Source organism: Zingiber officinale, chromosome 1B, assembly GCF_018446385.1.
Source record: "Zingiber officinale cultivar Zhangliang chromosome 1B, Zo_v1.1, whole genome shotgun sequence".
Classification (NCBI taxonomy): Eukaryota; Viridiplantae; Streptophyta; class Magnoliopsida; order Zingiberales; family Zingiberaceae; genus Zingiber; species Zingiber officinale.
This window is the reverse complement of record NC_055986.1, coordinates 17326213-17398301: the sequence shown is the minus strand read 5'-3', so window position 1 is coordinate 17398301 and position 72089 is coordinate 17326213. Positions and strand designations below refer to the sequence as shown.

General features: G+C 37.1%; 2 protein-coding genes across 14 annotated transcripts; both read left to right on the top strand.

The window, feature by feature from the left end:
- The first annotated feature begins 40055 nt into the window (after positions 1-40055).
- LOC122051692 (protein MAK16 homolog A-like) lies at positions 40056-43982 on the top strand. Of its 10 annotated transcripts, none has more exons than XM_042612951.1 (7): positions 40056-40476; positions 41487-41767; positions 41903-41987; positions 42061-42192; positions 42273-42384; positions 42592-42740; positions 43185-43982. In XM_042612951.1, the coding sequence occupies exons 2-7, from the start codon at positions 41721-41723 to the stop codon at positions 43230-43232; spliced, it is 573 nt and encodes a 190-aa protein (XP_042468885.1). In that variant the 5' UTR covers positions 40056-40476; positions 41487-41720; the 3' UTR covers positions 43233-43982. The 10 variants fall into 10 exon arrangements, with proteins under 10 accessions (XP_042468885.1, XP_042468868.1, XP_042468859.1 ...); XM_042612934.1 differs by having other exon boundaries at positions 40056-40558; XM_042612925.1 differs by having other exon boundaries at positions 40056-41593; positions 41671-41767.
- Positions 43983-58973: 14991 nt separating this feature from the next.
- Positions 58974-64988, top strand: LOC122051672 (casein kinase 1-like protein 4). Of its 4 annotated transcripts, XR_006131503.1 has the most exons (17): positions 58975-59209; positions 59293-59333; positions 59716-59785; positions 59863-60011; positions 61197-61292; positions 61407-61477; positions 61791-61852; positions 61931-61994; positions 62358-62442; positions 62527-62653; positions 62830-62912; positions 63214-63268; positions 63460-63629; positions 63789-63962; positions 64062-64178; positions 64523-64583; positions 64672-64988. XR_006131503.1 is itself a non-coding variant. In XM_042612905.1 (15 exons), exons 1-14 carry the CDS (start codon positions 59134-59136, stop codon positions 63957-63959), a joined length of 1293 nt encoding a protein of 430 aa, XP_042468839.1. In that variant the 5' UTR covers positions 58974-59133; the 3' UTR covers positions 63960-63962; positions 64062-64282. The 4 variants fall into 4 exon arrangements, 2 of the variants coding, with proteins under 2 accessions (XP_042468839.1, XP_042468831.1); XR_006131506.1 differs by lacking the exon at positions 64062-64178 and having other exon boundaries at positions 63789-64030; XM_042612905.1 differs by lacking the exons at positions 64523-64583; positions 64672-64988 and having other exon boundaries at positions 58974-59209; positions 63487-63629; positions 64062-64282.
- Positions 64989-72089: the final 7101 nt, after the last annotated feature.

Below are 72089 nucleotides of genomic sequence, written 5' to 3'. Positions count from 1 at the left end.
CGCCGGCCGCCCTCGTGGTTGGACCCGCGCGCCAGCCTGGATTCCGGCCCGTTGCTTGACTCGTCACCGGAGACTTTATTATTCGGACCGGGCCCCATTAATTCTCTTTTAGTCTTTTTACGTCGATTCATTTCATTATTTTCTTTTAGGAAAAAAATAAATGTTTTTTTTCTAGCTTCCTAATTTTCTCGATTTTGTCATGATTAATATATTTGACGAGATTTTTCCTTTTTCCAAATCTTGCGGACAGACAAATTTTACATTATTGGATAATAATCTCCGATTAAAATAAAAAAAAAATGAAAATCATTTGTCTGTCAAATGAATTTAAAAAGGGGAAATTATTAAATCAATTCCTTTCCCGGATTTATTCGGTTGCACGACATAACTTTGATTCTCGCACGATTGATTGCCAATTTTTAATTTAGTAACAAATTTCAATTAATAAGAAAATGTTTTGATTGTTCTTTTGTCAACTTTTTTCTGGTATATAGTTGTATGGATTGTACAGCCATCAAACAGATACTACTCCACTATTTTGCTAAATTTTATTTTAAGTTGGAATATATATTATTTCTGAACGACTATCTTAAACCAATGACACCTAACTATGATTCACCAATTCAAATTGTCATCTCTAATTACGAATTAATAAGGGACCATAAAAAATTACTGCTGTTTTATCACTTCTAATTTAAAAAGAAAAGGTACAGGAGATGACATTTTTTATAATAACAAGCAAAAAAAGATGAGTGGTTCCAATCAGCAGTCTTGTTTGTCAGTAAAGTAAGCACAGCTAAGTAAGGATACAATGAATTGATGCAGTGGGATCCTTTGGATATGTTAGGCTAGAAACCAAAGCTTTTGGACTTGATATCAAAGAATACTCTCAAAATCATTTCAGTTGCTGTTTGTACACATGGAGAGCAGTTACTTGAGTCTTATGCTTTTGCTCTAATCTGGCATTTGCCAATTAATATAATATAATATAATCCCATTACATACCTGTTTCTGACAACTATCTCCAGCACAGAAAGTGAGGCAAACAGCACATTGTAACAAATAAAGCACTCTATCAAAAGAAAGTCGATAAATGGTTGGTTTCATGCACAAGACTTTCCCTTTTAAAAATAAAATAAAATAAAGCACTATTTAAAAAAAAAAAAAAAAAAAAAGATGGCCCCATACACGGCTGAACAAGCAGTGTCCAACATTGAAGTGAAGCGTTAACCCAATTACGGCTTGCGAGAACAAAACGAAGTGGCCTAATTCTCGCCAATTTTATGTGGCCCAAATAAAAAGTGTTATTTGGAGTAAATCTTGAAAATTAGGGACTAGGGCTGTTATCGAGCCGAACTTAAGCTCATGCCAGTCCTAGCTCGAGAAAACTACATAGGCTCGACTCGAGCTCGAGCTTGTGAGTCGAGCTCGAGCTTGACTTGAAAAAATAAAATAAAAGTATGTTCAAGTGGAGATTCAAACCGTAGACCTCAAATAAACCAAATGACATGCTCTAGCCGTAACTTGAATGTTAAATGAGCCGGCTCGAGCTCGGCTCGAGCTCAGTCAAATTCAAGCTCGAGTCAAGCTTTGACCGAGCGACTCATAAATGGCTCGACTCATTTGCATCCATATTAGGGACATCATTGGATGTTGAGACTTATTGAACTCAATATTGACGAGATCATGTTTATGAGAAACTATCCCAAGGCGAACTTTCGCTTGCCATTGATGTTGACACGGTCACCGATAGAGCAGCAGACAGTCAAGCTTCGTTGCCGGCATCGCCTAGTAGTTTGCTCTGATATAGCGTGGGTAGTGCAATGGCATCTAGATATCGCTTGAGCTGCGTTAGTTCTAGTTGCTTCTGCTTGTTGTCCATGGGGCTCATTATTTTGCCCATGCCCATGCCCATGTTATGGTGTGTTTGGGCGAAAGTGTTGGAGGAAGTTTCACCGGAATGAACTGTAAGGGGTCGTTGCAATGATCATAATCACCTTTACAAAAATAAGTGATGGATGAAAAAGTAGGGTTTTCCAAAGGGAGATGTGAATTATGGAACAACAAAGAGGGTAGGCTTGACTGGGTGTGAATGGAAAGTGATGGAATGGACGAAAGAGGTCTTACTGTGTATGAGACTTTGGTTTTACATTGAAAGTTTTGAGGTTTAATGATCTGTTTATATTGTTTCATAAGAATGTATGTTATGAATAAATACATGAGGAGAGACTCTCTCATGTGGAGTTCAAATCCTCTTGTCCCTTTCGTAATTTACACGTTGGCTCGCGGCTGGAATTCGGCCAAAATTAGTTGCAATCTCCTCTATAACTTCGGTGGGAAAGTGAACCCAAGAGAGATCACACTCAATTTTTGGCCTGATTCCGGCTATGATCCGACATGTAAATTATGGAGGGGACTAAGAATTGTGGACTAGAGGATACGAGAGGATCTGCACTCCTCTTATATGTGTGTGCACAAGGGGGCTGCATATTCAGGGTCCGAATTATATTAATCCTAATTGACTCGTGTACGAACATGACCTACACATCAAATGTCAGGCCAGTCAAGGTAAAATTTATCTAACCAATATTTTTTCATTTGTGTTTTTGCTCCAAGTATAACGTGTACAATAATGAAATGAAACGTCTATTGTTTCATTGGTGGGAATAAAAAACCATCAAAGGTTTTTTTTGCGGTTTCATTAGTGGTGCTCCCCTATAAAAGGGAGCATAGTCATGAGCAAAATAAGTAAGAAGAAAGATTAAAAAATCTTTCCATCCACTTGACAGTGTTGGATCGTGAAAATCGATAGGGGGGTGAATATCGATCGAAAAGAATTATCGTAAAGTAAGTAGCGGAAAAGTATAAAATGAAAAAAATACAATGCTAACACGAACCTTTTTACTTGGTTCGGAGCCTTGGTCGACTTCTACTCCAAAACCCACACTCGTCGAGTGCTTTCATTGAGCAATCCACTAGCAATTTGAATAATTGTTTTACAAATTGAAAGTATAGTTGCTTTAAAGAAAGAATACCGACAACAAAAGGAAATAAAAATGAGGCGCGTTGTCGGAGGAGCTTTCGCAGCATCGCTGGAGCGCAGTATGACAGAGCAAACGTTGGAAGATCTTGTTGTTCGTTGTTCTTTTCCCCAGGGTGCATCCTCTTTATATAGGAGGCTCAGGGCGCCCAGATCCCTTCCAGGCGCCTGGAGTGTGACGTAGCCCGTCCAACCAGTGCGCTCCACATTGCGATGTCGCTTGGGAATAATTTTTGCACTCTGGGCACTCGGACCACTTTTTCTCCAGAAAGTCCTTCTCCTGCAAGAAATAGTTAGTCCGAGACAAAGTGCATATTATATTACCCTGCAAAACAAAGTGTTAGTATAGTTATAATTAACAAGCAGAATATTAATTAGATTTTGTCTTCTCGAGACCAGAATCTAGTCACGATCTCAACTTAGATTTTCGAAATGGATCTAAGTTGGATCGACACCTAATGTTTCCTTTCCGGGAACACACCCTCACAGTCACTCCCCTCCAGTGACTTACCTCAACTTACTTGTCAGACGTCTGGTTAGCTCGTCGACCTGTCTAGACTTCGTGCCAGCTATCAGGTTAGCCCATCGACCTAGATGGACTTCGTGCTAGACGTCAGGTCAGCCCGTCGACCCATCTAGACTTCGTGCCAGCTATCAGGTCATCCCATCGACCTAGCTGGATTTCATGCCAGACGTTAGGTCAACCCGTCGGCCCGTCTGGATTTCTCTTGCACACTTCGTAGAAGTGTTAGATTAATATGAAACTCACTTAACCTACTTTGTCATTCATCAAAACTTGAGTTAGACCGTTAGTGCTAACCGCACCAACAGACAGAACCCCGGTGATAGCATTCAGTTTTTTTTTTAAATTTGTCGCAATCACTAGTGCTTGGTGGAGATTATGGTTTCACCGTTGTATCTTGAGAAATGGACGACCTAGAGAAACCTTAAAGCACTGCCGAGGTGGAGCAAATTTTTTTTAAGGAATTTGTGTTAAACGCAAACCTTGGCTCCACAATTCCTGTGCACTCTACATGGGCACTCAGTTTAGAATCTTGACTGCTTAGTCAGACGTTTGACCAACTCAGCCGATGTGCTTCCTACTTGGTCAACTTGTTTCCTGATTCGGCTATGTGCTTCTCGATTCAGCCGACTTGCTTCCCGAACTAGGCCCTCAGCCAACAGCTTGAAATTATAAGCTCAAGCCTCTCAACAGATAAGTCTGAATTTAGTTTGTAAATTTAGTATTTTCTCCCCAAATATCCGACAATAGATTCTCCAACAATCTTAAAATAGATTCGGTTCTATTGAAATAGTCACAGAAAATGTTGAGGTGCAACAGACTCATCAGGTGAAGGTCTCCTCTGCCCCGATTGGGAATGTTCCAATCAACCATGGGGAAAGGCCAGAGAAGTTCACTGGGTTGAACTTCAAGATGTGGTAACAGAAGATGCTCTTCTACTTGACCACACTCAATCTGGTCGGGTTCTTGACCAAGGACTCTCCTAAGCATGATGATGTTCATACCATCAGTGTAATGGAGGCATAGACTCATTCTGAGTTCCTTTGTCGAAACTGCATCTTCAACTACGTTGTTAACTCATTATACGTTGTGTATAACATGAAGAGAACGACTAAGGAGCTGTGGGAGCCCTTGGACAAGGTGTACAAGAAGGAGGATGCGGGGTCCAAGAAATTTATTATGGGTTGATTCTTGGATTACAAGATGGTTGAATCCAAGATGGTGATCAACAAAGTCCAGGAGCTTCAAGTGATCTTGCACAAAATCTACTCGGAAGGTATAATTCTGAGTGAAACCTTCCAAGTGGCTACAATCATTGAGAAGTTACCTCCTGCCTAGAAGGACTTCAAGAATTACTTGAAGTACAAGCAAAAGGAGATGAACGTGGAAGAACTCATTGTTAGACTTCAAATTGAAGAAGACAAGAAGAGTTCAGAGAGAAAACTATTCGCTCAGGCTATTGTGAAAGCCAATGTGGTCGAGCATAGTCAAAACTCAAAATGGAAGAACCTTAAGACTTCTAAGATGTGACCTAGAGGAGGCATAAATAAGAAATTTTTTGGGAAGTGCTTCAACTATGGCCGAGTAGGCTATAAATCTTTGGAGTACAAAGAGCTGAAGAAGAAACAAGTGGTCAACCTGAACGAGGAAGCAGAGATGGATGACCTCTATGCCACGGTCTCTAAATTGAACCTGGTGGGTTCAAATCCACGACAATGGTGGATCAATATTAGAGTCACCAAACATATTTGCTGCAACAAGGAGATGCTCCACAACTATGAAGAAATCAATTATTGAGAGAAATTATTCATGGGGAACTCAGCAACCTTGGACATCATGGGCCAAGGAAAAGTGTTGCTAAAGCTGACCTCGGGCAAGAAGTTGACTCTCAACAATATATTATATGTTCCAGAGATTTGGAAGAATCTAGTGTTTGGATCATTTTTTAGCAACATGGCTTCCACATTATTTTTGAATCGAACAAAGTTGTTTTGTCCAAAAATGAAAATGTTTTTAGGAAAGGGTTATGAATCGATGGGTTGTTTGAAATCAGTGTAATGATGATTACGCCTAAGGTTAATAAAACTGCAAACTCTTCCATTTATATACTTGAGCCTTCATGTTTGTGTTGGGGTTGCAAGGTTGCAAACATAGTCGGGTAGACCGAGGGGCAGGAAGTCCTAGTAGGTCGGGTGGGCAGGAAGACTTGGTGGGTCGAGGATCGGACGTGGGAAGCCCATGGTCCTTTGTTTGAGGGGGGGATTGTTGGGGTTGCAAGGTTGCAAACATAGTCCCATATTGAAAACATATGGAAAAGATCATGGGTTTATAAGAAAAAGATATCTCCATTGGCATGAGGCCTTTTGGGTAGAGCCCAAGAGCAAAACCATGAGGGCTTAGGCCCAAAGTGGACAATATCATGCAATTGTGGAGATATCTAAATTCTTTTCGATCCTACAGTTTGTGGCATGGTAAACTTGAGCATGTTAACTACAATGTGTTGTGTATATTAACTAACATGTAAAGCATACCAACATTCCATCTTGACCTGAAACACAAGTGTGAAATTTATGTTGAAGTAAAAATGAGAAGGTCATCCTTTCAACATGTTGAAAGAAGCAGCGAACCACTCGGCCTAATTCACATCGACGTGTGAGACCTAAAAGGTACACCGATACATGGTGGGAATAAATACTTTATTATTTTATAGATGATAACACAAAATACTGTTATGTATATCTTTTCAAAAGTAATGATAAAGCTATAAAAAAAATTCGATCTCTATAAGAATGAGGTAGAAAACCAACTTAATAAGAAGATTAAGATGGTTCGAAGTGACTGAGGCAGTGAATATGTTTCATCATTCGCTGAATTATGTGTTGAACATGAAATCAGACACCAAATAATAGCTCCTTATACTCCTTAGTAAAATAGAGTTGCTGAGAGAAAGAATCGAACTCTAAAGAAGATGATGAATACTCTTTTATTGAACTCTGGACTACCAAAATCCATGTAGGGGGAAGCTGTGTTAACAACTAATTACCTTTTAAATAAGGAGTCTCGAAAGAAAATAGATAAGAACTCTTAGACAACTGTCCCATAACTATTTGCAAATTTGGGGTATCTTGCTAATGTTTTGGTGTCTGATCCAAAAAGAATTAAGATAACACTAAAAATTATTGATTATATATTTATTGGATATTCACATAACAACAGTGCATATTAGTTTTTTGTGTATGAGTTACATATACCAGATATACATAAGAACTCGATAATAAAATTGAAAAATGTTTCATTCTATGAGCATGTGTTTCCCTATAAGACTTGAGAGGATGGTCGCTCCTAAAAACGACATATGAAACACACGAAGAAGAAGATGATGAACCAGAGGTTAAGCTCAGACGAAGTAAAAGAACTCGGGTGAAAAAATTCTATGGAATATATTTTATCACTTTTGTGTTAGAAAGTGAGCCCCGAAGTTACTCAGAAGCAGTGAACTCTTCTGATGGTCCTCACTGGAAAGAGGCAATTGAATCTGAGATAGACTCTATCTTACAAAATTACACTTGGAAATGGATCTTCCTCCAAGAAGTAAACCACTAGGTTGCAAGTGGATCTTTAAGAAGAAAATGAAGTCTGATGACGCGATTGATAAGTATAACGTCAGATTGGTAATCAAAAGATACTGATAACAAGAAGACCTTGATTACTTTGATACGTATTCTCCAGTATCAAGAATAACTCCCATTAGAATGTGGTTGGCTGTTATCGTTTTATGAAATCTAGAAATACATCAGATGAATGTAAAAATAACCTTTATAAATAGGAATTTAGAAGAGGAAATCTACATGGGATAACCTGAAGGAATTTTTGTGTCAAGATAGAAAAATAAGATTTGTAGATTAGTGAAATCATTATATAGCTTGAAACAAGCACCAAAGCAGTGACATGAGAAATTTAACAATGTCATGTGTTAGATTTTGAGGGATGTCATAAGATAATCGCCTTATGATTTTTACTAAATATATTATTTGAGTGCATATTATATGTTTGATTATCTTAAACTTATTTACTGAATGTCCATAATAAAATTCATAACATGAGAGAAATTGTAATTGGATCACAACTAGTGACTCTGTCTACATGTGTAATTATAAATATATTAAAATTTCTCTAGTCGTCGAATTAATGCATTCGAACATCATAGACTAGCACGGGTTATACTCCTTGGTTCGCTAAGCAGCTGTTTTCTCATTGGCTAAAGACATTGGGATGTTGAAAGTTAAATGTGGATGCTAGTTATGGTAACTAGTTCATTGGAGTGACTCACTATAAGACTTCATATGATTATCTATATATATGGATATGTCTATAAAGATCTTACTATAGTTCGAGTATAAGTTTCCTTCGACTTGAGGTATACAAGTCATCTTAGTCATTGAGACTTATACATTGACATCTTAAACAAACATCTCATTGAGGTGTGGACCCGGGATGATTGGGGCATAAGTCAAAATGTCCGAAGATGTTTGGATAGCCCACAGATGATTCATCGCTCCTTGCGAGGAGACGTATACCCTATGACCACTCGTTAGGATTATTACTCAAAGTCTTTGGCCAAAGCATCACATGTTAAGAGTACGAGACTCTTGTGTATATATACAAGTAATTTGAGTCTGTCGAACGAGGAAGTATTACTTAGGCTAGGTATAACGTAGTTAGTCTAGTGGGGTTAGACACAGACTATATCTTGAACCAAGTGAGTATAAGATGAGTGAAAGGAACAAGACATGCCTCACTATAGCTGTTGAAGGGTTTATAATTAATTATAAGATCAACTAATGATTTTATGGCAAATTGGAGATCATAATGTACTACTTGGTGTCACTCATGATCATTATATAATTAAGTAGTTAATTATGGACGACCAAAATAAATCGAGAACCTATTGAGTCACATGCACTAACGAGTCTCTAAAAGATGTAAAACAAGTTAAAGAATAGGATTCTTAGATCAAGAGATAAATATTTGGTTGGACCATATATAAGACAAATATGAAAATATTTGTCATAATAGAAACGTAGATGGGTTACATCTCTTATGGTAGAGTTGGATCATATTTGGTTTAATCATGAATTAGTTATGGACCAACTTGGTTTAGTTGTGAACCAAACCAAGAGGTTAATGAACTAATTTTTAGTTAAGGGATAATGAGTTGGATTTGAGCTTTCTAATCTAACTCATTAAAGAGTATTATATATAAATATAATTGAGAGAGAATTAGATACAAGTTTTGTTATTTGCTTGATTGGCTTTTGGAAATTCAATCCTCCTCTCCCTTTCCTCTCTCTCCCACCTCCAACAAGAGGGTTCTCCCTCTTGTTGCCGTGACCACCACAAGGGAGAAAGACTCTCCCTTGTGTGCTTCTCTTCATCTTCCTCTTGATTCCTCTTCTTCTCTCATGGCTAGTAACTTCCGAAGGAGAGGCTTGTACTCAAGGAGTTGTCTTGAGGAGCTCGGCGTGGATACGAATAGAGGTAAGGTCTGACAATGTCTCTATGGTTGATGTCTTCTTGTTACAGGTCATTCGTAAGGTATACCTAGCGTTAATTTACATCCCGTAAAATTTTAATTATGCTATTATGTTTAACATATTGTATCCTTGTATGTGTATTGCGTATGATGTAATAATTAGAAATTATTATTATTTTATTTTTCACTACGCATGTTTATGAAACGTATTTTAGTACGCACTCACATTGGGAATATCCCAATACCATGAAGGAATGTATATTCAAAATCAATGAATGTGATAAATGTGTTTACATAAAAGCCGCAGAGAATGACTGTCATCTTGTGCATATATGTAGATAACATACTTATCATTAGGAGTAATAATAAGATAATCAAATTACTAAAGACATATTGAACTCAAGATTTGATATAAAATACATGACTCTAGCTGATGTGATTATGGAAATTAAAATTCTTAGAATAATAAAATTACTTGTTATTAGCCAATCTCATTACATGGATAAGATTCTTGAGAAATTCATCAAGGATGATACTACGTTAGCATGAACGCTGATAGATACGAGTCAACATCTATCGAAGAATCAAGGAGAAAGTATCTCTCAGATAAAGTACTTTTGAATGATTAGAAGTTTGATATAATTCATGAGTTGTACATGACCAGACTTAACTTATGCAGTAAGTAAACTGAGTAGATACATGAGTAATCCTTGTGTTGAGCACTAGAAATAGATAATAAGAGTACTGAGGTACTTAAGGTATACTTGTGAATATAGATTACATTATATGAGATATCCTGCTATGATTGAAGGATACAATGATGCGAGCTGGATATCTGACATACAAGACTTTAAGTCTATGAGTGGATATGTATTCACTCTGGGAGGTCCAACCATTTCATGGAAATCTTCTAAACAAACTGTAATAACCAGATCCACAATAAAATTTGAGTTTGTAGTTCTTGACAAATGTGATGAAGAGGTTGAATAGATATGATAATTCTTAGAAGATGTTCCTAGATAGCTAAAATAGGTGCTGATAATTTGCATACATTGCGATAGTCAATCAGTAATTAGTCAGACACAGAGCTATCTATATAATGGTAAGTCGGGACATATATGTTGTAGACATAATACTATTAGACAAGTACTCTCAATGAGAGTTATCACTATTGACTATGTGAATTCAAAGGATAACCTAATAAATCCGCTAACTAAAGGATTAAACAGAGAGTTAGTTGCAAGTTTATACGAGGGATGAGTTTGATATTGATGAGAAATGTTGGTGCAAAGGAAACCTAACCTATGCAGACTGGAGATCCCAAGAGTTAGGTTCAAAGGAACAACCTAACTGCACTGATAAAGTTATTAATTGTGGGGAATGACTCAATAGATCAGTGAAGGATGGAGTTTAACCATTCAACTTTTAATAATCTAGTAGAGTAATATATATTACTCTTAAGAGATCACCTATATGAGAAAGAAGTGAGACCGCTTTAAAGAAAATTGGAGACACAATTCTTAGAGCTTCTCACATAATCAGACGTGTTCATGTCCAACAACAAATACACTCATGAGAATTGAAATATATCAGGGAGAGTTCTAGGTGAGATATGTTAATACTTACATCAACGACAGAACAGTTCAAGGATATCGTGTCTATTATCAGCCAGTAAACAAATAGATTTCATAAGGGAGGGTTCAAAGGATAAAACCTACCTATCCTATACTGACTCAATTGTTGAATGCTATCACATACTCTGTTTCCATTCATGTAGGGGGTTGATGGAAAACATGTGAATGGAAAGTGGTGGAATGGATGATGGAGGTTTCATTGTACATGGAACTTTAGTCCCACATTGGAAGTTTCAAGGCTTGATGGTTGATTTATATTGTTTCACAAGAATATATGTTATGAACAAATACATGAGGAGAAACTCTCTCTTATGTGTGAGTGCGTAGGAGGTGCATATCCAGGAGGAGAATCTCATGTACATGAATGATTTATGCATTGAATGACAGATCGATTAAGGTAAAATTTGTGAAAATGAATGAACCAACATTTTGCCATTTGTGTTTTTACTCCACGTATAATGTATACAATAATGAAATGAAACGTTTAATGTTTCATTAGTGGGAATAAAAAAGACCATTAAAGGTTTTTTTTTGCTGTTTCATTAGTGGTGCTCCCCTATAAAATGGAGCATGGGTCATGAGCAAAATAAGCAAGAAGAAAGATTAAAAAATCTTTCCATCCACTTGTCTTGCCCCTTTCTTCTTCTTCTTTCACTCAACAGAACCCCGGTGATAGCATTAGGGTATTTTTTTTTTTTAGTTCGTCATGATCACCAATGCTTGATGGAGATTGTGATTTCACCGTTGTATCCTGAAAAATAGATGACCCAGAAAAACCTTAAAGCACCGCGGAGGTGGGATAAATCTGTTTTAAGGAATCTGCATTAAACACATACCTCGACTCCACAATTCCGGTGCACTCTACATGACCGACACTTAGATTGGAATCCTGAATGCTTAGTCGAATGTTTGACCGACTAAACCGACGTGCTTCCTATTCGGTCGACTTGCTTCCTGATTTGACTACGCACTTCCCGACTCAACCGATTTGCTTCCCAGACTCGACCATCACCGACAGCTTGAAATTATTAGTTCAAACTTCTCAACAGATAAGTCTAAATTTAGTTTGTAAATTCAATATTTTCCCCCTAAAATCTTCGACAATAGATTGTCCAACAATTTCTGGGATGCCTTAGTGGTAAACTTGTTTATCTTATCGCTACAACTTCGACGCAATACTCACCTATATATATTCCTCACTTCAAGCATTGACATTGTGATTTGATTTTAGATTCCAGCTTATTCATGACCCTCAACTTCATTGTGGTCTCTATCATACCTTTCAAGTAGAGCCTCATCCACTCCCACCATGTTGATCTCTCCTCCATCAAACCAAACTATGAGCAAATCCTCACCGCAGCATAATCAAGTTGGTACTCGGATTGCAGACAAGGGCTGATTCTCATGAATTCATTAGGATCAAATTGTTGGTCGCTACTCGGAAAATCCAATGACTCCACTGTACAAAAATTTTGTACGTGATCTGAACCTTTCCTAGCTACCATGTGTTCTTTTAAGTTAAACTTGTATCTCCTGCGGAACTTAACACGTTTGATTCCAAGTTTAACTTATATGTTCTTTTAGGTTTAGATTTGGATCTCCTGTGGAACTTAACACGTTTGATCCAAATCACCTAGGTTATAAATTCAATTAAATATTAGTTTCCAAAATTGGCTTCCAGTACTGCATGGCGAGACACTTGGCCTTCTTGGATATTGGAGCAACCACCACCGACTAGACAAAGCCTTTTAAGGAAAGTTAATATTTAATTTCCTTATATAACACTAGGTTAACCAAAAGGAACAATCAAATCACAAGGAAAAAAGAAAAAAAAACACAACATCGAAATTAAATTCGAAAAACAAGAATCGAATGCCTCTTGTATTTGGTATTTATACAAAGAAAAATTAACTAGTATGATGCGGAAATTAAATACTAGTTATACCTCTTCCTTGTATGCTAAAAATCTCGAGATCTTCTGCCGTATCCCTCGCCTCTTCTTGGACGTCGTGTGGGCAACGATCCTCCAAGACGAACACCACCCGGAAAGCTTCTCCTCCTTCTCTAGAATTCGGCCACCACCACCACACAGGAGCAAAAGAGAGCAAAGGGAAGAGAGGGAGAGGGGCTGGCCACTTGATGATCTCCAACAACACAATATCAATTGTTATATTATTCAAGGCCTCCCCTTCCCCCCTTTTTATATTAGTTTCCCAACGGAAAATTATGGAAAGAGTTTTATAAAAAATTAGACTCATTCCTATTTCCCTTTTTTTTTTCTTTTTCTTTCCTTTTAATTAATCAATCCTAGATTGATTTATTAATTAAACAACTATTTGCTGATGTTTAATTATTTGACCGGCCCCTTGCTTGGGCACCAAGCAAGGTGGCCGACCACTTATTAAAAGGGAAAGAAAGAAAAATTTTTTATAAAATTTTAAAAGAAGAAAACTTCTAATAAAATTTTACAAACTCTTTTTTTTTTTTACAATGTGGATATTAAAAGGAAAGTTTTAAAATTTAAAACCAAGTTTTAAAATTTAAAACCAAGTTTTAAAATTTAAAACATCTCTAATAATATTTCTTTTTAAAAGAAAGTTTTATAAATTTTACAACTCTCTTTTAAAACCTTGTGGCCTAATTTAAATTAGGAAAATTTTATAAATTTTTAAAATCTCTCTTTTTACAAATTGTAAATATCTGAGGAAATTTAAAAATTCAAAAACAACCTTCCTAATTTAAATATTGCGGCCGGCCCCCTTGCCCAAGGCAAGGGCCGGCCATTTCTAGAGAATATGTGGCCGGTAATTGCTTGGTCACCAAGCAATGAATCGGCCCCTTCTTGGACACCAAGATAAGCTTTTCTTTGGATGGACTTGAGACTTTATTGAGGCTACAACAGGGACCTAGAGGAGAAATTGGTTTTGGCCTTCCGATGAGCTTGAGTATCCCGTGCTCGCCCCGAACACACAACTCAAGTTCATCGATAATAACTCATTCCACTAGAGAGTTATTACCGCACTACCGCACCAATCCCAAATTACATTATGGGCTCCTTCTTATCATGAGTGTGTTAGTCTCCCTGTGTTTAAGATTACGAATGTCCACTAATTAAGTGAGTTACTGACAACTCATTTAATTAATATCTAGCTCCAAGAGTAGTACCACTCAACTTTATTGTCATGTTGGACTAGGTCCACCTGCAGGGTTTAACATGGCAATCCTTATGAGCTCCTCTTGGGGACATTCTCAACCTAGATAACTAGGACACAGATTCCTACTATAATCAACAACACATACTATAAGTAATATCATTTCCCAACTTATCGGGCATATTGATTTATCAAGCTAAACCTCACCCTTTAATAAGTCAAAGAAATAAATATTAAATATACATGCTTGTTATTATATTAGGATTAAGAGCACACACTTCCATAATAATTAAGGTCTAGTTTTTTTACTAAGTCAGTACAAAAAGAACTTACCTAAATGATCCTACTCAATACACTTAAAGTGTATCAGTGTAATTTATTAGTCAAGATAAACTAATACTTAATTACACTACGTCTGTTCTGATGGTTTGTTCATTTCCATCTTAGTCGTGAGCAACTGTTTATAATTTATAGAGAACCGACAACATGATCTTCTAAGTGTGACTCCACACTCCATGTTATCTACTATATAAATTAATTAAACAATTACATTTAACAAATAAATATAAACATTTGACCAATGTGATTCTTTATTTCAAAATAAATGTGTACAAAAGCTAAACTTTTAAGTATACACTCCAACAATCTCCCACTTATACTAAAAGTCTAAGCTGCCATATCTGTTGCCATACATCTGATTCTCATCCCCAACACATGCCGATCAAAAGCTTTCGCCGGAAGAGCCTTAGTGAAAGGATCTGCCAGGTTATCTGTTGATGCTATCTTGGCGATGACAACTTCTCCTCGCTTGACGATGTCTCGTATCAGGTGGTACTTGCGCTCTATATGTTTACTTGCCTTATGGGCTCGTGGTTCCTTCGAGTTTGCAACTGCACCGCTATTATCACAATAAATTGTGATGATTTTGGGCAAACCAGGAATCACATCTAAGTCCATTAGAAAGTTCCTGAGTCATACTGCTTCTTTAGCCGCCTCAGAGGCTGCTACATACTCAGCTTCCATGGTTGAGTCCGAAACGCATTTCTACTTAACACTCCTCCATGCAATTGCTCCACCTCCTAAAGTAAACACATAGCCTGATGTAGACTTACTGTTGTCCTTATCTGATTGGAAATCTGAATCTGTGTAACCCACAGGGAGCAAATCGTCTGCTTGGTAAACTAGCATATAATCTCTATTCCTTCTCAGGTACTTTAATATATGCTTTACCGCAGTCCAATGTCCTTGTCCAGGGTTACTCTGATATCTGCTAACCATGCCCACAGCAAAATAGATATCAGGTCTCGTGCATAGCATTGCATACATTAGGCTTCCTACAGCCGAAGCATAAGGAAATGCTTTCATGTCCTCTATCTCCTTTGATGTCTTCGGAGACATCTCTTTAGATAGAGCTACTCCATGCCTAAAAGGTAAGAAACTTTTCTTGGAATCATGCATGCTAAAACGAGCAAGGATTGTATCTATATATGAAACTTGGGACAGACACAACATTCTTTTCTTGCGATCTCTTATAACTTTGATCTCAAGGATGTATGCACATTCTCCTAAGTCCTTCATATCAAATTGTTTGGACAACCATACCCTTACGTCCGATAATACCTTGACATTGTTGCCAATTAACAAAATATCATCTACGTATAGTACAAGAAATACCACCACGTTTCCGTTACACTTCTTGTATACACAAGACTCATCCGGACACTGAATAAATCCATATGACTGGATTACTTCATTAAACCGGATGTTCCAAGACCTTGAAGCTTGCTTCAGTCCATAAATGGATCGATTGAGCTTGCACACTAGATACTCTTTGCCTTTTTCAATGAACCCTTCTGGTTGCTTCATATGGATGTTCTCTTCAAGACTTCCATTAAGGAAAGCTATCTTGACATCCATTTGCCAAATCTCATAATCCATATGAGCAGCAATGGATAAGAGTATCCGGATAGACTTAAGCATGTCTACCGGTGAAAAGGTCTCCTCATAATCGATTCCCTCTTTCTGAGTGTACCCTTTCGTAACAAGCCTAGCTTTGAAGGTGTCTACCTTCCCGTCTGTCCCTCTTTTTCCTTTTGTAGATCCACTTGCATCCAACGGCTTTTACACCATCGGGTGGTTCTACAAGCTCCCAGACCTTATTAGAGTATATAGACTCTATTTTATAATTCATTGCCTTTTGCCAAGATGCTGCATCTATATCTTGGAGTGCTTCGTCATATGTTCGGGGATCAGGTTCATGTTTACCCGGGATCAAGTCCGAAGACTCTCCCAAAAACATGAATCTATCAGGCTGCCTTATAACCCTCCCACTACAACGAGTCACTGTCTGTGGTTGTGTATCATGTGTGACACATGTTGCAGTCTCTTGTGGTACTTAATCTTGTACTGTTGGTACTGAAGTAGACGTGTCCTCTCTAAGTTCTTCTAGAACAATTTTACTACTGGGCTTGTGATCAATTATATAGTCTTCTTCTAAAAACTGGGCATTGGTGCTAACAATGACCTTCTGGTCTTTAGGACTATAAAATAAACCACCTTTCGTTCCTCTGGGATACCCCACAAACACGCGAACTTCTGTACGAGATTCTAACTTATCAGCATCTGGTTTCAGCACATGTGCTAGACTACCCCAAATCTGAAAATGTCTTAGACTGGGCTTTCGCCCATTCCACAATTCTATGGGAGTAGAAGAAACTGATTTAGAAGGTACTGAGTTCAGAATGTACACTGCCATTTCCAGAGCGTATCCCCAAAATGAATTTGGTAATTCTGAATAACTCATCATCGATCTAACCATCTCCATAAGAGTCCTATTCCTTCATTCTGCCATACCATTCTGTTGGGGTGTACCAGGTGCGGATAATTGGGATTGAATCACGGCCTCTGATAAGTAATTCCTAAACTCTCCTAAGAGGTATTCGCCACCACGATTAGACCGTAGTGTCTTGATACTTTTACCTAGACATTTCTCCACATCAGCCTTGTACTCTTTGAACTTATCAAAACACTCAGACTTGCGGCGCATTAGGTAAATGTATCCATATCTTGAATAATCGTCTATAAAAGAGACAAAATATTCAAAATCACCTCTTGCCTGGACAGACATAGGACCACACAAATCAAAATAAACCAATTCTAACACTTCTTTGGCTCTATACCCCTTGACCTTAAAAGGCCTCTTGGTCATTTTACCTTCCAAGCAAGATTCACAAGTTGGAAAATTTTCCAACTCTAATGAACCCAAGAGTCGATCGGCTATAAGCCTCTGAATCCTACTTAAGTTAATATGGCCAAGCCTTAGATGCCAAAGATATGCTTGGTTTATTTCCGAAGGTTCTTTTCTCTTATTTGAGTTAGAAGATGTGTTATATTAATTTCCATATTATGCTTTGTGGGAGAAATTAGATTTAAAGTATACAAATTGCCAACTAATGCACCAGAACAGATAATCACTTTATTTCTCTTAATAACTACATCGTTACTAAAGGAAACTGAATATCCATCCAAAAACATTTTAGAAACTGAAATTAAATTCTTTCTAAAACTGGGTACATAAAGACAATTTCTTAAAACCAAATTTCTATTCCTATTAAAAGATAAGTAGACATCTCCCACTGCAACAGCCGCCACCTTAGTAGCATTGCCCATGTAGATGGTAATCTCTCCTTCAGATAGTCATTAGGTTTCCTGGAACCCCTGCAAGGAATTACAGACATGATCAGTGGCTCCCGTATCTACACACCAGGTGCTGGTAGATAACACCGCTAAACATGTTTCAACAACTACAGTATGAGATATACCTTTATTGTTCTGTTTCCTACAAGGACAGTCCGCCTTCCAATGTCCAGTCTGCTTGCAAATAAAGCACTTGCCCTTCGGCTTCTTTATTCCAGCTTTTTGTCCTGCACCTTGAGGTTTATTCACCTTCTTTGCTGAGTCATTTTGTTTCTTCTTCTTCTAGCCTTTCGGCTTAGAAGTAGAACCATTTTCAGCATAGTGAATTTGAGAATGTTGACGAAACAACCCTTCGGCTGCTTGAAGTTCTGTCAGAAGTTCCGCCAATGAATACATCCTTTTATTCATATTATAGTTCAGGCGAAAATGCTCAAAACTTCTAGGATGATATCGACCTGGGTTTCCCATCAATTTCCTCCAAGAACTTGTATTTCGTTAAAGTAAGCCATCATCTTGAGAATATGATCCTCACGGAGTCCCTCACCATGGTGGTGCCATCGCTTTTCTCATTACCTCTGCCTAGCACCGATTCGATGTCCAAGAGTTCCTTGAGATTGTTCATTATATCATAGGTTGTTCTTGATGTCGATGTTGCAATACATTTGACATCGAAGCCAAGATGTAACACCGCCCCATCTCATCAGCTTTTACCCATTTACTATGATACTGAATCTCCTCTGGGGTAGAATCATTGCTAGGTGTTTCTGGGCATTCCTCTGACAGTACAAACTTATAGCCCTCAGCAGTAAGAACAATATCCAGGTTCTTTTTCTAATCTATGTAGTTAGGACCAGTAAATCTGTTCTCTTTTAGTATGAAAGTCATCCTAAGAATCACAAATAACTTTTGGTCAGAACTCTAAATTTAGAATAATATTGATTCCTCAAACAATACTATTTTAAATTAACCAACACCTCAAAACACCGTAAATTTTGTATGCCACGATAGTGTGGACGTATACAAATTCAACATTTGTAAAAGGAGGGTTTTACCCATTAATTTTATTATCTTGTCAACCTAACTTTTTGACAAATAAAATTAATAGTTGGTTTACTTTGGTCACGCGAATAATAGCAGTGACTCCGATGGAGAGGATACTATTAGACATGCCTAATTGTGTACCATTACTTGACACTAAGTCCATTAATAAGATTGTGCCCCTTCCAATGGGGAAGATCACACGCTCTTAATTAACTTCCTATAGTCATCCTAAGAATGGAAGTTTAATCTAGTGATCCGTAAACAAGCTCATCCGATATGGAGGAAGGCACTCAGAGCCAACGCGCAAGCTTGTTGCATCACTTATAAACTAGTAATGGAGACCATGGAATTTATTTAAAAATAAATCTCTCTCCCACTTAGTTATTTAAAGTGAGCAATTTTGACTATGCTAGCCTACTAAACATGCATACTAACAAGCACACACAGTCACAGCATAAAAAGCAATAAATAGAAAAACTAATTTTCAACTATTATGGCTTTTATCTATTGCTGTCCTCCGTGTGTCGCCAACCCTAGCTGCTGCCATCTTTGGCCACTGCCACCGGGTCTAGTTGTCGCATCCATCTTGCCCCTTGTTCCGCTGCATCTCTAGTCCTCAAAAAGGTTCCACGCCTTGCAAGATTCGATCCGCGACATAAATAGAATTTTACATTTTTCGATCCTATATTCCTCGAAGGAATGTACATGTGAACTAGATCGAACATAAAATAAAAATTTACATCCATCGATCCTATATTCCATAAATGGAATGTACATGTAACTAGATCAAAAAATAAAATCCTAATAAAACTAAATATAGCTCCTACTATATTTTATAATACAATCATGCACACATAATAAATGCCCTTGACATGTCCAAGGGTCCAATCACACACATAAAAACTATAAGCCATAATAGTTGGATCCTACATCCTCAAAGTTAGCACATCCTATTATTAACCTGCCTAAATTATGTATGACATGTGCATAATTAAACTAATACCAAATACACAGAGGCAAAATCTCGCTCTGATACCACTTGTTGGTCGCTACTCGGAAAATCCAATGGCTCCACTGTACAAAAATTTTGTACGTGATCTGAACCTTTCCTAGCTACCATATGTTCTTTTAAGTTAAACTTGTATCTCCTGCGAAACTTAACACGTTTGATTCCAAGTTTAACTTATATGTTCTTTTAGGTTTAGATTTGGATCTCCTGCGGAACTTAACACGTTTGATCCAAATCACCTAGGTTATAAATTCCAGTACTGCATGGCGAGGCACTTGGCCTTCTTGGATATGGGAGCAACCACCACCGACTAGACAAAGCCTTTTAAGGAAAGTTAATATTTAATTTCCTTATATAACTCTAGGTTAACCAAAAGGAACAATCAAATCACAAGGAAAAAAGAAAAAAAACACAACATTGTAATTAAATTTGGAAAAACAAGAATCGAATGCCTCTTGTATTTGGTATTTATACAAAGAAAAATTAACTAGTATGATGCGGAAATTAAATACTAGTTATACCTCTTCCTTGTATGCTAAAAACCTCGAGATCTTCTGTCGTATCCCTCGCCTCTTCTTGGACATCGTGTGGGCGACGATCCTCCAAGACTAACACCACCCGGAAAGCTTCTCCTCCTTCTCTAGAATTCGGCCACCACCACCACACAGGAGCAAAAGAGAGCAAAGGGAAGAGAGGGAGAGGGGTCGGCCACTTGATGATCTCCAACAACACAATATCAATTGTTATGTTATTCAAGGCCTCCCCTTCCCCCCTTTTTATATTAGTTTCCCAACGGAAAATTATGGAAAGAGTTTTATAAAAAATTAGACTCATTCCTATTTCCCTTTTTTTTCTTTTTCTTTCCTTTTAATTAATCAATCCTAGATTGATTTATTAATTAAACAACTATTTGTTGATGTTTAATTATTTGACCGGCCCCTTGCTTGGACACCAAGCAAGGTAGCCGACCACTTATTAAAAGGGAAAGAAAGAAAAAAAATTTATAAAATTTTAAAAGAAAAAAACTTCTAATAAAATTTTACAAACTCTCTCTTTTTTTTTTTACAATGTGGATATTAAAAGGAAAGTTTTAAAATTTAAAACATCTCTAATAATATTTCTTTTTAAAAGAAAGTTTTATAAATTTTACAACTCTCTTTTAAAACCTTGTGGCCTAATTTAAATTAGGAAAATTTTATAAATTTTTAAAATCTCTCTTTTTACAAATTGTAAATATCTGAGGAAATTTAAAAATTCAAAAACAACCTTCCTAATTTAAATATTGCAGCCGGCCCCTTTGCCCAAGGCAAGGGCCAGCCATTTCTAGAGAATATGTGGCCGGCCATTGCTGGTCACCAAGCAATGAACCGGCCCCTTCTTGGACACCAAGATAGGATTTTCTTTGGATGGACTTGAAGCTTTATTGAGGTTACAACAGGGACCTAGAGGAGAAATTGGTTTTGGCCTTCCGATGAGCTTGAGTATCCCGTGCTCGCCCCGAACACACAACTCAAGTTTATCGATAATAACTCATTCCACTAGAGAGTTATTACCGCACTACCGCACCAATCCAAAATTACATTATGGGCTCCTTCTTATCATGAGTGTGTTAGTCTCCCTGTGTTTAAGATTACGAATGTCCACTAATTAAGTGAGTTACTGACAACCCATTTAATTAATATCTAGCTCCAAGAGTAGTACCACTCAACTTTATTGTCATGTTGGACTAGGTCCACCTGCAGGGTTTAACATGTCAATCCTTATGAGCTACTCTTGGGGACATTCTCAACCTAGATAACTAGGACACAGATTCCTACTATAATCAACAACACATACTATAAGTAATATCATTTCCCAACTTATCGGGCATATTGATTTATCGAGCTAAACCTCACCCTTTGATAAGTCAAAGAAATAAATATTAAATATACATGCTTGTTATTATATTAGGATTAAAAGCACACACTTCCATAATAACTAAGGTCTAGTTCTTTTACTAAGTCAGTACAAAAAGAACTTACCTAAATGATCCTACTCAATACACTTAAAGTGTATCAGTGTAATTTATTAGTCAAGATAAACTAATACTTAATTACACTACGTCTATTCTGATGGTTTGTTCCTTTCCATCTTAGTTGTGAGCAACTGTTTATAATTTATAGAGAACCGACAACATGATCTTCTAAGTGTGACTCCACACTCCATGTTATCTACTATATAAATTAATTGAACAATTACATTTAACAAATAAATGTAAACATTTGACCAATGTGATTCTTTATTTCAAAATAAATGTGTACAAAAGCTAAACTTTTAAGTATACACTCCAACACAAATATCCTCCCACCTATGATAAGTTATCTGTTAGTGTTAGTGTGTTAGAAACAGCGTTCATCGAGCTCCACCTCTAAGAAGTTACTGCTGCAGACATAAGACAATTATTGCCAATACTTGCACATCGTAACAGTTACAGTGTCCAAGTTATAAAAGAAGAAGAAGATAGGAAGAAGCAAGATGAGTGAGAGAGTAAGGTTTATTTTGGGATTTGGTTCGTAGAAATTTGAAGAGTTCTTCGATTCATTTATGATTGCTTTTCCAACGGTAAACACGAAGTCAAAGATCTGTCGGCTGTCAACGATCAATGTAAGTGTTTACATTTGATGTTTAATTTCATGCTGTAAATATGCTACAATGGTATCAGAGCTTAGATTAGCATAGATGGTTAAAGCATGAATGATACCTTTGTTTGATGTCGATTGATTGTCGTCGTTGGGACTATCACGAACATCGACGACCACATCCTAGATGGCAAATGAGGTGCATGAGGTCGACGAACATGAAAAAAATCATCGTGGTTTCGGCACATCGCGGGCGCTGGCAACCACGTCGAGCCACTGTCGACCGACGTCCGACTCCGAAAAGTGCTCGATGGTCGGTGATCGGCTATTCAAGTTGTCAATAAAAGAGATAAAATAGAATTATCAAAATTGACCAGATCAAATTACCAAATCAAATCATATTAGTATTTGGATTATTCTAATAATTCTGTTATAATTATTCTCAGAATTATTCTTAGAATAATTCTGTTATTTATTAATTAGTTATTGACCAAGTACTTTTTGAACATTATATATTGTATTGTCCTTAGGACAAATATCAATGAACAATAGATTTTATTGCTCTCATATTATTTCTTGCTCTCTCCCTATTCTTCCTCTTACATGGTATCAGAGCCATCTCTTTTTTATCTTCCCTCAATCTCTTGAGGCGGAGATCGTATAAACGAACAAAAAAAAATATTTATTTTTCTTCCGCTGCCAACCCCATTGCTTCTCTTTCCTCTGCCTTAATCTCTATTTTTTTCGTCTATGTGGTTTCTTCTCCACTACCATCGGACAAGTTATTTTTTACTTTAGATGTCGAATACTCGACGACATCAAAGAGGCCAAAAGCAAAGTTCAGACCAATGTTAGATTTGTCACATCGTTGGTCATATTAGAAATATATGCCCTAAAAGACTTGATTGGTCTAGGGTAAAATGTCAAATTTGTCTTGGAATTGGACATTTTGATATTCAATGTCCTAGTCCATTTGATTCAAATTTCATTGGTGGTCCTACAGCCTCAAGACAGCCATCTATTTCACAAGTATATCCTAAAGTTCTTTCGTCTGTGCCTACTTGTGGTAAAACCTCAGAGTTTTCATCTACTGATTGGTATATTGACACTGGAGCAACTCATCATGTCACATCAGATTATAATATCCTTACAGACATAATACCATATTATGGCTCAGATACGGTGCAAGTAGGCGATGGTTCAGGTTTGCAAATCGCTAATCTTGGAAACACATATGTTCATTTATCTAATCGAACTTTTCACATGCGCAATGTCTTTCATGTTCCATCTATCACTAAAAATTTACTTTCTACACGTCAGTTTTGTCTTGATAACAATGTCATTTTTGAGTTTCATCATAATCATTATCTTATAAAGGATAGAGGAAAAAATGCTATTGTGTTTTATAGGAGAATCAAAAATGCCCTCTATTGTCTTCAGAGTTCTTCAATCAAAGCTTTTGTTGGTGAACACACAAATAAACCAGCTTGGCATGCTCGACTTGGTCATCCTTGCCTTTGTATTGTTCAGTCAATCATCAATAGGTATGATTTACCTACTTCTATTACCTCCTCTCCATCTCATTCATGTAGGGCCTGCATGGAATTAAAAAGTCATAAGCTACCTTTCTCTTCATCTGATCATGTTTCTAATTTTTCACTTGAAATAATCCATTCTGATGTTTGGGGCCCTGCACCTATTTTGTCTAATCAAGGTTTTCAATATTATGTTACATTCATTGATTATTTTAGCAAATATACTTGGCTCTATCCTATGAGAAGGAAATCTGATTTATTTGATATATTATGTAATTTTCAAATTCAAGTTGAACGATCTTTTAATCGTAAAATACTTTCTTTTCATTCTGATTGGGGAGGCGAATATCAAGCTCTCCATCGTCATCTTGTCTCTTGTGGAATTGTTCATCGAGTTTCTTGTCCTCACAATCCAGAACAAAATAGCTCTACTGAGAGAAAACATAGACATATAGTTGAAACTGCCTTAGCTCTTCTTCATCATGCATCGGTTCCGCGCAAATTTTGGGATGAAGCTGTTAGCACTGCAGTATATCTCATAAATCGACTTCCTACCCCATTGCTCAATCATAAATGTCCTTTTGAAAAACTTTATCATCAAACCTCTGATTACACTTTCCTTCGAATTTTTGGTTGCGCATGTTATCCATGGTTACACCCTTATTCTAAACGCAAACTTGACTCTCGTTCACTACAATGTGTTTTTCTTGGTTATAGCAATTTGCACCATGGTTATCGTTGCTTGCATATACCAACAGGATGAATTTATATTTTACGACATGTTACTTTTAATGAGTCTCTATTCCCTTTTTCGGTAGCTTCTTCAATCTCTCCTCCAGATACAAGTGGCACTTTCTTAATGCCACCTAATATTATCAGAAGTGATGGCATCCTAGGTTCTGCTTCGGAGCTCTCTAATAACTCTCCTATACCATTAGAATCACCTCAGGTTGCTGCTCCAATCTTAGAAGCCTCACCGATCGAAGATAATATGCTCTCTGGTTCCTCGGATAATGCAAGTCTGTCATCTACATCACCATGTCAGCCTACTTCCTCGTCGTCATCAACAAGTGATTCAGATGATAATGCTCCTCATCGCATGCTTCCCATTAGTGATATTTATGAGCGTTACCCGTCAAATGCAACTCGATATCCCCTTCCACGAGCTCTAGTGGTCTCTCCAAAATCTATTGAACCAACCTGTTTTACACAAGTAAACAAAGATCCAAACTGGCGTAGTGCAATGGCTACAGAATTTGATGCACTTCTTCGCAATGGAACATGGACTCTAGTTCCGCGCACTCCCTCAATGAATGTTGTGGGCTCTAAATGGGTATTTCGTCTTAAGCATCGAGCTGATGGTTCTCTTAAAAGATACAAAGTTCGACTTGTAGCTAAAGGATTTAGTCAACAACCAGGTATTGACTTTAATGATACTTTTAGCCCAGTCATCAAAATTACATCTGTCAGACTACTATTATCAATAGTTGTTAGTTCTAATTGGCTTGTATGACAATTGGATATTTTAAATGCATTTCTCCATGGTCATCTTGAGGAAACTGTATTTATGGAGCAACCACCTGGGTTCATTCATCCACAATTTCCATCTCATGTTTGCCAACTCAAGAAATCCTTATATGGTCTTCGACAAGCTCCTCGTGCATGGTTTCATCGACTATCTAATTGGTTACAAGCTCAAGGATTTTGTGGATCAAAGACTGACTCGTCTCTATTTCACAAATATAATGATGGAAATATGATATTTTTTCTTATTTATGTGGATGACATTCTGATAATCGGCAATGATCACAAGGGTATCACAACTTTATTAAGTCTTCTCAATCAAGAATTTCCTACTCGAGATTTGGGTATTGCTCATTTTTTTCTTGGTATTGAGCTTATTCCACATGAGAATGACTATCTTCTCTCTCAGAGCAAATACATTACTGGACTTCTTCAAAGAGCCAAAATGGATGGAGCACGTCCAGTCTCTACACTAATTGTTGTAAACAACTCTCCAACTTCATCCTCTCCTGCTCTATCTGATCCACAGATTTATCGAAGTATTATTGGGGCCTTACAATATGTCACTATCACACGCCCTGGTATTACTTTTGCAGTAAATCGTGCTTGTCAATTCATGCATGCTCCAACTGAACAAAATTGGGATAATGTAAAAAGAATCCTTCGCTATCTCAAAGGTACTATTCTACATGGTCTTCTTTTATATCGCCAATCGTCTTGAGATTTACATGCATATAGTGATGCAGATTGGGCAAGTTCTCCTGTAGATAGACGCTCTACTAGTAGATATGTAATATTTCTTGGACGAAATCTTATCTCATGGAATTCGAAAAAGCAACCTACGGTATCTCGTTCAAGCACTGAGGCAGAATATAAAGCTATAGCAAATACAACATCAGAAATTATTTGGCTTCAATCACTTCTCTCTGAACTTCATCTTGCATTAATTATTGCACCAAAAATTTGGTGTGACAATATTGGAGCAACATATCTTACAGCAAATTCAATCTTTCATGCTTGTACAAAACATGTGGAAATTGATTTTCATTTTGTTCATGAACGTGTGGCAACCCAGCAGTTATCCGTCTCTTATATTTCTGCTAAAGATCAAATCGCTGACATCTTTACTAAGCCACTATCCAGACAACGTTTCAACAAGTTAGCAAGCAAACTCAACATCAGAGATCTCCCGTTGAGTTTGTCGGGGGGTAAAAGAGATAAAACAGAATTATCAAAATTGACCAGATTAAATTACCAAATCAAATCATATTAGTATTTGGATTATTCTAATAATTCTGTTATAATTATTCTTAGAATAATTCTGTTATTTATTAATTAGTTATTGACCAAGTACTTTTTGAACATTATATATTGTATTGTCCTTAGGACAAATATCAATGAACAATAGATTTTATTGCTCTCATATTATTTCTTGCTCTCTCCCTATTCTTCCTCTTACAGTCAAGCCATGTTCATCGCAGTGAATAGGTCACGACATAGGAGCTTAGCGGTGGAGGATGATGGAGGATGAAGCACAGTAACTTTTGTTCGTCAAATTAGTGTTTGAGAAAAAGTTTGATTTTAAAAAATCTATAAAAAGATGAAAAAGAGTGAGAATTTTTCTCATGCGAAGAGTGAATTTGTTTTTATGAAAGAGAAAGTGTTTTTTTTGGTAAAATTAATTAAAAATTAAACTTTGTATTTTAATTTTTTAATTAATTATGCTTGAATTTAGATTTACATGACTACCTAATAGTCTAATATGAACTGGTCTAGTTCATTTAAACTATATCATCAGATTAGGTTAGTCCAAGAAGATTCCAATCTATTTCAGACCATTGGTTGATTTAACCAGATCAGTTTATTATTGAATTAATTGGAATGGTTTGATTACATGAGTTATGCTAATCAAATTAGACCGGATTTGTTCTAATAGACTGGGTTTGATCAAATGGGTCAAATTGTCTAATGAGTCAAGATTTGATAAAAATGGGTTAGATATAAACTAGAACAAATATAGATAAGACATTCGTATCCAATTAGATTAGTTTTGATTGGACAATGGACCGAGCACAGGAGTTGGTCGACAGATCTAATGTGTCAATTAACTGAAACTCCCTAAATATAGAAAATTTATTTTTTATTTGCATATGTATTCTGTATATATTTGCTCCATATGTGAGAATTGAATTTGACCAGTTTTGTTACTGATTTGTTGATTTTGTATTGATATTATTATTTTTAATTCCAGATACCACACCCAATATACACGATGACTAGTCGCAATATACGACAACATGAGTTTTGGGAGGAGATTAAGGAGCTTGACTATGATCTGGTTCACGGAGTCGGATGGCTTATTCATTAACTCGATCGGTTGTTCTGGAAACTCAAGCGAGAAGAGTGTCCAATCCTAGACAAACATATATAAAAGATTCGCTCTAGTTCAGTCACTGTCGAGACATCTTAGTGATATAGCACGCCAAGTATAGGATAGTTCTGAATGATGCATCTCATATTCAGATATGTACAGGGATTTACTTCATTTAGCATGGGATCCTGAAGATTCAGAAGAAGATTCAGAGGAGGATCCTGAAGAATTTAACCCCTAAGAATCTGACATCGAAGAATCTGAGGAGGATCTAGAAATAGATCCCCAAAGAATTTGAGGAGGATTCAGAAGAAGATCATGAATAATCAAAGGAGGATCCGGAAGAGTGTATGCAGGATCCAATATATCTGAATATGGTTTGATAAATAATTTTGAGGTTGATATTGCCTTCACCGAGTTCGGGATGAATGAGATAGTATTTCCATTGCACTAATATTTTTCCTAGTGGGAGTGGTGCTAGCTTATTTATAGTATTAGTGTTCTGTTACTATAGTTATGTACGAACAATTTTAACTTATTTAGTTTTTCTAAAAATAATGTAGTGGAAACTGTTGTTTTGTATGAACAATACTATATTTTATTAAAACAGTTATGTTATGTGTTAACTAACTTGCTTATGATTAGTTCATGCAAAAATGATTAGCTCATTTGATGAGATGTATGTGATGGAATTAATCAATGTTGATTAGATTGTATTATACAAATGATGAGTGGAAACATAGTTATCACTTGAGTTTATAAACCAACTCAAATTACATTAAGTCAATTGCTAATTACATACATATTAATTGCACTAAATAATTAAATAATATGTTTATTTATAGATTATGGAAACTAAGAACATCATAGCGGAACTCAATAAGAGAGAAAAATTATATGGGAATAACTACAAAATCTGACACCTCAAGATACAATACATTTATGAGGAACAAGAACTTCTAGAGGTTGTATATTATTTCATGGAAGAACTTGCTGATGGTTCTTTAGCACAACACAAATGTAACCTTGATGCCTATAAGACATGGAAAAAGAAGGATACTACTACTAAGGGAATATTGATTAGTTCAATGGTGGATGACCTGGTATTTGAGTATGAGCCATTACTATTGGCTCATGTTGTCTGGGCAGCCCTTAGAAGAAAGTACAGTGGAGTAAGTCTTAGTAAGCTTCATCAGCTGAAAATTAAGTTTGACAACTATAAAAAAATGCTCAAATGTTACCATGACCCAACATCTGAGAGAAATGGATAATATGATTCGAGAGCTTAAGTTTGTTGGTCATGAGTTGACTAATGAACAATAAGTTTAAGAAGTAATTCCTTCCCTTCATGATTCTTCAGAAAAAGATGAAACGGAACCTTACACACAGTGAAAGTATCAAGACTTTCACTGATGTCTCACACCATGTAGAACTTGAGGTGGAGAGATAGAATCAATAAGGATTTCTAGTCAAGCTTTTGTAGCTGAAGGTTCTGGTTCCAAGAATAAGAAAATATGATTTAAGAGAGGAAAGGGAAAGGGAAAAGAATCTAGTATTGTTTCTAGACAAGACCAAATTAAGAAGAAAGGAAAGAAATATGGACAAAAACCTAAGAGCAAACTGACTTATTATAATTGTGGCAAGAAGGGTCATTTTGCTCAGGATTATGCTGAGCCGAAAAAGGTAGATCCATCTTTATCTTCTTTTCATGAGCATTATTTTGCAAGTTCGGTGTTGTTAACTGATTCTTATCCTTTTTGTATTATAGATTCAGGAGCAACGAACCATGGAGCTCGTGATCGAGCTACATATGTGGAGTACCGTCCGGTACCAACTGGCAACAAATAAATATATATGGGAAATAATGCAAGGATTAAAGTTAAAGGAATCGACACTTGTAAATGTAACCTACGTGATAGACATATTTTGTTTCTACATGATGTCATGTATGCTTCTTAGATTCGACTAAATCTAGTTTCCATTACTAGTCTTCTTGATTTAGGTTATTGTATAAGTTTTTATAGTCGTTGTGTGGAACTTCGGATTAACTTTGTGTTAATTGAAAATAATTATGTAACAAATGGTTTTATGGTTCTTGATATAGAAGCAAATAATAATTATGAAAATAATGGTTGTTTTCAAACATTGCTTTTACTAGTGATGTTGATATTAATGATGAAGTTTGACATTGTAGACTAGAACATATAGGACAAGAACACATGAATAGATTAGTTACAAAGGGTCTGATAGGCACTCATGCTAAGATTAATTTGTCTGTGTGTGAGCATTGTCTTGCTGGAAAAATAACTAGGAAATCATTTGGTAAGACTATTAAAGTTGAATTACCATTGCAATTAATTCATTTAGATATTTGTGGTCCAATGAATATGAAGGCTAGAAATGAAAGTTCATATTTCATTACATTTATTGATGACTTCACATGATTTAGTCATGTTTATTTGATTTCTCATAAATTTGAAGCATTAGATTGCTTCATTCATTACTTGAACAAAGTTGAGAATCAATTAGGACATAAGGTGAAAACCTTACGTACTGACTGTGGAGGTGAATATTGTTGGTGCAGGGAGCACAAGAATCGAACCTAAGTTTTGATGTTGTTAAAGGTTCAAGTTAAGTTTTGTTGTGATCTAATGAATTGACTGAGTCTGCAGGATGTTTACTTAACTAGGAAAACTCTAGTCGTGGCTAGGCAGAAAAGTCTTAGCAGATCGTGGAAGCTAGGCAGGAAGTCCAGGTGGGTTGAGGACCTAACACTTGACAATTGGATTCGATAGGTCTGGAGGACCTGATATCGAGGGGAAGCCTTGATGAGTCGATCCAATGCTGAGCTAAAGTCTAAATAGGTCTGGAAGATCTGATGTTTGGCAGGTAGGTTGAAATAAACAACTGGAGTGGAGTGACGGGAAGGTCGTGATCTGGAAATAGATAAACCCTAGGTTGCCGATTCAACTGAAGAAACCAAGAGGTTTCCAAGTTGAGATCAAGACAATCTTACTGTCTTCTCTTACTCATGCATTATTTTATACTGTGCTAACTCTGTTTGTAGAAATATTATTGTTATATCAAACTAACTTTGTGTTGTAGAATTATATGACCTCTTAAATTTTAAAGGGTCATAATTGTTGGTACCCCAAGGTTGTTTTGATATGATCAAACAAGTTAAGTTAGATCTTGTTAACCCTGTGTCTTAGTGTGCAGGAATTTAGGAGCACAGGAAGTCGAACAAAAGATGCAGCTAACAAGAAAAATGACATAAGAGAGAGAGCTGACGGGCTCAGTGCGTCTGAGGGACAAGGTGCTACGGAAGAGTACACCAGTGGACGAGAAGGGAGCGTGCGGTGTTTCCGAGGGACAATAAGCCGGAGCGAAAGATTCTCAAGGAGTAAAAGACACAGCTAGCGAGAAGGTCGGCACGAGAGAGAGTCGACGGGCTCGGTGCGTCCAAGGGACAAAGAGCTGCGGAAGAGTACGCCAGCGGATGAGAAGGAAGCACGCGATGATTCCAAGGGATGAGAAGCCGGAGCAGAAGCTTGCTCAAGGAGAAGGCTGGAAGTTGGGTTCAGGTGAGCCTTATTTCGGATGACCGAAATCACCCAAGTGAGTGGAGCAAGAGCGGAAGACCCAGACTGAAGCAAGCGAAGCCGAAGTTGGAGGCCTGGAGAGAAAGTCAACTAAAAGTTGACTTTTCCCTTCGGGGCGCTCGGAATGATTCCGGGTGCCCAGAACCTAAGTTTAGCCATTTCGACGTGGTCTTTGACCGTTACGTCGGGGATATGTTTTTATCCCACTCCAGGCGCCTGGAACCCTTCTAGGCATCCCGAGCAAGGCTATAAATACAGCCTTGGTCCGAGAAGCTATTAACAACAAACATTCTTGCAACAACACTTGTACACATCTCAGTTTTTGTTTAGCTTCTTATTTTCTGTGCTTTCACTGCTGTAAAGAGGCTTCTCCACCTGAAGGAGATTCTTAGTGTGATTCAACTTCGTTGGATTAACAACCTTCCCGGTTGTAATCAAGTAAATCTGTGAGCTTCGTCTTTTCAGTTTATTATTCAGTTTTATACAAGTGTTTGTTTAGGTTATAAGTCAAGGAAGGTATTTTTTTTGTTTTGATTTGTGCATGAGCTATTCACCCTCCTCTAGCCGGTCGTCAAGGGTCCTAGTAAGTGATATCAGAGCAAGGATGTCTTAGAAAGACTAACCGCTGACTGAAGTAACGAGATGGTCGGAGCTAACATCTACCCACCAACATTCGAGGGGAAGTTCACGTTTTGGAAGCGACGAAGGAGGTATTTCTTAAAATAGATTTTAATATTTTATTAATAATGAAATATGGTTATGAAGCACCAAAGAACACAAACAGAGAAGAAATTAAAAAACACCTCTGTACCAAAAAGCAGCGCGACGACTTTACGTCAAACGGTAAGGTTGAATATCATTTAATAAGCGTACTACCGGTGGAGGATCTCGACAGAATCTGCAACTAATAAAGTGCGAAATAACTTTGGGAAAAGTTCTTAAAGCTCTACAAAAAACCAATTGAAGCTGAATCCAACTCCTCGATGGACATCGAGTCGTCATTAGAAGAATCCGAGACAGAGAAAATTGCCGGGGCAGCCCCGATAGTCGAATTCCTTCCTGAGAACACAGAAAGCTCATCCCAGATAAGCATCGATGAAGGGGGAGAGTCTTCGGAGGAAAGCAACTCTACAGGGGGAGCATAAGAATTCGTCAAGGTAAATCAGGTACGCTCTCTACCTCCTGATCAATTGTTTAATTTAATAATATCAAAAGATTCCTGTAAATCAGTAATGGAAAATAGAAAATTGTTAAAAGAGAATAATGAGTTAAAATGAACTCTAGCAACAACTTGTCGATTAGAGGATTTCAACAAACTAAAAACATAAAATGTAATGTTTAAGAAACATATACAAACTCTAAAAATTTCTGCATGCCCAAAATTCTCTGCTTTGAATTTTAGAAATGATTATAGACTAAAATGGAAATTTAAATATCACAATGGGAAAATTAAAAAATTAACAAAAAGCTAAAAAATTTCTTGTTAATCCGGTAGAAAGAAATTTATTTTGGATTCCAAGATCATGCTTGAATTATTTTGTTCAATTATTTTTTAAAAAAAATTCTCTTGAGTCTTAACTTGTGTTCAAAAAAAAATTGGATCCAAATTTTTTAGAAAGAAGAATTCAATATTCATCTTAAGGAAGAATCTCAATTTTTTTTTCATATCATTTGATCTCTTTAAATATTTAATTATTCTACAAAAGTTATCCCTGCTAATGAAGAAAACTTTTCTGAAAGTTTTTTAAACACAATATTATTTTTCTTAAAAGAATTTTTGAATTTATAAATCTTGAAAATGTATTTTCTTCTGTCAAAATGCATGCTCTATTACATTTTTCAGAAAATATTTCAAGATTTCCAAAATTGCTTTGATGTTTTCACTTTCAATTATTTTTAGTATTCTCTTAGACTTGTGTTTAAGATTAACCAAATTTTTAAGTCATTTTAACCTTATAACTTCAGAATTTTGTTTGTTAAACAACTTAAATTTTTGAAAAATTACCCTTAGATTTTTTTATACCCCATTTTTTATGTGATCAAAGGGGGAGAAGGGAAAATTAAGTCTAGGGGGAGGTAGTAATTTCAAATTTCACTTTTTTGTATTTTAATTGCAAAATTATTGCTTTTATTTTATGTTGATTTACCCTAACTTAACTTGGGTTGCTCACATCAAAAAGGAGGAGATTGTTGGTACCCCAAGGTTGTTTTGATGTGATCAAACAAGTTAAGTTAGGTCTTGTTGTGTTTAACCCTGTGTCTAAGTGTGCAGGAACTTAGGAGCACAGGAAGTCGAGCAAAAGACGCAACTAGCAAGAAGGACGGCACGGGAGAGAGAGCCGACGGGCTCAGTGCATCTGAGGGACGAGGTGCTGCGGAAGAATACACCGGTGGACGAGAAGGGAGCGTGCAGTGTTTCTGAGGGACGAGAAGTCGGAGCGGAAGATTGCTCGAGGAGCAAAAGACGCAGCTAGCGAGAAGGTCGGCACGGGAGAGAGCCGATAGGATCGGTGTGTCTGAGGGACGAAGAGCTACGGAAGAGTACACTGGCATACGAGAAGGAAGCACACGACGATTCCGAGGGATGAGAAGCTGAAGCGGAAGCTTACTCGAGGAGAAGGCCGAAAGTTGGGTTCGGGTGAGCCCTATTTCAGATGACCAAAATTACCTAAGCGAGCGGAGCTGGAGCGAAAGACCGGACCGAAGCAAGCGAAGCTGAAGTTGGAGGCTCGGAGAGAAAGTTAACTAAAAGTTGACTTTTCCCTTCGGAGCGCCCGGAACGATTCTAGGCGCCCGGAACCCAAGTTTTAGATATTTCGACGTGGTCTTTGATCGTTGCGTGGGGATAAGTTTTTATCTCATTCTAGTCACCCCGACCAAGGCTATAAATATAGCCTTGGTCCCAGAAGCTATTAACAACAAGCATTCTTGCAACAACACTTGTACACATCTCAGTTTTTGTTTAGCTTCTTATTTTCTGTACTTTCACTATTGTAAAGAGGCTTCTCCACCTGAAGGAGATTCTTAGTGCAATTCAACTTCCTTGGATTAACAACCTTTCCGGTTGTAACTAAGTAAATCTGCGAGCCTCATCTTTTTAGTTTATTATTCATTTTTATGCAAGTGTTTATTTAAGTTATAAGTCGAGGAAAGTATTTTATTTTGATTTGTGCAGGGGCTATTCACCCCCCCCCCCCCCCCCCCCCTTCTCCTCTAGCTGGCCACCAAGAGTTCCAACAAGTGGTATCAGAGCAAGGACATCTAGAAGGACTAATCCCTGACGGAAGCAATGAGATGGTCAGAGCTAACATCTACCCATCAACATTCGAGGGGGAGTTCACGTTTTGGAAGCGACGAATGGAGGTATTTCTTAAAATAAATTTTAATATTTTATTAATAATGAAATATGATTATGAAGTACCAAAGAGCACAAACTGAGAAGAAATTGAAAAACACCTCTGGACCAAAAAGCAGCATGACAACTTTACGTCAAACGCTAAGGCTGAATATCATTTAATAAGCATACTACCTGTGGAGGATCTTAACAGTATCGACAACTAACAAAGTGCGAAAAAACTTTGGGAAAAGTTCTTGAAGCTCTATGAAGAACCAATTGAAGCTGAATCCAACTTCTCGATGGACCCCGAGTCGTCATCAGAAGAATCCGAGACCGAGAAAATTGTTGGGACATCCTTGATAGCCGAATTCCTTTCTGAGGACACAAAAAGCTCATCCCAGATGAGCATTGATGAAGGGGGAGAGTCTTCGGAGGAAAGCAGCTCTACAAGAGGAGCATCAGAAGTCGACAAGATAAGTTATGTACGGTCTCTACCTCTTGACCAATTATTTAATTTAATATTGTCAAAAGATTCTTGTAAATCAGTAATGGAAAATAGAAAATTGTTAACAAAGAATAATGAGTTAAAAAGAACTCTAGCAACAGCTTGTCGATTAGAGGATTTCAATAAACTAACAATAGAAAATGTAATGTTAAAGGAACATATACAAACTCTAAAAATTTCTGCATGTTCAAAATTCTCTGCTTCAAATTTTAGAAATGATTATAGACTAAAATGGAAATTTAAATATCACAATGGGAAATTAAAAAATTAACAAAAAGTTAAAAATTTTCTTGTTAATCCGGTAGAAAGAAATCTATTTTGGATTCCAAGATCATACTTGAATTATTTTGTTCAATTATATTTTTTTAAAAAAATCTCTTGAGTTTTAACTTGTGTTTAAAATAAATTGGATCCTAATTTTTTAGAAAGAAGAATTCAATATTCATCTTAAGGAAGAATCTTAATTTTTTTTTCATATCATTTGATCTCTTAAAATATTTAATTATTCTGTAAAAGTTATCCCTGCTAATGAAGAAAACTTTTCTGAAAGTTTTTTAAACATAATATTATTTTTCTTAAAAGAATTTTTGAATTTATAAATCTTTAAAATATATTTTCTTCTTTCAAAATGAATGCTCTATTACATTTTTCAGAAGATATTTCAAGATTTCCAAAATTATTTTAAGGTTTTCACTTTCAATTTTTTTTAGTATTCTCTTAGACTTGTGTTTAAGATTCACCAAATTTTTTAAGTCATTTTAACCTTATAACTTCAGAATTTTGTTTGTTAAACGACTTAAATTTTTGAAAAATTACCCTTAGATTTTTTTTGTACCTCATTTTTTATGTGATCAAAGGGGGAGAAGGGAAAATTAAGTCTAGGGGAGGTAGTAATTTCAAATTTCACTTTTTTGTACTATAATTGCAAAATTATTACTTTTATTTCATATTGGTTTACCCTAACTTAACTTGGGTTGCTCACATAAAAAAAGAGGAGATTGTTAGTACCCCAAGGTTGTTTTGATGTGATCAAACAAGTTAAGTTAGGTCCTGTTATGTTTAACCCTGTGTCTAAGTGTGCAGGAATTAGGAGCACAAGAAGTCAAGCAAAAGATGCAACTAGCAAGAAGGACGACACGGGAGAGAGAGCCGACGGGCTCAGTGCGTCTGAGGGACGAGGTGATGCGGAAGAGTACACCGGCGGACGAGAAGGGAGCGTGCGGTGTTTCCGAGGGACGAGAAGTCGGAGCGAAAAATTGCTCGAGAAGCAAAAGACGCAGCTAGCGAGAAGGTCGGCACGAGAGAGAGCTGACGGGCTCGGTGTGTCCAAGGGATGAAGAGTTGCAGAAGAGTACGCTGGCAGACAAGAAGGAAGCACGCGACGATTCCGAGGGACGAGAAGCCAGAGCGGAAGCTTGCTCGAGGAGAAGGCCGGAAGTTGGGTTCGGGTGAGCCCTATTCCGGATAGCTGAAATCACCCAAGCGAGCGGAACCGGAGCAGAAGACCCGGACTGAAGCAAGTAGAGCTGAAGTTGGAGGCCCGGAGAGAAAGTCAACTAAAATTTGACTTTTCCCTTCGAGGCGCTTAGAACCCAAGTTTTAGTCATTTCAATGTGGTCTTTAACCGTTGCGTCAGGAATAAGTTTTTATCCCACTCCAGGCGCCTCGACCAAGGCTATAAATACAGCCTTGATCCTAGAATCTATTAACAACAAACATTCTTGCAACAACACTTGTACACATCTTAGTTTTTGTTTAGCTTCTTATTTTCTGTGTTTTCATTGTTGTAAAAAGGCTTCTCCGCCTGAAGGAGATTCTTAGTGTGATTCAACTTCGTTGGATTAACAACCTTCCCAATTATAACCAGGTAAATCTGTGAGTCTCGTCTTTTCAGTTTATTATTCATTTTTATGCAAGTGTTTGTTTAAGTTATAAGTCGAGGAAGGTATTTTTTGTTTTGATTTGTGCAGGGGCTATTCACCCCCCATTAGCCGGCCACCAAGGGTCCTAACAAGTGGTATTAGAGCAAGGATGCCTCAGAAGGACTAATCGCCGACTGAAGCAACGAGATGGCCGGAGCTAACATCTACCCACCAACATTCGAGGGGGAGTTCGTATTTTGGAAGCGACGAATGAAGGTATTTCTTAAAACAGATTTTTAATATTTTATTAATAATAAAATATGGTTATGAAGCACCAAAGAACACAAACGGAGAATAAATTGAAAAACACCTCTGGACCAAAAAGCAGCGCGACGACTTTACGTCAAACGGTAAGGTTGAATATCATTTAATAAGCCTACTACTAATTATGACCCAATTTTGCCTTGAATTGGACATCAAACAATGAAGTACCAAACCACTCCTACACTAATGTAGCATAGAAATGACTCGGGTCGTCCGCCAACGAAAACAACGATAGGATGGTAATCTAGGATTGTTTGTTATTTCTATTTTTGGGGGTTTCAATATAAAAATGGAGGTTTTGGATTTTAATTCTAAACCTAACAAATAAAAAGCAAAGCAAGTAAAAAACTAATCTAGTGCTGGAAAGAAATCTAACTAAGTGTCAACAATTAATCCACAACGTATTGTTACACTACGCTATGGATTAACCATCAACACAATTAAACTACGGAAGGAAATAACAAAACATTAAATGAAACCTAATCTAATAAATAAAAGACAATGCAAGTAATAAAGCTAAGTCTAACCTAACTACAATTACAGAAAATAAATGGCAACATGAAGTAAAGTAAAGCAAAGCATTTAACGGACCCTAAAACATTAAAGAAATCTAATTTAACTTAACCTAATTGCATTAAATCAAAACTAGAACTTAAAGAAATTGAAATAACAAGACAAAGCAAGAATTAAACAAACTAAAATGCATCAAATTAAACCTAACTAATTGTTGAAGCAATTGATCGAATACGTTGCGTGCATGAAACTAATTAAGCATAATATGTGCAATTTAAACATTAAAAATCAAGTTAATACAAGCATTCAACCACAAAACATCAACACAAGTAAACATAAGCAATGAACATGAAATAAACTAAGAAATCTAGACCACAATCCATTCCTCCACTTCAAGTACCAACGACTACCCTTCGCCGTCACACGAAAGACCCAACTATCGAACCCTGAAAGCCGGTGGACAGCAATGAAGAACTGGTGGACAGCTTGCTTTGACAACGGTGAGGATGGTACAAATCTTCCACCGAAGAACCCACTCGGATGGAAGTTGACTGGAAGATGATGAACTGCCGACTGCTCACCCCCACTGCTCTACCGCCTGAACCTCAGTAGGAAGAGCTGAAGGATGAACACCGGAGGGTGAAGGATCTTGCCGGAAAACCCTTCCGACGAGGTGGATGAACAGAGCTCGCTGTCGCTGCTTGCAACTTTCGCCTGTGTTGATGCTGACATCGCCGCTCGAAATCAAGAGGCTTCTGGAGTGGACTGTGGATGGTTCACCCATGGCAAGGGAAGAGAAGACACCGCCGGCTGGTGGTGAGGAAGAAGAGAACAGTGCACCGGTGGGGAAGGCTTCATGTGCCCTAGCTCGCGAGGATGGAAATCGCGATGCAAAGAAGATCCTTCACTGTGCCGTCGCGTAAAGGTAAGGTTTTCTTAGTGGATCGGGTTTGGGTTAAGGAAAGGGTAACCATTAGAGCTTAAATCTGGTTCATTAAGAGTAGAGTTCAAATTGGGCTTTAAATTGGATGAGTTGGGCTTTTAGATTGGGTTTGAATTGGAGTTCTACTTCTTTGGACGAGGATGATCTAGATCGCTTTAAATCAGAATGGAAGGCTGGATCACTTTATCTGACTGAAGGGGCAAGATTTCTCCTGATCTGGATCAACGGTTCACATTGATTCAGCTTGATCTCCTCCATTTGACCTCCAAATCAGGTCAAATTCGATCTGGCTCGACCCTAATCCATGGCTCTTTGAATTTCCTACAAAACCACATAAAAATATTAAATTAAATTTCATAATTTGTAAAAAATTTATAATTAAATCCAAAATAAATTCTCCTCATAAAATGTAATATAACCATAAAATTAAGCATGCGAGAAGTTAAAAATATCAAGAATAAGAGCCAAAATAATGCACCAAAATACTCATTATCAACTTCCCCACACTTATTCTTGGTTGTCTCGAGCAAATCAACAAAAGAAGAAAATAACTAAAATGCATTCCCCTAACAATTCTCAATCATGCTTAGAAAATAGTGAAAAGAAAGTTACCTAGGATTGTTAGATTCAAATGACCCAAGCATTCATGGATTCAATTCATACACTAATTAACAAACATGATAACTTCAATTCATAATAGATAAACTAAGAATGATAAAAAAAAATAAACCTCACAAGGCAAATGATGGTGACTCTCCTCTTATATAAATGCAATAGTGGAGCTCACTCAAGCTACTCATGGATTCATGCACTACCATATGCTTGCTTTGCTTCTAATCTCCACCACTATATACATAAGAGTGCACAATAAAATAATGAAGGCATTATTTGAAATGTAAGGGAAACATGAATCAAGCAAATGATAGTATAAGAGAAACAATAAGAAAGATTAAGCAAAGTAATGGTCACTATAAGAAAATCCTCATTCAACAACACTCAAACGACAACGGTTTATGACAAATCGTTGTCTTTTTACCTTTTAACAATGGTTTTAACAAAAACCGTTGTCTTTTAGCAGTTTTTTTGGCTTACGACAACGGTTTTTAAAAATCGTTGTCTATTTATGTTTTTTTGGGCCTACAACAACGGTTTTTAAAGGCTAAGACAACAGTTTTTGAAAACTGTTGTCTATGTGCGCTTTTTTTCGATAACAACAACAGTTTTTGAAAATCGTTGTCTATTAAGTGTTTGTCGTCATTTTTTTCCACCGCAGTTTTTATTTCCCTCTCCTCGAAATTTTTTGCCGCTGCATTCTCTCGATCCTTAAGCATTTTCGTCCAACCTATGATCTCTTCACCTACTTCAGGTTATTTTTCTCCTTTCCTCTCCGAACCCTAAACCTGCCGCCCCTTCTCCTTTCCTCTTCAAGCCCTAAACCCATCGCCCCTTCACGACTCGTAGTAACTAGTCGCAGGGAGAGCGAGAGATGGGCAACAGAGGCCACAAGGTTGTAAAACCTTACCACGATGATTTCAGCAAAGCCGATTCTAATCTTTCCCTCCTCGCACAATTCCCTCTCGGTTCTTGCATACTCGATCTTCTTGCAGATCACAGCTTTTCCCTTTATTTACCGGAAGAGGAGGTGGCACTCTCCTCTTTGGCCATCGATGAGGCGACGAGAGCCCTATTTCCTCGCCTTTCCTTTCTCTTTAAGGTTTGGTTTCCATCCTTGTATATATTTGGTTTTTGCACTCCAAGGGCATCTCCATCTCGCCGCCGCTGCATCCATTACGATCGTAAGCACTACCTCAATTCTTTCTCGCAGTACAACATTTGATGGATGCATGTAGATTAAATTGTTTAAGGGATCCTTCTCTTCTTTGTTTTTTTTGTCAGATTGTTTGAGATTAGGGCTTTTTCTCTTGCCAATTACTTCTACGGTCAATGAGTGGACTGCAAAATGTATTTCCAAAGCATAACAATTTGTCTAAAAGTTTGCGTGAAAATTTTACCGTCAGTTGATGGTTAATATGATTTTTTGAACACTGTTGGAATTATGTATAGCCTCGACAACCGCTAAAATGCTGTTTTGTTTGCTTGTGTCCTTGCTTTAGTTAGCCAGAGACGTCCAGAATGCTGCTGTTTAATTTACTCTAGAATTTCAACTCTTTCTTATCTTGTTAGTCACAGGGCCTGGAAATAGAGATGAACATTCATTTTGTCCTTTTAATTTATCATTAGTGCATGCACATCTTTTGGGAACTTCATACTAGCATGATACAAAAAATAACAGCTATCCAATTTTGAGACCATAGTATTCATCAATTTAGTACCACTATGTTGATTTCTCACATTCTATGATGCATTGAGTTATACAACTTTAATATGTTTAACAAATATGGCTAGAAGTCTTGTAATTCTTAACTATTGATTGTTGAGACTTCCTTAATCATTTGTTTTAAATTCTTTCTTTATTTTTATTTTTTTTCTTGTGTCTGACTTTAATTGACAATCGACGATTGGACTTAAATTACTTGGAAGTAGATACTTTACACATGAGGTTATGTTTTGTGTTTCATGTCATCCCTGCGTATCATAAATTGTGTGGAGCAATGTGAGAGAACTGGAATAATTGGTGACCATACAATTGAACAATGCCTGTATTCCAGCAATGATCTGTCCCTCAATAGTTCATGGTATATACAAGAGCCACTTTATTTGCAGTGGAAGCAACTGAACTGCGGGAACTGCTGACTGTCGAGGAACTGTGGGAGAGAGTTAAACTTCCAAGAAACTATGAGAAGGCTATTGAAATTATTGATAAGCATATGGTACTGTTACTCTCACTGACTAGTTCTTGAAATCTATCTTTGAAGTATTGAATTATTTGCTGTTTTTTTTTCTCAAGAGTTCTGGCCTAAATTACTTGTGCACAAAATAAAACAACGACTAACCAAAATGACTCAATGTCGAATCCGCATGAGAAAGCTTGAATTAAAAGTGAGGTATGCAGTAGTCTTAGTCAATGTCCAGAAAGGAGAAGAAATATTCTTATTTTCATTATCATGGTCGTTATCATCATCATCATGCCATTTATGTTAGGGAATGATTGAAATTGCAACCTTATGCCATTTACTTAGGGAAAAGATAATGACAGTGCCCAGAAAGGAAAAGAGAGAAGCCAGGAGGGAGGAAAAAGTTGAAAAGGCTGCAGTTTTGGATAAGGTTACATTCATTGCTTTGTGACTCTTCATCATTTGTAGCACTCCATTTAGTGTAATTGGTTATTTTGTGACAGAGCATCGAGACTGAACTTCTAGAGCGCCTGAAGAAAGGTGTTTATGGTGACATATACAACTACCCTGTCGAGGCATATAATAATATCTTGGAAATGGAAGGTCTCCAACCAAGTGCAACTGAAGAAGAAGAAGTAATGATCAGACTCATTCTACCTCATCTTCTTTTCTCGCAACAGTTTTTGGTAGACAATCCAGTTTGTTCTTATTTTAGCAGGAGGCAGAAATAGAGTATGTTGAAGGCTATGATGGACTTGAAGAGGAAGAGGACATGGAAGATTTTGATGGTCTCATGAATGATGAATCCTTTTTGGGCAATGATGAAGGTAAAAACTTTTCCTCTAATCCCTTTATCCTCTAGGTATTTAGATTGATGTAACAATAGCACAAACCAGCAATAAGTAAATTTCTTAATGACTATAGGGAAGATATATAAAATGTAATAGTTGTACTGAACTCCATGATTGGTAGTATGCTCAGCTTGATTAATTCATCAGTTTGGACTTCCTTAGCAATAAATTAATTTGGTACAGATGGAATGCAAGAAGATAATGAAGAAATGGATCGTTTAGAACAACACATTCCCAAGAAACTACGAGCACTGTTGGAATCTAAATCACAAAAGACAGATGGTGACTATGCTGCCAAAAAGCCAAATAAAAAGGGTCGTGTAATAATTGAGGTATGCATCATCTTCTTAATCAGCTGGCCCTACTAAATATCTTCTAAAATGCTTTTACTGATAATTAGCTTCTCATCACCAGTCTCCTTCGTTTGTCCTGATTATAACAGCTATAAATCATGTCTGAAAGTTCTTTCCATTTACTTGTTTGTGGCAACTGCTTAGTAGAGAATTTTTTAAAATAGGGAGATAGTCGGCTGTTTTGATACAAAAGAGCCTTATTTGGCCATTTGGCCTTTTACCCTTTGTTATCTGTTTTATCATCCAAGCAATGTTTTCTTTTTGTCTCATGAATAATACCTTATTGTTTTCACTTTGAAATGAGACCTTGGATGTTTTATGTTGCCATACGATATCAATTTGAATTATTGTTCTATATTTTAAATGATTCTTCAAAAAACAAGCCGCTAAATGACTATCGCTATGCATATATTTGGATTACAGGTTGAGGAGGAAGGAGATCCAAAACAGAAGGCACTTTTGTTAGATTGATTTCATACATGTGCTTTTCCTCCTTTTGTTGGGTAAGATAGTATTTCTCAAATCACACACTCAGTAAATCCATAGCTTACATGTGGCATGAGGCTGTCATAGAATTGGCATCTAATAAACTTGCCGTAGAATTGGCATCTAATAAACTTGCACATTGCAAATGCATAATTCTTTACTTTCAATTTATAGGCTAATTGATGTTTCTTTTATTAAGATCATCATCTATACTCATTAAACTATATGCACTGGGGTGCACCAAAAATATGGTATGGAGTCGTAGGGAAAGATGCCTTAAAATTAGAGGAAGCTATGAAAAAAAATCTGTCAGATTTGTTTGAAGAACCACCAGACTTGCTGCACAATCTTGTATGTATATGTTTGGTTATGTCTCATGTGCATTTTTTATATGTCGAGATCTCCTAGTGCCTTATCAAAGGGATGAAAAGATTGGACTTTTTGATGGAGCTGGTGTGGGAAGACTGAATTTATTATGGAATTGATGATCAACAATGTTGGAAAAGGTTGACATGGAAGAATCAGCAAGTGAGAAAGAGGAGTCCAATGAAATTCTACAAGTTGAAGATTGTGATGGGGCTTGGGTTGACAATAATTACTTGCAATCCTATATGGCATGAACCTCCATCACAAGTTTCTAGTCTTTTGACTATTGTTCATTAGTTGTAAATGAAGTTTATTTATTTATTTGTATTGGGATAAATTTTATTTGAATATTAGACATATTTCTTCTTTTGTGTTTGCAATTCTTGTATAAGTAACATTTTGAATGTCATTGATATGGAAAATATTCTTTCTTTTGTGATTATGATTCTTTATTATATATTTATATTGAAATATGATATATATTGGTATTAAAAGATAATAATTTAAAAGACAACGATTTAAAATCGTCGTTGTTGTTTATCACCCTCAAAGACAACGGTTAAAAATCGTTGTCGTAGCCCCAAAAACGGTTGTAAACTCGCATTGTTAATAAAAATGCTCTAAACAACAACGGTTTTAAACCGTTGTCTTTTCATTCAAAGACAACGGTTTAAAATCGTTGCAAAACTGTTGTCTTTTCATTCAAAGACAATGGTTTAAAACCGTTGTCGTAGCCCCCCACTTTTAACAACACTGCCAATTACAACGGTTTTAAAGGGTCTACGACAACGGTTTTTAACCGTTGTCTTTTAATGTTTTTGTTGTAGTGGGTGGAAGACATGGATATATTGAAATGTTACATAGATGAGTACTAGTAAACAATGCCCAAAAATATTTCTCATCCAAACTTCTAAACTAGCTCTAAAAACTCAATAAAAATGTGAACTGTAACGACTCGCCTCCTACTGACTAAGCTGTAAGGTCGATCACTACATTATGCTGTGCTAAATTACTATTGCGGAAATCTGGATTGATTAAAATTTTTTGCTAAACTGATTACTGGAAAATCTGAACTTAATATTCTAGGTGTGCCTAGGAGTTGTACACATGCTAGGGAAGATAATCTATGCCTCTCGGATGTCCTGCTAGCTGTAATTAGGCATTTCAATCGATCCGTGGATCGATTGGGCTGTCGGATCGATCCCGTGATCGATCCAGCTTGATACTGGCACGGAAGAAGGCTCTGGATCGGTCGGCTGACCAATCCAGAAGCTGTATCGCTTCTGTATGTGGCTGGATCGGTCTACCGACCGATCCAGGAGTGCACTGATCGGTCGGCAGACCGATCCAGTGGCTCACTGATCGGTCGGCTGACCGATCAGTGAGCGTCTGTGCTCTCTGTTCGCACATGGATCGGTCGGCTGACCGATCCATAACAGACGCCAACTCTCTGTTCGCGCATGGATCGGTCAGCTGACCAATCCAATGGCACAACTCGACTCTGATCGGTCGGTAGACCGATCTGGGTCTCTGATTTCGAATCAAAGCCCCTAATTTCAGCACTTGTTCGTGCCAAAATCTCACATTTCACTTATACAATCCATAGAATATATTCTAGTGACATAAAGCTAGCATTCTAAACTGGATATAAAGCATGGTTTACTAGTTCGTAGCATTTAACAATTAAAAGTGCGTGAAAATAGAAATACTAAAGGTTCAATTGTTTAAGCTTGCTAGATCCCCTAAGGATCTTTTATTCCAAGTTCCTGTCACACACACCATCTCTGCATTGAACTCCAGCTTCCTCTGCTAGTCCATCTTCCCTTTACCTTTATCTGCAGTATAAGGGAAAATAGTATCTGTAAGCTTAAAGCTTAGTAAGAAACCATCTACCTCACAAAAACATGCATACGATGCAATTCATGATTTTAAAACATGCTATTTGGAATACATACTGAATATGCTAAGCATGACATGACATACAATACATAAAAACTAACTGATCATGGCAATTAACACTGAAACATGGCATACATGATAAATCTAAGCATGGAGTTAACTCATAGTATCAACTAGGAGAACTACACTGAAACTAAAAATGAATTAAAACTAAGCTAGTGCTGATCTTAAACTATAATCACATAACTATGTTATGAATTTGAAAGCTATTATCGTAATAAGTGAAAATACATAATCATGTTGCTAGTGGGCCCGGCAACTGTACTTTGCTGTGCGCGCATCCCTAACTAGACCCGGGTTTGCAAGTCCCGAATTTAGTAGGGTTACTAGGTTGTCTGAACCTAGGGACGACTGTGGGAGCCCAACCCAATGGATATCTAATCCAGTACAGTGCCACTGAAAATAAAATACTGAATATAGCTACTAATTGCTTATTTTGCTGTTTCTAGGTTATCTGAACCTAGAGCTAGGTTATCTAAACCTAGAGCTAGGTTATCTAAACCTAGAGGCGACTGTGGGAGCCCACCCATTGGACCGTAGTCCCATGTAAGCTGACACTAGACTAATATACTGATTTAAATGCTACTAATGCATTTAACTGAGCTGTTAAAAATATCTGAGGTAATATTTAGCTACACTAATCATTTTGTCGAACACTTGGTGTGCTCTAACTCTCCCCTCTAATAGGGAGACCACCTCTAGGCACCCGACAACGTCTAGAGCCTCCAACTGAAGGAGAATAACGTGTCTGGCCCATCTAGAGGTGCTCAACTAGATCCCTAGTCTGCGAGGAGGGTTTAAACACACCCTGGTGTCGAAAAATCTGCATATAGCTAAACTAAAGGCATGAAATCAAACGAAAGCTACTTATACTGCAGGTGAGGGGTTTCTTACCTTCTATTCATAATTCCTTACGATTCTAATCGCTAGGTTTCCGGAGGAGACGATCCTTTCGACGATCTTCTCGCGTCTATGTGCTCTTCTCGCGGAGGGGAACGTCCTCGTGTTGGAGTCGTCGCCGGAAAGTGATCCGAGAGCCCTTGGGGCTTGGGCGCCGAGAGAGAAGGAGAGGAAAAGGGAGTGGGCGACGGTGAGGGCTAGGGTGAGGAAGAAGTCACGTTAAAACTAATCTCCTCCCTTCATTATTTTCCTATTTATATTAAGGAATCAATTCGCCCAACTCTAACTTAAATTTAATTGCCTCCCTTTCCTTTCAGCATGGCCCTGCTGGGTTCAACTGGTTACTAACATTATCCGTAAACCATAGGTCTCGGGTTCAATTCCCGCTTAGGCCGTTTTCGTTTTCTATTTGTTTTTGCTACTTCCGCTACTCTAAAAATTCTGTAAAAATATCCTAAAATTCCAGAAAAATCATAGAATATTTCTAAAATAGTTTTGAGAATTTTCGGGCATTACATGAACAATCTCTACTATAGCTTTTACAATAAAAATCGACTCATGATATACAATAGAATCTAAATGTTACTACAATAAAAATTCACTCATAAAAATTCTACCACAAACAAATTCAAAATAGCACATGTCAAAATTTTTCATAAATCTAATAAACATGTAGACAACCTCTACTATAACTTTTCAATAAAATACCACTCATGATAGACAATAAAATCTAAATGTTGCTATAATAAAGATTATCATTTCCAAAAAATTCTACCACACATGAATATAAAAATAGCACAACATGTCAAAGTATTTTTCTTTTTCCTTTTTTTTCACGTTTCTGTTTCCACTTTTTTTCTTTTGTTTTTTTCCCCTTTTTTCATTTCCTGATTTGTTTTTTTTTTCATTCTTTTTTTTTTCAACATGTCGTGCATTTTTCCTATGCATCATCATCAATAGCTCAAATTAAAAGATAAATAGCATGGTTTACATATGGTGATCAAGCATGGTTCACCTATGCTTCCCCTAAATTCTACTAAGCTAATTCTCTCCCCCCACACTTAAATTTTTGTCCGTCTTGGGCAAAATCCTCATCATGTAACATCCAAAAATACTCACATCCCAAGAGAGTAAGAGAGTGAAATGAATGGAAATAAATGAAGAGAGAAAAGAATGATATGATAAATGATATGAATTTTATTCAAGAAACATGTGATAACAAAAGGAATGAATAAAATAAAGTGAGATAACCTTCATAAAAATCATGCAAACCTATGATAATGCGGTCTCGAAAGAATTAAGCAAGTTCTAGAATAGCATTAACCACAAGTGCATCACACATCAATAGGAATAATAGGCTTAAAAATATCCTCACTAGGTATATCAAATATTATCATCTCAATCTACCAACATGAAATCCATCATCAAGTTATAATCACATGCAATCCAAGAATCCAATCATGACAATAAATCATCAAACTTGACAATTAAATTTAACTAGCTTTCACAATTTCTAAGATGATAAAAAGAACGCATTCGGGATTTATTGCAAAAACTGACAAGACAAACTAAAAATGAACAACCAAGCAAAAGCAAATAACACAAAAAGAAGCAAAGAAAGTAAAGACATATATACAAGTAGAAAGAAAAAGAAAAAGTAAGATGGAACAGACTCCCCTGAAATTCTAGTGGTCGGAGCCGATTCAATTCCAGAAGTCATTCTGGAAGTGGGATGAATGTAAATGAAGTGAGGATCACTCCCTCCACCTTTGACTCCTTAAAAATTTTCTCCGGTGGCCGAAGACGGTTCAGTTGGAGTATCCACTCTAGAGGCTTCATTATTGCATAGAGAGTTAGGGCTTCCTTCAAGTGATAGAATGCATCCTTGCATTAATAACTGTAAATGAAATGTCTGAAAAAATCCTGTGCACTAAAAAGAGGATGCAATTCCTGCGCGCATACTGTGTGAGATGGGCTAGAAACAATATCAATATAAACATAGCATGAATCAAAAGATGTGTCACATTTAATACAATCAAACTTAATTACCTCCATGGAATTTTCTAAGAATTCAAAAGAAACATTATCCTTACCATATTCAAAGGTACCTAAAGGCTCTAGGATAGTGAATGTAGCATCATCTTGATCAGGTAAAAGTCTGGCTCTAGATCAGGAACAATCAACGAAAGTGATTCTTGAGTTTCCCATACACTTCCATCGTCACTAAGTAAAATAGCAGGCTCAACTAGCTCAAATGGTAAAATAGTCATTGAAAGTGATTTTTGGGTTTTCCCTACACTTCCATCATCATCAATAACACTTGCAACATCAAGAATATCTAGAACAACAATATCATCAACAATAACATTATCAAAATCAACTACAACATCACAATGAAAAAAACTAGAAGAGTCATGTAAAGTAGCAGAATAAAAGTCAGAAATATCACAAACTCTATAATCCATCTCCTTGGGAATTGATGCAGTATGTTGATCAGATAGCAATTGTAACTGTGTTGATGAATGTGTTCTTGGCTTGAATTGTGTTTCTTGTTGTTGCAAAAATTGTTGTGACCGCTCCCTAAAATGTTGCTCAGGCTGATGGTGCTGAAAGTAAGGCTGATAATAGCGGGCCACTCAAAAATCCCTTGTTGTGTATTCCCATACCCTAATCCTGCAAATAAATTATACTTGTCTTGTTGATGAGTCTGATAATACTGAGGATCAGGCTGGTGATACTGGATCCTGGTCGGGAATACAGTGGCAAAGGAATGAACATCTTTAGTAGTCATCGGTCTAGTCCCATACTGCTGATAATTTGCTACCATAATCTTAATAAGTTCTCTGGCCTGAGTAGATGTCTTGTTAACTAGAGCCCCTCCACTAGCTGCATCAACCATACTCCTGTCCATGGGAAGCAATCCCTCATAGAAGTATATAATCAATAGTTGATCGTTTATCTGGTGCTGAGGGCAACTAGAAACAAGTTCTTTAAATCTCTCACAATATTCTTGAAATGATTCTCCTGTGAATTATTGGATTCCACAAATACTCCTCCAAATAGCTGCAGTCCTAGAAGCAGGAAAGAACCTCACCAGAAATAATTTCTTCATCTCGAACCAGTTGGTGATAGAGTTGGGTGGGAGACAATACAACCAATCTTTTACTGAATCTGCTATTGAAAATGGAAATGCTCTAAGTCTAACATCATCTCCTGATATGCCAAGTGGGTTCTATAAAGAGCACACCATATCCAATTCTTGCAGATGTCTATTGGGATCTTCACCAGAAAGCCCATGAAACTTCGGTAATAGATGTATAATAGTCCATAACTCGAAGTCTGCCTTTAAATTAGAATATCTGATGAAAAAGGAATCATTTGATAAGTCTGGTGCCCAAAGCTCTCTGAGAGTTTTTTCAATGTTCTCCATTTTACTCATCAAATCTGAGGTCCTGATCATACTGAAACTCTGAAACTGCTAATATCACACAAAAGATTTTCTGGTCTTACCTGAAACACTAATGCAAATACCATCAAAAGACACAAGAAAATATACAAGATATCACACATGCATACAAGAGATGAAATAATTAATCTCCTAACAATATTTTTTAATTTTTGCAACCACAAAAAATAGAAACAAGAAAAGAGAGAAAAAGAAGAACAATCCTAAGATCACCAAACACCGCTACTCCTCCCGGCAACGACACCAATTTGATTATGACCCAATTTTGTTGTGAATTGGACATCAAACAATGAAGTACCAAACCCCTCCTACGCTAATATAGCATAGAAATGACTCGGATCATCCGCCAACGAAAGCAACGATAGGATGATAATCTAGGATTGTTTATTATTTCTATTTTTGGGGTTTTCAATATAAAAATGGGGGTTTGGATTTTAATTCTAAACCTAACAAATTAAAAGCAAAGCAAGTAGAAAACTAATATAGTATTGGAAAGAAATCTAACTAAGTGCCAACAATTAATCCACAATGCATTATCACACTACACTATGGATTAATCATCAACACAATTAAACTATAAAAGGAAATAGAAAAGCATTAAATGAAACCTAATCTAATAAATGAAAGACAATGCAAGTAATAAAGCTAAGTCTAACCTAACTACAATTACAGAAAATAAATGACAACATGAAGTAAAGTAAAGCAAAGCTTTTAACGAACCCTAAAGCATTAAAGAACTATAATTTAACTTAATCTAATTGCATTAAATCAAAACTAGAACTTAAAGAAATTGAAATAACAAGACAAAGCAAGAATTAAACAAACTAAAATGCATCAAATTAAACCTAACTAATGGTTGAAGCAATTGATCGAATACGTTGCGTGCATGAAACTAATTAAGCATAATATGTGCAATTTAAACATTAAAAATCAAGTTAATACAAGCATTCAACCACAAAACATCAACACAAGTAAACATAAGCAATGAACATGAAATAAACTAAGAAATCTAAACCACAATCCATTCTTCTACTTCAAGTACCAACGACTACCCTTCTCCGTCACACGAAAGACCCGGCTATCGAACCCTGAAAGCCAGTGGACAGCAGTGAAGAACTGCTGGACAGCTTGCTTTGACAACAGTGAGGATGATACGAATCTTCCACCGAGAACCCTAGTAGGAAGAACTGAAGGATGAACTGGTGGACTGCTCACCCCCATTGCTCTACCGCCTGAACCCCAGTAGGAAGAACTGAAGGATGAACGCCGGAAGGTGAAGGATCTTGCCGGAGAACCCCTCCGGCGAGGTGGATGAACAGAGCTCGCTGTCACTGCTTGCAACTTCCGCCTGTGTTGCCACTGTCGTCGCCACTTGAAATCAAGAAGCTTCTGGAGTGGGCTGTGGATGGTTGGTCGGCGACAAGGGAAGAGAAGACACCGCCGACTGGTGGTGAGGAAGAAGAGAACGATGCGCCAGTGGGGAAGGCTTCGCGTGCCCTAGCCTGCGAGGATGGAAATCACGATGCAGAGAAGATCCTTCACTGTGCCATCGCATGAAGGTAAGGTTTTCTTAGTGCATCAGGTTTGGGTTAAGGAAAGGGTATCCATTAGAGCTTAAATCCGGTTCATTAAGAGTAGAGTTCAAATTGGGCTTTAAATTAGATGAGTTGGGCTTTTGGATTGAGTTTGAATTGGAGCTCTACTTCTTTGGATAAGGATGATCTCTATAGATGATCCAGATCGCATTAAATTAGGATGGAAGGCTGAATCACTTGATTTGACTGAAGGGGCAATATTTCTCTTGATCTGGATCAACGGTTCACACTGATTCATCTTGATCTCCTTCATTTGACCTCCAAATCAGGCCAAATTCGATTTGGCTCGATCCTAATCCATGACTCTTTGAATTTCCTACAAAACCACATAAAAATATGAAATTAAATTTCACAATTTGTAGGAAATTTAAAATTAAGTCCAAAATAGATTCTCCTCACAAAATGTAATATAACCATAAAATTAAGTATGTGAGAAGGTAAAAAAGTCAAGAATAAGAGCCAAAATAATGCACCAAAATACTAATTATCAACTACCGGTGGAGGATCTCGACAGAATCGGCAACTAACAAAGTGTGAAAGAACTTTGGTAAAAGTTCTTGAAGCTCTTCGAAAAACCAATTGAAGTCGAATCCAACTCCTCGATGTACACTGAGTCATCGTCAGAAGAATCCGAGATCGAGAAAATTATCAGGACAACCCTGATAGCCAAATTCCTTTCTGAGGACACAGCAAGCTCATCCCAGATGAGCATCGATGAAGGGGGAGAGTCTTCGGAGGAAAGCAGCTCTACAGGGGGAGTATCAAAAGTCGACAAGGTAAGTCAGGTACGGTCTCTACCTCCTAATCAATTGTTTAATTTAATACTATCAAAAGATTCTTGTAAGTCAGTAATGGAAAATAGAAAATTTTTAATAGAGAATAATCAGTTAAAAAAAACTCTAGCAACAACTTGTCGAATAGAGGATTTCGAAAAACTAAAAATAGAAAATGTAATGTTAAACGAACATATACAAACTCTAAAAATTTCTGCATGTTCAAAATTCTTTGTTTCAAATTTTAGAAATGATTATAGACTAAAATGGAAATTTAAATATCACAATGGGAAAATTAAAAAATTAACAAAAAGTTAAAAAAATTCTTGTTAATCTGGTAGAAAGAAATCTATTTTGGATTCCAAGATCATGCTTGAATTATTTTGTTCAATTATTCTTTTAAAAAAAATTCTCTTGAGTTTTAACTTGTGTTCAAAATAAATTGGATCCTAATTTTTTATAAAGAAGAATTCAATATTCATGTTAAGGAAGAATCTCAATTTTTTTTCATATCATTTGATCTCTTTAAATATTTAATTATTCTGCAAAAGTTATCCTTGCTAATGAAGAAAACTTTTCTGAAAGTTTTTTAAACACAATATTATTGTTATTAAAAGAATTTTTGAATTTATAAATCTTGAAAATGTATTTTCTTCTATCAAAATGCATGCTCTATTACATTTTTCAGAAAATATTTCAAGATTTTCAAAATTATTTTAACGTTTTCACTTTCAATTTTTTTTAGTATTCTCTTTGACTTGTGTTTAAGATTCACCAAATTTTTTAAGTCATTTTAACCTTATAACTTCAGAATTTTGTTTGTTAAACGACTTAAATTTTTGAAAAATTACCCTTAGATTTTTTTTGTACCCCATTTTTTATATGATCAAAGGGGGAGAAGGGAAGATTAAGTCTAGGGGGAGGTAGTAATTTCAAATTTCACTTTTTTGTACTTTAATTACAAAATTATTACTTTTATTTTATGTTGATTTACCCTAACTTAACTTGGGTTGCTCACATCAAAAAATTGGAGATTAGTACTCCAAGGTTGTTTTGATGTGATAAAACATGTTAAGTTAGGTCCTATTATTTTTAACCCTGTGTCTAAGTGTGCAGGAATTTAGGAGCATAGGAAGTCGAGCAAAAGACACAGCTAGCGAGAAGGATGACACGGGAGAGAGAGCCAACGGGTTTAGTGTGTCTGAGGGACTAGGTGCTGCAGAAGAGTACACCGGCCGACGAGAAGGGAGCGTGCGGTGTTTCCGAGGGACGAGAAGCTGGAGCAGAAGATTGCTCAAGGAGCAAAAGACGCAGCTAGCGAGAAGGTCGACATGGGAGAGAGACGATGGACTCGGTGTGTTCGAGGGACGAAGAGATGCGGAAGAGTATGCTGGCAGACGAGAAGGAAGCACGCGACGATTTTGAGGGACGAGAAGCCAAAGCGGAAGCTTGCTCGAGGAGAAGGCCTGAAGTTGGCTTCGGGTGAGCCCTATTTCCGGATGACCGAAATCACCCAAGTGAGCGGAGCTGGAGCGGAAGACCCGAACCAAAGCAAGTGGAGCCGAAGTTGGAGGGCCGGAGAGAAAGTCAACTAAAAGTTGACTTTTCCCTTCGGGGCGCTCGGAGCCCAAGTTTTAGCCATTTCGATGTGGTTTTTGATCATTGTGTTGAGGATAAGTTTTTATCCCACTTCAGGCACTTATAACCCTTCCAGGCACCCCGACTAAAGCTATAAATATAGCCTTGGTCCCAGAAGCTATTAACAACAAGCATTCTTGCAACAACACTTGTACACATCTCAATTTTTGTTTAGGTTTTTATTTTCTGTGCTTTCACTGCTGTAAAGAGGCTTCTCCACCTGAAGTAGATTCTTAATGCGATTCAACTTCGTTGGATTAACAACCTTCCTGGTTGTAACCAAGTAAATCTATGAGCCTCGTCTTTTCAGTTTATTATTCATTTTTATGCATGTGTTTGTTTAAGTCATATGTCGAGCAAGGTATTTTTTTTATTTTGATTTGTGCAGGGGCTATTCACCCCCCTCTAGTCAGCCACCAAGGGTCCCAACAATAACTTCTTATTGGATCGTGGCGGTCGGCTAGAATGGGGGTTGAATAGCCTTGTAAAAATAAAACACAAATCCTTCCCGAACTTTCAACATAACACTTGTATAAAAATAAACAGAAAGAGGCTCACAGATTTGACTTGGTTACAACCAAGAAGGTTGTTAATCCAAAGAATGAAACGCGCACTAGAATATCTCCTTCAGGCGGAGAAGCCTCTTACATCAGTGGAAGCGCAAAAAATATAAGCTAAACTAACAAGGAAGTGCAAGTGTTGGAATACAGAATTCTTGAGTTAATTGAAAGCTTCTGGACCAAGGTTGTATTTATAGCCTTGGTCGGAGCGCCTGGAAGGGTTCTAGATGCCTGGGAGGGGATAAAATTTTATCCCTTTCACAACGGATTGCATTTGACGCCATCCTGGTCAAAAAGTCAATCCCGGGCGCTCGAAATGGCTTCAAGCGCTTGGACGGTCCAGGCGCCCGGAATGGGTCCGGGCGCCCAGACCACTAAAGTCAACCAAGTTGACTTTTGGTCCAGACCCTCTACTCCGGCGCTGCTCACCTCGGTCCAGGTCTTCCGCTCTAGCTCCGCTCGCTTGGGTGACTTCAGTCAATCGAAATAAGGCTCACCCGAACCCAATTTCGGCATTCTCGAGCAACCTTCCGCTCCGGCTTCTCGTCCCTCGGAAAGGTCGGGCACCTCCTTCTCGTCCGCTCGTGTATTCTTCCGCAGCACCTCGTACCTCAGACGCACCGAGCACATTGGCTCCCTCCCGTGTCATCCTTCTCGCTAGCTGCATCTTTTGCTCGACTCTCTGTGCTCCAAAGCTCCTGCACACTTAGACACAAGGTTAAAAATACGGCAGAACCTAACTTAACTTGTTGATCACACTAAAACAACCTTGGGGTTCCAACAATCTTCCCCTTTTTGATGTGAACAACCCAAGTTAAGGTAGGGTAAATAGACATAAAAAGAAATAACTAATATTGCAATAAAGTGCAAAAGGATAGAGAAATTGTAGAAAAAAATTGGTCTCCTACCTCCCCCTAGACTTATACTTTTCCTTCTCCCCCTTTGATCACATAAAAAAAATGGGGTTCCAAGAAAAAATCTAAGGGTTAAAACTTAAAACTTAGAAAAAATTTGCAATAATTTTTAACAATGTTTCTAAGTTTCTTAAAAAAAATTCTAAGTTAGATAATTTGCAAAAGAATATTTTTGAAAGAATTTTTCTAACTTAAATCTTTGAGAATTTTCTAAATAAAACTTTAGGTAAGAAAACTTTCTGAGTAAAAAGAAATTTAAGCAATAATATCTAATTTTTAGAAGAAATTTTAACTTAGGCAAAAATAAATTTTTTTTGAGAATTTTTCTAAGTAAAAATTTTACGCAAGAAATTTTTTTTTAAGTATAAAATTTTTTTTGAAAGATTTCCAAAAAAAAATGTTTGAAAAACTTTTCAAGGCATTATTAAATTTCAATCTTAATGCTTTATCAAAAAGTTAATTACATATTTTATTTCAAATTTTTGACTTCCAGGCAGTGGCGAGGCACTAGACCTTCTTGGTTATTGGAGCAACAACCACTTTCTTAGATAAAGCCTCATAAGGAAATTTAATGTCTAATTTTCTCGCTAAAAGCTCTAAATATAATTAATGGTTCAAGTTAAACAGGACTTTGGAACCCAATATAGGTTATAGCCTACTGGATTAACTAAAAATTTTTTAGGGACATACTTTTTTGAAATATTCCTAATTTGCTCCTTGTGGTATCTAAAATACCAATTTAGATTATTAAATTTTCTAACATTTGTATTAGATGAGCATGCACGGTATTTCAAGTTATTTACTTATATTTTTAAATTATTATTTTTTAATTTTAATTTGTCTAACTCTTCTAAAGGGCAAGATTTAGTTAGTATTACTTTTAAATTTCTTTTTTTAACTTACAACAATCCTTAGTTAACAGTTTACTAAACTTAAATAGTTTATTGGGAGGAAGAGATTATACCTGACTTACCTTGTCAATTTCATTGTCCGTGTCTCCTCTTGAACTGCTACTATCTTCCGACGTAGCTCCCCCTTTATCGATGCTCTCGATGCTCATTTCAGAAGAGCTTGACTCGTAGTCGTCGTCTTGATGACTTGCCATTATTGCAAGTCCGGAGAAGGCCTCGACTTTCAATTCAGACGACGTATTGTCCCACGTCGCCTTTAAGACCTTGCATTTTTGGACAGACTTCTTACCTTTGTCCTTGTCCTTATTCCTCAACTTGGGACAGTTGTCCTTAATGTGCCCTTCTTCGTTGCAGTGGTAGCAGCGGATCGCCCTTTTCTTTCTACCCTACGGATGGTTAGTATTTTTAGATTTACAAAGTTTCTTGAAACGTCTTACCATCATTACCATTTCCTCGTCGTCGAGAGAGGACTTTGACTCAGGTTCGTCTCTCTGATACTTTGAAGGCGACGTTGTGCTTGGGCTCCTTCGTACATGCACATCTTGATTCATGCACTTCAAATGTCGAGAATAATTCTTTTAAGGTATTTTTTTCTAAATCTTTAGAAATATAAAAAGCATCTACTAGTAATGCCCATTTCGTATTTCTAGGAAAAGAATTTAGTGCGTACCTTAGTGAATCTCGGTTACTTACCTTTTCTCTGAGATTCAAAAGTTCGGTGATAAGCTCTTTAACTCTCGAGTGCAGATGCGCAGTTGTTTCGTCTTCTCCAAGTCGCAGGTTGGTGAGCTGATTGCGAAGTAGATCCCGTCTTGCGAGCTTGACTTCGGACGCCCCTTCGTGCAACTCAAGAAACTTCTCCCAAAGTTCCTTCATGGAGTCATAGTTGCCGATTCGGTTGACTTCTTGTGACGAAAGAACGCTCAGCAGATGGTACTCTGCTTTGTCGTTTGCCACGTAGTTGGCCTGCTCCTTTTTCGTCCATTGATATTTTTCTTTGCCCTCCGGTGCTACAAAACCAAATTTCATTATAAGAAGTAATTCAAAGTCGGTTTTGAAAAATACCTGCATTCACTTTTTCCAGGTAGCGAATTCCCCTTCGAACTTCGGCGGGTATATGCTCGGTCCGGTCATTGTCTTTGCTTCGATCGGTGGTTAGTCCTCCTGAAGCAACCTCGCTCTGATACCACTTGTTGGATCGTGACGACCGACTAGAAGGGGGTTGAATAGCCCTGTAAAAACAAAACACAAAACCTTCCCGAACTTTCAACAGAACACTTGTATAAAAATAAACAGAAAGTAATAAACAGAAAGAGGCTCACAGACTTGACTTGATTACAACCAAGAAGGTTGTTAATCCAAGGAATGAAACGCGCACTAGAATATCTCCTTCAAGTGGAGAAGCCTCTTACAGCAGTGAAAGCGCAAAAAAATAGAAGCTAACCTAACAAGGAAGTGCACAAGTGTTGGAATACAGAATTCTTGAGTTAATTGAAAGCTTCTGGACCAAGGCTGTATTTATAGCCTTGGTCGGGGCGCCTGGAAGGGTTTCAGGCGCCTGGGAGGGGATAAACTTTTATCCCCTTCGCAACGGATCGCGTTTGACGCGATCCTGGTCAAAAAGTCAATCCAAGGTGCTCGGACGATCCGAGCGCCCGGAATGGATCCGTGCGCCCGGACCACTAAAGTCAACCAAGTTGATTTTTGGTCTGGGCCCTCTGCTCCGGTGCTGCTCGCCTCGATTCGGGTCTTCCGCTCCGGCTCCGCTCGCTTGGATGATTTCAGCCAACCGAAATAAGGCTCACCCGAATCCAATTCGGCCTTCTCGAGCAAACTTCTGCTACAGCTTCTCGTCCCTCGGAAACGTCGCACGTCTCTTTCTTGTCCACCCACATACTCTTCCACAGCGCCTCATACCTTAGACGCACCGAGCCCGTCGGCTCTCTCCTGTGTCGTCCTTTTCGCTAGCTGCGTCTTTTGCTCAACTCCCTGTGCTCCTAAGCTCCTACACACTTAGACACAAGGTTAAAAACATAACAAGACCTAACTTAACTTGTTGAACACACCAAAATAATCTTAGAGTTCCAACACTTTTAACTCAAAACTCGGAATCAAACTCTATCAGCGTGCACGCGTGCAGAACTCAGAATTCTTCATTTGACCAAGTGTTCGGTCCATTGAACAAGAGGTTCAGTCCATCGATTAGGACATTTTATCAGTCGATCGAACATACAAAAATAGAAAAATAGATCAGGCTCGCAAATATGGTATCACAGCATAATCAATCGACCAAACCTGAAAATCAAATAATATTTCATTCCATTCTCATTAACCAAATACAACAACAACAACAACAACAACAACAACAAAAAAAAAAAAAAAAAAAAAAAACCAAAAGAATGATTTCAATTTACTATTTCCATACCCCTAAATCTTTAGTCACTTATTTTCTTGGCGAGATGCCTTCGCTTATATAAACAAGGTTTTTGTATTGTTTCTTCTAAACTCACAAGCTTACCCCACTGCCTTTGTTATATCGCCGAATTGATGATGTTTCGCTAAACTCGATGAAATCGACGATGAGCCGGATTCAAATTGGAAGATTTACGGTATAAATCTTGTCTTATGGCCCGGTTCGCTTCGGTCGAGCGGTCGATCGCCTCTCTACGATTCGAATAACAAACGAGCCTTTAAATTACCCGAAATTCCCCAGCGGGTTCTCCGCCGTCGCCTGACTACTTACCGTTGCTGGCCATCTCGAGGCATTTGACGATCTTCTGTCACGATCGTAGGACGAGTAGGCCATGGATCGGATCGTCGGCGCGAAGTACATGCTAGGGCGCAAGATTGGGAGCGGATCCTTCGGAGAGATCTTTCTCGGTGAGATGAGATCTTTCTTATGTGCTCTATTCGTTTGTTTTCCTTTTTCGTTGTTTCTAATGATCCGATCCCGAGTCTTGCAGCGACGCACGTTGACACCTTCGAGATCGTTGCGGTTAAGATCGTAAGTTCTCCGAACCACCGTGATGCGGTTGTTGTGTGGTTATCCGATTTTCGCTGCCTTTTGTTGTATACGATCGAGGATAATTTGCCCTTTTCTTCTTCATGAAACTGTTGTGATTTCTTTCGAAAGACTTCCACTCTGCCCCAACCCTAAACCGATGCATTATCCGTCATGCCCTATTGACCTTCGGGAAAGTGGTTATTTTCATGATCGGCCATCTGAATTTCTTTCGTGTTTATGATGGAAGGTTTTTCTACTTTGTGCTTGGTTCAGATAGATGGGTTTCAATAGACGTAGATGAATTTGATTTTTTATCGCGCTGCTCTGTTTAAGTTGTGTTGGTTATATACTTGATTTTTTTTTTTTATATACATGATTGCAGGAAAACATCAAGACTAAGCACCCACAGTTGCTTTACGAGGCCAAACTGTATAATATTCTTCAGGGAGGAAGTATATCATCTAAGTCATTTGTCTTGCATTTCTCCCCTTTCTCAACTCCCAAGTTAATTGCTCAATCATTCATGTAGGTGGTATCCCAAACATAAAATGGTGTGGTGCTGATGGGGAGGAAAATGTTCTTGTTCTCGACTTGCTTGGTCCAAGCCTTGAAGATTTGTTTGTCTATTGTGGCCGCAGATTCTCATTAAAGACAGTTCTGATGCTTGCAGATCAAATGGTAATTGCAAATTTAACGTATTATTTAAGAACAATTTCCCAGAGGATGGATTTAAACCTTCTCATTTCAACTTTGCACAATTTGGGAAAACATTGGGAACTTAATCTATGTGATTATACTTGGATTTATGCAATTTGATAGTAGACATTCCAAGGCAGGTAAGACATGACACCGACCTGTGAAGACACGACACCGACCTATGAAGATTTAGTATTGTGCTCATCTTGCTATGGCTGCAAACTGATCGTGTCGTGCACGACCTGTGATACACCAATTCCTCAACCATCCATGATATCCTAATATATTTTTTAAATAATTATTATCTATATAATGAAAAGCTATTTTTTTAATTATATTAATTCATCAGGCAAAAATTGAAATGTTGCCTTGACGAGAAGAGTTGCATTGTTGGACTGGTTGTACATGCTTACAATATAGGTGGATGTGTCCACTGATTGAAGCAATAAAGCAACATCCAGACAAGATTGTCTTTGGCAAGTGAATGGATGAACTAATGTAACTTATTCTAGGATTCAACTTAACTGATACAGACAAGAAATATAGAAATAATTATACCATTATAAGGAGCCTTACAATTCGATAAAATAACTTCTTGATTTTCTTGAAGAGTTTTATTTAGTGAATTCCAAATTCCTGATTCCATACCAGAGAACTGCAATCACTATACTTATATGTGATCCAACCATACCCTTTGAAAACTCAGCAAACTATTCATGCCCTTTTCTTTTGACAGTTCTGTATGTTGTGTCTTATTTGCATGTCTGTTAGGGATTTATTCTCCATGGCAAGTATTGCATAATCCTTTAAAATTGTCTGTTTTTATGGTTAGATTCTATGCATTCATAGTTATTATAACTATTACTTTATGAGCAGGATTAATTCCCTAAAACAAGGTTTTGTTTTTATTATCTAAAACCACTGAGTATTCTTGTATGCCTGATCTATATTGATAATGTTTGCACCATCTTGAACCAAGCCAGGTTATTACTTGTATTTATCGCCAAGCATATTACCATAGTTTTGTGACTCCCTTTTAGTGAAACATGTAGAGTGACATTTCTTTGTTTTAGGTCATATTTTTTGCATCAAATTACTATTTATAATGTGTTTTAAACTCATTTGAGTTTCAAAAAACTTGATCACTCTTGCTTTGATATTCAACAGATTACGAGAATAGAGTATGTGCATTCAAAAGGTTTTCTGCACAGAGACATCAAACCTGATAACTTCCTAATGGGTCTTGGACGGAAGGCCAATCAGGTAGTAATTCAAAGAGCCTCTCATCAGTCTTGTGGTTGCTTAAACAACCCTGAGTTTTGTTACCCTTCCTTTTCCTCCTGAGATAGTATCTGTTTGGATATGTTTTTTTTCCAGGTGTATATCATTGACTTTGGGCTTGCAAAACGATATAGGGATTCTAATACCAATCGTCATATCCCATACAGGTGTGTGATCCATGAATGTGTTTATTTTAATTTTCTCAATTTTGTTTGATGATGAGTTCAGAGAGTAATGCAACTGTGAAGTTTGGTAAAGTTTTCTTATTCAAGTTGTTGTAAACAAGATGAAATAAATTTGTACATTCTTTATCCTTGATAAAAGTGTGGCATCAACTCAAAATTAGAGAGTTAAATCCACAACTGGATGTTTGTAATCACCAAACATAGAGACCTAATAGTACTTTTACCTTTGACTTCAAAAATGTCATTATCTGCATTTGTTATGATTACTGATCATCCTTATTACTTTATTTCTCAGAGAAAATAAAAACTTGACTGGAACTGCTCGTTATGCTAGTTGCAATACTCATCTTGGCATTGGTAAGTGGTGGTTGATCCAAGCAGTGTTAAATTTTAGTTAGGTGCCATAATAACTTACCCCAATCAGTCAATTACCAGAGCAAAGCTGTCGGGATGATTTGGAGTCACTTGGTTATGTTCTCATCTATTTTCTCAGAGGGAGGTATGCTTTAATTAGGAAAATGAATTTTGCAGATTTATGTTCATCAATAGTTACAAATGGTGTTGAAATGCCACCATTCTGAAAATTAAAATGAGAAGTTTTGTATATTGTGGTAAAATTGACATTTATTCCAGTTTCTGATGAAAATAACTGACTTCCAAAATATCAACTCCAAAAATATCATATTTGTTTTCATGAAATTCTAAAAAGAAATTAGTTTGGTCATTTTAAACATAAAATAGTGACAATTCCTCACATCTGGTTTATTGTAGTCTTAATATGTATAAAATGTTTATTCAAATAATGAGTTTTGGAATACTCAGATTTAACGAGAATAATCTAATTTTTTGTTTTTCTTTGAAGTCTTCCATGGCAAGGACTAAAAGCTGCCACAAAGAAGAAGAAGTATGACAAGATATGTGAGAAGAAACTTTCAACTCCTATTGAAGTATGTATCCAGTAACTCGTATATTGTGATCTTTTCAAACTATGAAATATTTGCAAATGTTAGATTACTTCTGTCTTCTGATAGGTTTTATGCAAATCCCACCCTGTAGAATTCGCTTCATACTTCCACTATTGTCATTCTTTGACCTTTGAACAACAGCCTGATTACGGATTCCTGAAGCGCCTCTTTCGTGACTTGTTCACTCGTGAAGGTATTGTATGGTAAATCATAATTTTTTTAGAACTCATAGTTGGAAAAACATTGTATTTTGAGGATTAATTTTACGAGTGCATCAGTTGATGTTCTTATGGATATTATTATGTAATGATACTTGCTAAATTGTTCTTTGTTCAAATCTTTCTGACATGTTTCAATCAACTATGGCAGGCTATGAGTTTGATTACATCTTTGATTGGACAATTATGAAATATCAGCAAGCCCAAACGACGAGATCTCAACCTCGATCCTCTGTTAGTATGCTTATGTTTCCAAATTCAATACAAAACTGGTTTAGTAGCTGTTTAGTCTTTCACATTCTATGTTTTATAGCTTGACTAGCTGCATATTGCATAGAACTTGAAATGCGAGTATCTGTCTTTTATTTTACCTTATTAGGAGGTATGGTGATCACTGATCTTCTTTGATCATGGATCTACGGGGCTCATTGATTTATTTTTTTCTTCTTTCACTAGCTATGTTGAAAAACCTTGCTTTCAGAAGTTCAACTTCCATGTTGATGTTGATGAGATTTTTTTTTTCTTGAAATGGCAGCCGGTCTCTGGTGGAAGGACTAGTCGAGCAATTCCAATGGATGCTGACAAACAAGGTTTTTTTTTTTTTATACTGCCCTCAGGTTTATATTGAAAATTTCTAGTTCAAATTTGTATGAACTCTAATGATTCAAGATGCCCGGTGCCACTGTGTTGGCTGTAAATTGATATTTGATAACATGTTTACCAATAAATTTAGAAATATACTAACTACTGCTAGTTTACCTAATGCACATCTTTATTGCAGAAATGATAATTTCAAATCACATTCCAGTTGCCAGTTCAAGCAACTTTCCCAGTGTTGAAGATACAGAGCATTTGGGACCAAGTAATTCTGCTCGTCCAGCAGTTCAAATGCAATTTAAGCATTTAGCTGAGAAGAATATGAGTTCTGATGTTGATCGTCTTGATAAGTTGGTAAGTGCCATCAAATTTTCATTTATTCTTTGACCAAAAATGACACACAATCAGTCTTAGCAACAACCCGACCCTTTCATTGTACATTTTAATTGCATATTTAAGTAGTTCACTTGTATTGCGCCACATGTTTCTTGATTTATTTATGTTCCTTTGCAGAGGGCTGGAATGAGTTCTGGAAAACAAGTACCTTCCACATCATTTGCTTTCCCTGGCCCCTCGAAGAAACATGTTTTGAATTCCATACAATCAGGGCCAACTGACATTTCACGTGCTGGGTCCTCCAGTAATTGGCTTCCAACACTACAGCACAATGCTTCAGCCAAGTAACTGGTATAACCTGTCGTGTGTATCTGCATCTGCAGGCTCAGATTCCCTCTGGATGGTATAGGACTTTTCAGGTTAAGTGTATGTTCTTTATGTGCTCTTCAGGTGTACATTCAATGCTCCAATCCAACATCAAGATAACATATGCTGCTAAAGGTGGCTGCAATGTTTTGCTCAATTCACCTTTCTGGATATCAGAATACATTTTGTATTCGTGTTAAGGTGACTACAGCTACATCTGTTGCTAAATTGTCTTCATGAGACATGGTTGATTGTGTGTTCCAAAATTGACACTTCTTATCTAGCATTTTACTTTCCCCTTCAAATTTGATATGTGAAATCATTATATTCTGTTAATCTGCGAATAGACCTATCCTATCTGTTTTACTCATCCGAAGGGATATAGTGTAACAAAGTACCTTGTGGATTCATGAAGCTGGCATTCTTCGCTGCTTGTTTACGGTTGTATTTACTTGTTCGGATGAGGGTGATTTTCTGAAATGATTTTAGCATTCATGCTCCCTTCACTCAGGCATCTGAACTGAAGTGGGTAATGTAATTTTCAGGTTTCATCCCGTCTCTCTTCCTTTGTGCTAGACTGCAATACAGCTGTATATGTGTTGCTACGTGAGTTTTTTTGTACTTAATGCACATGATATAATGGTTAGCTTTTCATTATTCTCTTACCTATCTAGTTTTCTTTTTGGTCATACAGAGAATGATGCTGGCAATATAGAGTACTTTTGAAGTTTACAAACATGGAATCCGAATCTTACGCTTCCACAATGAGGAATGATGAGCATGTTTTCTGTTCTCAGAGGTTGGAAAAAAGGTATTATCTTGGTGAAATACATTCACCGTGCATTATATATACATGGTGGCAAAAGGTGAATACGCTCGCCCCTAGCGTTCCCGTCAATCCGAATCTTACTCCTGTTCTCATGGTGCATTATATATACATGTGTATGTGTGTGCGCGTGTGAGAGAGATTTTCTGACACCAATAATAATAGCAAAGTTGAAGTTTTTCTTATCTTCATAACAAAACTTAGCCGGACTAAAAATTTTCAGGGTTTGGGCCTTTTCTAGAATTTACTACTAACTTTTGATACATAATTGTGGTGGTCGGGAGTTTATGGAACTCAGTGAGTGTTGACAAAACTCGCATATTTGGGCGTAGTGTTGGTATTCTGTTGGTTATGACTAGGATTTGGGTCTTTTTTGGTTAATTGGACTTACCATCCGTTGAGTGATTGTTATTTTTATTATTAGTATCAGACGGCTGTTGCCCGGGCTTTTTTCTGAACAGGAGTTATCGAAACGAACTAAGATGCGCCAGTGAAGGTTTTTTTTTTTTTTTGGGTGGTATCCAGCGTGAAGGCTCTCATCTATTCTATGTACGTAATATGTTAGCTATATATCTAAAAAAATTTCAATTTAATATAAATATTATAAACAAAATAAAGCTGCACGGTTATATTTTTGAATTAAATAATAATATTTGATGGAACCAAATAGAGATATATATTTTAATCAAACGAACATGTTTTATTATTTAAATAAAAATATTTAGTCTAAATTTACAGGTTAAATGAAATTACTTATTTAAATTAAATAAAAGCAAAAAAAATATTATGCAATTACACGTTCATATATATTTGATTAATTAAATAAAAATGTATAATTTTATAAAATGAAGGTACTTATTGAAGTTAAATAGTGATAATATAAGCTAATATAAAATTATATAAAAAAAATATTTATTTTAAAATTTCTACATAACCCGTATTGACAAGTTGCATATATAAGAGTTAACGTTTTTTTTTAAGGAAAAAATATGGAACCATCGCATCAGCGGTTCCACTAGAGTCGGTCTTACGAATATGGAGGGAGGTAAATATAGGTACATAGCTGAAAGTGTATAGTCGGGATGCTAACCCCAGACAATGATACCCCGAGGATCGAACCCTGGACCTTTTGGCCACGAAATCATGTGCCCCCAGCTGTGCTATGCCCTGGGGATAGCTAACGTTTTTTTTTTTTTTTTTAAAGGCTCCGATGCTATGTTGTAATAATAAGACGATTTTAGTGGGAAAATAATCCCAGAACATAGAAGATGAATACGAACGAGGTAAATCATGGACGGTTATTAGCCTTTGGAATAGTGACTAGCACATAAGGGAGGTATTTATCTCGATTTTACTAAGATTCGAATCTCAGATCTCATGATAACAATACCTCATACGCTAGCCATTAGACGAAAGGACAAATACCAAATCATTACAGATTATATAGTAGTTGGTGGGAGAATTTTTACCATGCGGATGAATAAGAGGTTATCATTTTATCCACATGTTCTCATTTGAATTATTCAGATGAATCAACAAATTTAAAAAATAAATAAATTCAGTTGTGCACCCGACTAACTTTGAAAGTCGATTGTTTTTTTTTTTCATCTATTTGGTAAATTCAAAATAAAGTTTATGCACATTTAAAAATTAATTTTTAAAATATTTATTTTATTTGGGAATAAATTAGCAAATCCATAGAACAATGGAAGAGTGAATTTATAACTACACCACTTTTTGAAAATTAATTATATTGTGATTAAATGAAGTTGATATTTAATAATATACAGAGCATGTAAATATTATTATTTAATTAGTATTGTATGTATTTTATACACTAGCATTTCATATTATTTTTCTTTTGAAATTTAGATAACAACATAAAAAAATCGACTCGAATTCAAAATTCAAAATAATAAAACCAAATATATAACACTTTAAATTCAATTTGAAACTCACTCGATTATATTCATTTGCAGGTTGGGCATGTTTAAATCTATCTGAATCAAATTAACAAAACTGAAACTTGTGTTTACTGATTTGGTTTCTGATTGTAAAATAGACAGACTTGTTAGTTTGTGAAGTAGCGTAGTAGACAAAACCGAACTCGACCTATCAATAACTTTATAATATTATAAAATATATAATATCACAATAGTAACCAACTAACCCTGTCTAATCTTAATATTGTAATCTGCTGATCTCTAATACCTCAACCCTAAACCAATTTAACTCGTAATAACTGTACTATCACTGTCTAAATAATCTTAAACTTCTAATAATAACTGTACTATCCGAATGATGACGGGTACAAAGGAAATTTTTAGATCAAATTATAGTAATCGGATAATTAAGTATGGGTATTTTCGAATTTAGGTATAGAAGCGGATGTAGTAAAATCTTATTCTTATTTTACCGGATACGCAATATATAAGAAAAAATTTTATCTCATTTTTCGTCTCGGAAAAATTTTCTTTTCCACGAGAAATTCTCATCCAATCAAAGGAGCGCGAGACGAGGAAGAGTAGATGAGTATATTGAAATAATTTATTTATTTTGTTAAAAATAGAATGGTAGATAGTAATAAGATGATGAGTAGAATATGAATATTTAATTTTCCGTTGAATATAAGAATGAGGATAAAAATTACATACACAGTAAAATATGAAAATGACTAAAGGGATAAATACAATTGATAGGATTACTTATGAAGAATATAAAATCTAATCTAAATTCGATGAATTATCATCCTTATCTTATAGTATATTATTATTATTTTTTATTTTAAATTTTTTATTCAAACTCAACTATATCGAAGTTGAAATTAAAATTTTTAATTCAATTTCAATCAAACCATTTAATTTTAGTTATTTTTGATTTCTCCATGAGAGATTAACAAATTAACGCAAAGGATGAAATTATAATACTTATCGGCCGTAATTTTTTATTTTACACAGTCTGCTTCTTCGTAGGCCGTAATGGACTGATTAATTATTACACGCACGGTTTAATCGGACCAAGTTAGACCGAATCGCGGCTTGACCAAATTATACAGCCTTATCGCAAACACTGACCTTCCAGAACGTTCGTTCTATGCTATATAATTCCATAAAGGTCACTCAGAAAAACCCTAACTAAACCACAGCCGTCTCTGATCCTCTGCCATCGTCGATTCTTGCTCAAAGGATGCAGCGAGTGGCGTCGGCGTCATCATCTGCCCTTCGTCGGCTCGTTGCGGAAGCGTTTAACAGGCCGCCGATCCTCTCCCGTGCTGCCTCCTTCGTCGCCACGAGTTTCTCCCGGCCCCTCGCCGCCTCCGACCGCCACCGCCAGCTGACACTCCTCAATCCGATCTACCATCCCTGCCGTGGCTACGCCAATCGCCGCGACATGGTCCCAAGCGATATGGAGGATGACGACGAAGAGGCCGATGACGGAGAGGATGACGACGATTGTGTTGATGATGATGAAGATGAGGACTTGAACTCGGACGAGGATGAGGACGACTATGGGAGTATGTCCGAAATGTCCGATTGATTTCAAAGGCAGGCGGCGGCGGCCTCTATTATGTTACCTTGTGTCAGTGAGTAGCGTTCTGGTTTTCAATAAGATAACAATTTGCGTAATTTATGCGATCAATGTAGGTGTGGAAAAAACAGGACATTATTGTTGTTCTCCCTCTTCAGAAAATGAATCACGCTGTTGATGATTAATGTTCTTTATTTCGCCTAAACTTGGGTGTCGTTCTGTACGGTTTTTAGATTATTTTATGTTTTTGCAAAAGCATTCTGTTAAACGCTATTTCTCTTTCAATCGAATCATTACAAATTAAAAAGCATTTTGCTGTCGGAGGAACACCTGCAAATCCAAACTCGTTTCCCTTTCTTCAGTCCTTCACCATCAATCAATTGACAAAGGTAACTAACCCTAGCTTAACACTCTTGCAGACGACATGATTCGTAGATTGTCCATCTCCAATCTTAAAGCAGCAGATCTGATCATGTTTGTAATCACAGGAGACCATTCAATTCTTGAATCATGGCGAGCAACTATTTAGTCAGAAGTTCCTCGTGAACCAGGTTACTAGCAGCTATTATAGATATTTTAAAATTTTAAAAATATGATATCCTTTTATTATAGATATAGAATAAGCAAGTCGAGTAGGCGATTGTATAATAACTCCATGAAGATCACCTTCGCACATATGGGCCATCTAGGATTTTTTTTTCCTTTTGTTGAAGGAACTAATTTTATTTATTTATTATTTATTATTGATGTGGTGATTTTCTACTGGACACGTCCATTCTTGGACTAGTATAGGTGGGAGACATTGCCTCCCACCAATATAAATATTGGACTAGGGGTTGGTCCAATATTTGTGGTCTAGAGGATCTCTCGTATTTCTATATCTCCATGTGTCCTGCGAGATCAAAGTCATGTGCCAATCAAGTCAAGATGGGTCAAATATGATCCAAAGGGAATTGGATCCTACTCAGATGAGACTTGGGGTCTGATTGAACATGCTCATTTAGCTCAATGCACTCATTCCAAATGTTTAAGTTTGGTTTAGTACAAGTTAGGTATAGTGGCTCCTGTCACATCTCCTAATCTCGACGCCCATCTCGATCTTAGTCATCCCTACACCCTCTCAAGCTCAGCTTCAAATAACTGACATCCTTTATGTCTCAATTTCAATACAAGCCAGCCACAAGGGCTCCTCTCCCAACTCTTAATCCTGACACCCATCTTGGGCCTAGGCTGCCTGCATCTCCCTTCTCAGTCTTATATCCCGACACCCTCATTCAGGTCTCGACCTAAGTTGTTGACACCTCCCCTCTCAGTCGTAATCTTGACACCCTCATTCAAGTCTTGGGCAGGCCATCAACACCTTCTCTCTCAGTCTTAGTGACACCCTCATCCAGGTATCGACCCAGGTCACCAACATCTTCCCTCTTAGTCTCAGATCTCGGCTCCATTTTTGTTTTGATTTTAGTTGCCAACATCTACTCCTAAGATCACTCAAACTCAGTGCCATCTCTTCATCCGTTCTCGGATTGGACCCATTCTCGATGAGCCCCATATAAGGTCGTGTTGGGGTTCAATTAAAGTCCCATATTGAAAAAATTTGGTAAAGACCATGAGATTAAAAGCATGCATGATATTTCTATTGGGATGAGGTCTTTTGGGGAGAGCCCAAGAGCAAAGTCATGAGGGTCTAGGCCCAAAGTAGATAATATCATGTCATTGTGGAGATATGTGGGCACAACAAATGGTATCAGAGCCATGGTCCAAACTAGATGTCATGTGGGGTGACCTTGAACGAAGTTAAGGGTGAGTCCGAAGTAGGTCAGGGTGATCGGATACTTGCGAGGAAGTCCGGAGCAGGTCAAAGTGACTAAATGCTCACAAGGAGGCTCGACGTAGGTCAGAGTGACCGGATATTCGCGGGGAACCCGGAGTAGGTCAAGGTGACCAGATGCTTGCGGGGAGGCCTGGAGCAAGTAAGGGTGATCAGATACTTGCGGGAAGGCAAGTAGGTCAAAGTGACTGATAACTATGATTTTACTGTATTATTTCGATTCATACATGCATGGTTTGATGTTATATTCATGGATGAAACCTATATATGCATCACATTTCATGCATTATCTTTATTCTTGGACTTAATTACAAATTATCTTATTTTTAGTGCTATTTGATACTAATATTTGATTCTTATTTTGTAGACATCAAAGGATCTTGGATTTGGATCTATTCGAACCGAATTTGTGCTCGAATCGGAGTTTAAACGAGAAGATCAAGCTGTGGAGTATTATGGATCGTTCATCAAAGATCGGAGGGATCTGAGCCATCCATTAAAGATCTGGTCCATCCGACCTAAGGGAGAGTAGATCCAGACCCTAGAGTAAGATCAGCACCTTTGGATCGGAGTTTAAGCGACTTTTCACCGTTGATCAAGATCTGAATTGCTCCCAGCCGTCCGTTCAGATCTGGATCTGATTTAAAACAGAAGCTATAGTAGCTTCGTGTTGGTCGATCTCCTTCGCGCTGAGCTTCATCCCGTGGCGTGTTTCTTCTGAGATTCCGACCCTGATTCCTTCTACGATCAACTCTTCAAGCGACAACTTAGTGGAGAGTTTCAAGGCAACCGAATCCCGATCATCTAGAGCCATCGGCGGGCGTTCCCTTCGGTGAAATTCTACATCTCAGCGATCCTCTATTTTCATAGATTTGTTGGGTGTTCCCTCAGATCTGCGACTCTCCTTCCATCAGCGACTCTCCTTCCATCAGCGACAATTGGCGACGTTCCTCCAGTGTTCCTGAGCTTTATCCGACGATCATCCATCATCTGTAGCTTCCATTTCAGATTCAGAGGTGAAGGATTGCAGATTTCTAGATTTTCGGCCATTTATGGGTTTAGGGTTGTTTCTAGCTCGCCAGGGCGTTCTGCCGATTTTGCTGAGCAATCCTCGAACTGAGACGCAGCTGAGACTATCCACTGATGACCGGAGTTGGGCGTTCTCGTCTTCGGCCTCTTGTGTGACGGCAAGAGTGTGTTGTTTGGCTAGCTTGATTGTGAGATTGGAACAGTTATCATTTTCTTTCACTTGTTATTGTTTTTGTAGCTTGAACAGATTTATTTTGGTTTTTGTTATGTTCTTATCACTGTAAACTAACATTTCTTTGTCTTGTTGAAGTTTAGTTCAAGTTAAGTAGTTGCAATTTCAATGATGCAATTGAGTTTAAGTTTTGTTTGAAGCTTAGTTAATTGTTAATAGTTTGATTCCTAAGTTAGGGTTTGAATTGTGCATTATATTAGATTTATCTTATGTCTTGTTATTGCATTCCCTATTTTATTCAATACTTTAGTTTAGATTTTATTTGAATCTCGTTATTTCATTCTTAGTTAATTGTGTTGATGATGAAATTCATTACGTAGTGTGACAATGCGTATGGATTAATTGTTGGCACCTAGGTAGATTTCATTTATGCATTAGATTAGTTCTTATTTGTTGTGCTTTTATTTGTTGGAGGATTTAAATTCAAACCCCCAATTTATATATTAAAACCCCAAAAATAGGAATAACATACAATCCTAGATTACTATCTTATCGTTGCTTTCGTTGGAGACGACCTGAGTCATTTCTATGTTGCATTAGCTTAGAAGGGGTTCGGTACTAAATTCTTTTGATCTCGTATCACGACAAAAACGGGCTTATAAAAAATTGGCACCGTTGCCGGGGAAGACGGTGTTTGATAGTCTTAGGATTGTTCTTTATTTTGGA

What these genes read in the sequence shown, in the direction of transcription:
- LOC122051692 (XM_042612951.1), top strand. Translation starts at nt 41,721, where the DNA reads ATGACTCAATGTCGAATCCGCATGAGAAAGCTTGAATTAAAAGTGAG. An exon ending in CTTTTTGGGCAATGATGAAG is followed by an intron (nt 42,385 to 42,591) that starts GTAAAAACTTTT and finishes AATTTGGTACAG; the next exon opens with ATGGAATGCAAGAAGATAAT. An exon ending in AGGGTCGTGTAATAATTGAG is followed by an intron (nt 42,741 to 43,184) that starts GTATGCATCATC and finishes TTTGGATTACAG; the next exon opens with GTTGAGGAGGAAGGAGATCC.
- LOC122051672 (XM_042612897.1), top strand. Translation starts at nt 59,134, where the DNA reads ATGGATCGGATCGTCGGCGCGAAGTACATGCTAGGGCGCAAGATTGGG. An exon ending in TAATATTCTTCAGGGAGGAA is followed by an intron (nt 59,786 to 59,862) that starts GTATATCATCTA and finishes TCATTCATGTAG; the next exon opens with GTGGTATCCCAAACATAAAA. An exon ending in AATGGATGCTGACAAACAAG is followed by an intron (nt 63,269 to 63,459) that starts GTTTTTTTTTTT and finishes TCTTTATTGCAG; the next exon opens with AAATGATAATTTCAAATCAC.